This window comes from Arvicola amphibius, chromosome 17 (genome assembly GCF_903992535.2).
Source record: "Arvicola amphibius chromosome 17, mArvAmp1.2, whole genome shotgun sequence".
Lineage (NCBI taxonomy): Eukaryota > Metazoa > Chordata > Mammalia > Rodentia > Cricetidae > Arvicola > Arvicola amphibius.
The window spans coordinates 16,920,989-16,985,335 of NC_052063.2; the positions used below are offsets into that span (position 1 = coordinate 16,920,989).

The window sequence follows — 64,347 nt, forward strand, 5'->3', positions numbered from 1 at the left end:
AAAGATGCTAACCTTTTTGAACATGCAAATAACTAATAATTTGTGATACTAAATATTAAACTTTTAAGAAAATATAAGCACCTCCATGAAACATCGGAATTTTTGGTTGAATGATAATTGCCATACACTTAAAAGTATTCTGCTTTCCTGATATTTTTTAAAATTGCTGGCTGTATAGTGTTCCACATGTACCTCAGAACTCACAGTAATGTTTTTCTGCATCTCTGGTGATTTAAAAGTACACAGCTACGTTCCAATTTTATGGAATATTAAAACCAGGAATGATTATTTACTGTAAGCTAAAAGCTTATACAAATTGACCTGCAATTGAGATTACAAAGACCATCTATGGTTCTATAGAAATTTCTAGAAAATGCTTTTGTAAAAATTGATGAGGAAAAGAGGTGAGGATCTGAGGCCTGCTGGGAGATTATAAAGGTTCATATGACCAAAAAATAGTCTTATTTTATCTTAAGTTCCTTTCATTGTTGAAACTATCATTGTATAAGCTACAATTACCTGGGGAAGTGTGTATGGTTTCTTTTCAAGTTGTTCCTGGGTTAACCTACCTCCTTTCTTGCTTTTATTCTATTTATTTATTTTACCTATTATTACTTTATGTTTACCAGTGTTTTGTCTACATAGATGTCTGCTGTGTATCGTGTGCATACATAGCTTCTGTGGAATTCAGAAAAAAGGAACTAAATCCTCTGGAACTAGAATTATAGATGTTAATTCATCACCATATGGGTGCTGGTCACTAAACACATCATTGACAAGAGCATCTAGCGCTCTTAACCACTGAGCCATTTCTCCAGGCTACCGTTTTCTTCCTAGTACATTAATTTTTAACTTTCTTTTTTAATATATAAAGTAATACTTTTCATTTTCTTACTTTCCAAACATTTTATGTTGTGTTTTTCCTTCCCCATGTGGCATTTATACACAATTTAATTTTTTGGTTTTTTTTTTGTTGTTGTTGTTTTTTTCGAGACAGGGTTTCCCTATAGTTTCTAGAGCCTGTCCTGGAACTAGCTCTTGTAGACCAGGCTGGCCTCGAACTCAGAGATCCGCCTGCCTCTGCCTCCCGAGTGCTGGGATTAAAGGCGTGCGCCACCACCGCCCGGCCACAATTTAATTTTAATACACTATCGAAAAATATGTAATTGTGAAATTTGCAGAAAAAATGGGTGGTTCTGGAAAATAGCACTCGGTGAAGTGGCTCAGACAAAAGTCACATTTTTTCTCTTCCATGCATATGCTAATCTATAATGTACTCATGTGTGTAAATAAGGGGATATGAAACCAGCTAGACTCCCACAAGAGCCCAGGAGGTTAACACCCCAGTTGGGGGCAAAGAAAAGCACTGTTAAATTTATAAGTAAAACAACAGCCTTGACAAAGCTTTAGAAAGGAGGCAAAGGAGGAGCAAAGAACCACATTTTACTTCCTTTTCTTTCTTAATTTTGAAAACGCATTTAAAACTTTTCTTTTTCATTGTTTGAGACTTTCATCTGAGTTCTCACATGCTTTATCAACTTTATCTGCATCTTCCTCTTATCAAACTCTTGCCCCATCAACTGACATTTTTCCGTCCAAACGTTATGGGTTCTTTTTCAAATTTATTTAAATAACATTTTTCTTATTTATTTTACATACCAACCTGTTTCCCCTCCCTTCTTTCCTTCTACCTCCTCTCATTTCCCATCCACCCTCTTCCCCTTCAGTGCCTCCTCTATCTCCATTCAAAAAGGGACGGGCCAAAAAAAATTTAAAAATTAAAAACAATTAAAAAACCCAAAAGTGACAGGCCTATCATGGGCTTGTACAAAGGGTAACACATCAAACTGAGGCAGAACTAAGCTCCTCCCCTCACATCCAGGCTGGGCTAGGTAATTTAGCATGCAGATTACCAAAGGTTACCAAGAGTCTACTTTCTACTGTCTGTTTATGTGTGGTGTGAGACAATATACAGGAGAATGTGCTTTCCTGGGCTGATTTCCTAAAAAGAACTCCTCTCTCTCTCTCTCTCTCTCTCTCTCTCTCTCTCTCTCTCTCTCTCTCTCTCTCTCTCTCTCTCTCTCTCTCTCTCTCTCTCTCCCCTCATTAAACATCAGATGCCAATAATTCCTCATCTAGGTATAGGGCCTCATGAGCTCCTGCCCTGCTCAGGCTGGGATTTCCGTTGGCCTGATCTAGTGCAGGAGGTGTGCAGGCACTCCAAGATCCTGTGAGTCCACACATTTAATGCCCCTTTCGTGTCCAGTAAATACTTGCACTGCAAGGATTTCAGACTCTATGTTTCAGACTGTGTTCCAGATAATTACGTTGGAATCTTTCCTGAAAAACATGGATAACTGCAATCAGAATGGCTTGTTTTAGTAAATCAATTTCTCATTTCACTTTCTCGATACTTATTTGGAAAAGTCACCCCTAAGTTAAGTTCATTATAAAAGGAAATGATGGGTAAATTTCAGGCTTGCAAGATAATTATAATCGCATTAAGAAGACAACACATTTGAAGTTAGCATTAGATGTCGGATTAAATGATGCACCCTAAACTAAATAGCCATGTTCTCAAAATATACAAGATCATGGTATAGTTTATTGAGTGAAATGTCCCACTCATTAAATGCGATGACCACCACTTTATTTTGTGATAGTTGTCTGTAAAATTTACAATGAATAACTACAATTTAGAAACTTACTCTATAAAACAATTAACTGTGTGCTATTTCTACCTAGTTGGCAACAGTCAACCTGCCTATGTACCTGTATACATTAATATATGCTAATTTCTGCATGTATGAATATATATGCAGTAATTCAGCACCCAAGAAGATAAGCATAATCCAAATGTGAAAAAGTCATATAGTAAATGAAGCAATACAGGGTGAACCATAGGGGGAAATTAGAAAATGATTTAAAATGCTTATCACATACTTTGGATGAGATATAATGAACTTTTCCCTCCCTCTCTTCCTCCTTCACTCACATTTAAGTCAATAATATGCCTTAAGAATTAAAGACAGATATACATCAATCTTGTTTTAAAAAGTAAGTTTCTATGCTCATTGACAAACCATCCAGTTAAATACAATCTCCTAACTTCATTCAAGTCAGTTATCTCAATATGGCATGGCATACTGTTTTCACCAATATGTCTCTAATGTTAAAAATATTTATTTACCTTACTTATAAGCCAAATGTTGTTCCAAATCTCTAAAATAATGTTCTCAGTTCCAGTATCATCATCCTTCCTTTACTCGAGTCTTGTCTGCAAGTCACAGCAATCGTTTTACAATTGAATTCTCCCATTCGCTATAGAACTATGTCAAATGCTAACAAGAGATAACAAAGATCACGCACTAATGTTATTAAATAAATTAAAAAGTGAAAATGAAATTTCACCAGGATTATAGACAGCTCCGAAAGGTTCATGCCTTTCATTATTTTATTTTACACGAAAGTTTAAATCCATTGTCTATAATTTGATAAAAAATGAGAGAATCGTGTTAACCTTTACAAAAGACTAACATCCCTTCAATGCAATTTCCTTGATTTCTAAATTGGCCAAAAGCAGTTATTTTTGAAAGACCAAATGATCTCTGCTAATAGAATGAATATAATATTTTATCTTAAATGGAGCCATCACTGTCAGCTAAGTAAAGAACTACAATCGTTATTGTCCTTCCCTTGCCTGTCTTCTCATTTCTTAGTCTCTTTCTTTCCCTCCCTCCCCTCCTTTGCCCTTCCCTTTCTCCCTTCTCCTCCCCCGCACTCCCTGTCACCATTGGGAGTGAACCTAGGAACCTTTCTATTGAATAACTCTTATATCACCAGGGACCAAAATTTGTTTATATTTAACATTTCATAAGTTCAAAACCATATATAACTGTGTAAAGACATCATGTGCATCTTTGCCTACTAAGTTAATAGTGAGTCATTACCAAAAATATATTTTAAAATGAAGAAAAGCGATTATATGTGAATTAATTACAGTGAAAAATAATTATAAGGCCTTATAATTATAAGGATATAAGTATGTATCCAAAGAATTTGGTCTGCAATCATTGGGCATAAGTTCTATTAAATTCATCCATCAAGTATATTTGCTGTATTGTAATCCATTGATTTACTGTAGCCAATCTCTTATTTTATCTTGTTTACTTTTGAGATTGTATTTTAATTAAGGCATGTAGTCTTCGTACTGAAATATCAGATCAGATTCTGGCAAGCTGAAATGATGACTCAGAAGATGAAAAAAAGTATCTGCTTCTCAACCATGACCCACAGGATCGAAACAAAAGGCTAACAGAGTGACGATCTTCTGTAACCCAGTTCTAGATGGATGTAGGGGGAGAATGGAGACAGGAGGATCCCTGAACATCTTAGTTCTACTTTCCTCCAAAGATACCATTGCATTCATTTTCTGTTGGCCCCATCTATTGCTGGCTGTGCAGGCTACACTTAAGAGTAGTTTGTTTCCCCGGTGAAACTCCTTTAGACAAAACTAAATTTGTATTTGCAAATGGTTTATAAACTGGAGACTTTTACTGACTTAGCGATGGGAACACTTCTCCTTTTCGCTCTAAGGTCTGGTCTAGTGCAGAACCATGCAGGTCCTGTGCATACTGCTTCAGCCTTTATTTTACATGAGCTTTTCATATTGATTTAGAGACCCTTTTTTGCCATACATCTCCCTCTTACTCCTTTTGCTTCCTCTTCCCCAGGGCATCTTGAACCATCAGGGGAGAGATTTGATGAAGACATCGATTTAAGTCTGGGTATTCCAATGTCTCACTCTCTGTAAAATGTCTCCTGTGTATCTCTGTATTTGTTCCCGTCTGCTACATGTGACTGAGCAAGATACTCATTAACTTTCTTTTTAATATATTTTTTTCAAAAATTTACACACACACACACACACACACACACACACACAATACATCTGATCAAATCCATCTTCCACCTTTCCAACTCCCCCACTTTCCAACCTTCCCTGCTCTGACCAACATTATCTTCCTCCTACATTAATAATATCCACCTTAAAAGACGCCTTTTTCCACTTAACCATTTTTGTTCTGCCCATATTTTCGTAGTATGTGGCTACTCCAAAGAGAAATGTGGCTCCCCCTCCTCCAGCAGGCATCAACTGTGAAAGCTTAGGTAGAGATGAGATCCTCCACGCCGGCTTGTTTTGTTTTGTTTAGTTTGACTTTTCAAAGAGTCTCACTATGTAACTCTTGCTAGGTTGAAACTGGCTATACTGATGTGCGAGCCCCCAGAGGCTCTGCCTCTGGGTGCTGGGATGAAAGGTGCCACTGTGCCGATCTCCCAATCCCATCATTTTTTAAATGGCTTGATCGTGTGCAGATCATCACAGCTGCTGTGTGTTCAAGTGTGCAAAAATCATGTCATGTCCAGATATCAATATTTATAACATTGATTGCATTCGTATAACCATAATTAGTAAAACACTATAAATGTGAGTCTTATGCTATAAATATTACAAATGGTACACACATTTTCCAAATACTTCTGGCTTGAAGCAATAAAATTAAGAACAACACTGCAATAAAAGGGAAGGTTTTACAAGGTGCTGTTTTACACAAGTCATAATCCTCAAGCCACCCCTTAACCTTAATTTCATTTAAAGTGAACTCTTTATAGGAATATGTGATTTGTTTTCTTTTTTTTTTTTTAGATAATGGCATCCTAAGAATGCACGGCAAGATACTGTGCCGTTGCAAAAACAACTTGTCAGTAGATCAATGAGTCAACTCTTCTATTGCGTCAAAATTGTAGATTGGTAAATTTTGGGCATTGCTATTCAAGTTTAAGACATCTTACTTGAAGTGCATAAAATGCTCATTTGATTATAAAGCAAAATTAGAATTAAATTATTTAAATATGAAGATTTAAGAACAGCCTAAGAGCAGTGAAATCACGTAACACCTCACTGTTCTCAGAGTATCAAAACATAAATAAATTATTACCATTTGTATGTACATAAAAAGTAGTTCTCCGAAATAATTTTAAAACTATATAAATAATCTATGTTGGGAAATCATATTAAAATTACCTCATATGACCATGATTTGAAATAGTAAGGAGGATTTTTAGGTAAAGTATTTATATTCATAATAGCTTTAAAAGTTTGTACTAACTATATTTGAAAATGAAGATTTATATCCAGATCACAGAAAAGAACTTCAGATTTAGTCAGTTTTTAATGGATTGAATATTATTCAATGTATCAGATGACTTAAAATTTATCATTCAATTTGTTCCTTAATGAAAATGTCTATCAATCAATGGGACAGATCTAAAATTATAAAATTAGATATTACTTGTTATGTATATAAAGCTACTTGAATTATTTAATTATGTTTAATCAATTTGAGTGGTCTAGGAATGATATTCAATTTCATCTGTCACTTAATCTTAATGAATTAATATTTTCTTCAGAAATTGGGTAATTAAAGCATGATATTAATAATTCATATTCAATTAAAGTCAAAAAGTCATGGAGTGAAACTGAGTTATCTAGTTTCAAAAAAATTATTTGGGAATGAAACAAAAACCAAGAAACAAATATATCAAGTAAGTAATTTACAAACCGCATCATTGTGGGTTCAGTAAGAACAAAAATAATATGGAACAAATGATGCTGTATAAGCAACTTATTGTGAAACCAATTGGGAGACCTCAAATGAACCTTGCTATTAAAATAGCAATTAAATTAAATACTTAATAGAAGATGCAACCATATAAAGCACAAATTTTGACTAAGCCTGAAAAGTATTTGAGAAAGTCTGGGGACATAACTCAGTGGAGAGTGTAAACTAGCAGGAAAGAAACACTGGACAGGATATCTAGGACACGCTGAACCGGACATGCTGGCACACACCTGTATCTTCAGCACTCAGGTGGTGATGGTTGGAGGACCAAGAGTTCAAGGTCATCCAGGATTACCTAATGTCTCAAAGTCAACAGGAAAATACAAAAGTCAAGAACAAAGAAGGAGCTAACAACATGGCTCAGCAGGTGACGGAAACTGCTTCAAACCTAAAGACATGGGTTCAATTTTGAATCCCACTGGGTAAAGGAAAGAATCAATACCTCTGATGCTTCCTCCACATGTGTTCAGTAGCATGCATACCAGCACACAAACACAGACTCACACACATGTGCACACACACACACACACACACACACACAGCACATCACAAAATACTTTACTGATTTTCCAAAGATCACATGACTAATCATAGATAGAGGGGCGATTCTCTTTCAAGTTTCCATAATTCAAATGTATGATCCTGAGCAGTATTACATATAAATGACCTCCTAAGAACTGGAATTTATTTGAAGTCTATATGGCCATGATGAAATTTTCTGGAAGAATTAACTATATTAAAATAGTAACATAGAAAGCTTAAGTGAATTCAAATAATTAATTCAGTCAAGTGAATCGTTTTTCTCATTTAAAAACCTGAACATCTAAATCTGCAATTACCCTAATTTATTTTACTCAACTCCACACTATTTTCTGTTATTCAACTGTTCAAGAAATAGAAGTAAAACAAATCATGGATATGGGTACTCTGAAGACTCCAAAGGTTGCAAATAGTAATTAATTTATTGCATGATAGTCATTAAGGTCACCAGTTCCAAATCTGTTAATGTGTTACTTTGGCAAGATATAGAATTTTTTTGATTCACTAATGAATATTTTAATTTGAGCTGCTAATTTGGAGATTAGGAAAACATCAATGAACTCTACTGATAAAGCAGAATTTATCAGCTAAGTTTACATTAATGAGTCCTTAACACATACTTGATATTCCTCCAATGTGTTACTTTAATTTTTAACTCTATAACATTTTCAGCTATTTGACCATTAAAATAATGCTTATTGAAACTCACTTTGCAAAAAGGAACAGTATGTGATCAATTCCTAATGAAATTGCATATCCATCTACTGGAAAGAGATAAAATGCACAAATTGCATGTAAAATGTATTGAAAATGCTTATGATAGACTACAAATGTTTCCTGTAGAGCTCGGTCTAAGACATGATATTTTCATTTATTTTAGTATATTCAGTATAGTTGATATATTTTAATGGTGTCCGGCGCCCTTTCAGGACTGTTGCACAAAACCTTTACAACATCCCTTGGAGGAAGAATGCCTGAAATCACAAATAATGGATTAGGAAGGTCAGGGTTGCAATTAAAATATCGCCCAGGAGAGATGAATCAAAACCTAGTTCTGATAACGAAATCCTAGCCTGGTTATTGTGAACGTTATCTTCTCTGACCCCCTTTCCAGTCTATTAGTGCTTTAGTTGGCATGCTCAAAAGAAGTATTAAAACCAGTCTGAGCCCCATATTTGGGGACTTGATCATAATAAACCTGACGTTTCCGTATTGAATTGCTATCAAGAAGTGATGATGTTCACCCAGAACTAGCTACCAAAGTGTTCTTCAGAAAGATCATGTCAAGGTAAAACTGTGTTGGTTTTCTTCTATCCAAGTTGAAAATCTATGGGTTAACAGTGTACAACCCTTTCAGATATAGCAATATATTTAGTGATGCCATTTTCTTTTGTAAATTAATGTATATATGTGTGTATATGTATTTGTGCATATACATGTTTATTAGATCTATATAATTGCATCACTTTAACCCTTTCTTTTCCTCCCTCCAGACACTCAGGTCCCTTCTCCATGACTTCTTCTGCATGATTTTCACATGTATATGAGTCTTCCTTCATTTATCCAACTTTTATAATTAATGTCCTTTAAGTCCTTAGAAAAGTGGTGTTCGCTGTGACGCTTTCATGCAGGCATGTGAGTTTTACATACATAGCTTATTAATTAAACTATATTTTATCAGATTGGATCTAAGATTGCAGCATTTGTAGTTGCAGATGCTAGCTAAAAATACAAGAATATAAATAGCAATGTATTCATTCAGCACAGCATTTTATAAACTGCCTGCCTACTCCCTTTCACTATAAAGTGAAGTACACTCATTAAGAAAGGAGAAAAACAACCACTTTTTCAGAAGGGATTATTATTATTATTATTTTGGTTTTTTGAGACAGGGTTTCCCTGTAGTTTCTAGAGCCTGTCCTGGAACTAGCTCTTGTAGACCAGGCTGGCCTCGAACTCAGAGATCTGCCTGCCTCTGCCTCCCGAGTGCTGGGATTAAAGGCGTGCGCCACCACCGCTCGGCCCACACTTCTTTGTAAAAAGAAATTGCACTTTTTTTTTTTTTTTTTACTTGAAGCTGTTTAAGAACCAAGTCTAGATTTCATCAGCCCGTTATTTGCCAGCTGGTTAGTGTCTTCCATGTTCTAGCTCTCTTCCTAGCTGTTGTCTTACAAGTGAGTCTCTTTATATTTAGGAATGAGATATGTCGTGAAAAATCATCTACTTTTTAATTAAGAAATGATATAGATTGAGAAAATGTTTTAATAATAGTGAGGAAAATGAGAAACCTTGAAAACTTTTATTTTCCAAATAATTATTAGTATTCTTCACCTCACATTCATTGAAAAGCATACATATCTGCATGATCTTTAAAAATGTGTGAAATGCAGAGTTCTTCACCTCCAAGTTTGATCGAGAAAAATGCTTTTTTTTTTTTTTGGTTTTTCGAGACAGGGTTTCTCTGTGGCTTTGGAGCCTGTCCTGGAACTAGCTCTTGTAGACCAGGCTGGTCTCGAACTCACAGAGATCCGCCTGCCTCTGCCTCCCGAGTGCTGGGAGAAAAATGCTTTTAAGGTATCATAATAACAAGAGGATAATCAAGGAAATTTTATTTACATTTCTTGATGGATTTCTAGACCTTCAGAAATAGGGGGAATTGATCCTAACAGCAGGTATTGGAGCCATCCAACTAAAGAATGGAAATTTATTTGGGAATAGAGAATGTACATCAAATTGCATCACCCAAATGGCATTCCAGTCCACATATCCACATGAAGGGGCCTGGTGGGAAAATGAATACTTTTCCTCATCCACAAAACTGGCTCAAGAAACAGAAAGTAGAAGCTCAACCCACATTGCAATGTTGAGGGAAAAGATTTGTTTTTACTGAGCAGTATTTGTGTGTGTGTGTGTGTGTGTGTGTGTGTGTGTGTGTGTGTGTGTGTGTGTGGCAGTATGTACAATAAAATTCACTTAGCTTCATAGTTTGTGTTCTCTTCACTAGCAAACAGGATGTGTTCGCTATGAAGTTCCCAGTTTTCTTCAGGTGGATTATATTATAAACTGCTTAAAGGGCATTTAAGACAGCTCTTTGAAGAATGATGTTTAAGGTTCTGATTTACTAGTTCATCCGGTTATAAAAATCTTCAACTTACCTGCAAACCTCCACTCTATGTACAAAATGGCCATTGCATCCGTATGAAACCACAAGTAAAATTTATAAGACTAATGAATCATAACAATTATTTGAATAATTGTATCTATAGAAAAAGAGATCAAAGGGATCCTGCAATCAATAGTTAAGTATATAATGTTAGAATATTGGTGAATATTTTCTTTTCCAGCTACAGCAGCAAGTTTTCCCCTGTACATTCACTTTCCCCTACAATTTTGGTTTCTCCTCGTCTTGTTTGGCTGAAGAATCATCTTAACTTTAATTGTATGACAAGATAATGTACATGCTTTGATGCATGTTCTTTGCAATGCTTTCTTGGTTTACCTTTGCATACCTTGAAAACAAATTCCTTCTCCACCATTACACATTTATAGTATTTTATTTATTCCACTGCTTGCCATTTATGCTTTATGAATACTTGTATATGATTTAACATATATCTTCTTCCTATTATTCTTTCTATCTATGCATGAAACCTGGTTCTTCCATTACCATCTGACTTATGGCGTCAAAGAGCCGCCCTTCTCGGTTTTATCAGATTTTGTCAAAGGACACCGTTTAATTGATCACAGCATTCTGAGAGTGTTTCCAGAGTGATAGTCACTATCTTCTCAGGCACAAAAAATTTACAGAGAACCGAAGAAAACTTTTCACTTGGTGTTTATGACTCATGATACCCAAAACACTCTCCACCAGATCTTTACCCATTTTAAGCTGATGATGTATTTCTGTGTCTTGGGATGTAGGATTTCTGGATAACCTACATCTCTTCCATCATGCTTTCAAACAATGTCTGACTTTTTTTTCTCATTTTTTTATTAAAAATTTCCATCTCCTCCCCTCCTCCTTCCCCTTCCCTCCCCTCCCTTCCACCCATACCCCCACTCCGCCCCTCTCCAAAACAAAGAGCCATCAGGGTTCCCTTCACTATGTTAAGTCCAAGGTCCTCCCAGCTCCCCCTAAGTCCAGGAAGGTGAGCAACCAAACTGACAAGGCTCACAGTGAGCCCGTCCATGCTGTAGAGTTCATGCTCATCGCCGTTGTCCTTGGTTTCTCAGTCCTCCTCCACCGTCTGCCACATTCAGAGAGTCCGGTTTGGTCCCCTGTTCCATCAGTCCCATTCCAACTGGACTTGGTGGTCTCCCGTTAGATCTGTCCCACCGTCTCCATGGATGAACGCACCCCTCATGGTCCTGACTTCCTTGCTTATGATCTCCCTCCTTTTGCTCCTCATCAAGACCTTGGGAGCTCAGTCCGGTGCTCCTATGTGGGGCTCTGACACAGATACATGCTAGTCATGTTAAAAAAAATTATATCTACAAAACTGCATCTATGCCGGGCAGTGGTGGCTCATGCCTTTAATTCCAGCACTCGGGAGGCAGAGGCAGGTGGATCTCTGTGAGTTCGAGGCCAGCCTGGTCTACAAGAGTTAGTTAAAGGACAGGCTCCAAAGCCACAGAGAAACCCTGTCTCGAAAAATCAAAAAAAAAAAAAAAAAAACCCTGCATCTATAATACAGATAAAAGTCATGAAATATTATAATCTATACCTTTAAAATTATTGCAAAAAAATCATAAATTGACTTCTAATTTATCAACTTAAAATCTGAAATATAAGGTTGACATTTTGTAACAGCCTCCAATATAATTAGAAATAATAAGATAAGCATTGCTTAAAGAAGTAAATTATTAATTCAATAGTAAATATCAAATAGCCATTAGTTTAACATATGAACATTTGTCTTAAAGAGTATATTAAATCTGCATTGATGAAATTTTATGCACATTTATATTGCAAAGGATCAATATTTTAATTCTACTATCTAATGCTCATTGAAATTGAAGAGTTAATAAAGTGAGATGTAGCTCACAATCCTACTGCTCTCATTTGATGTTGGACCATGATTTGGGACAAGGAGAAACAATGAGATGGGATTTTCTCAATGTACCAGTTGCACTTCATCTTATAATCTGTTAGCTCAAATTTACACTGGTTTACCGTGGGGAATAATTTATGTTTCAAGCCACACGCATATGTGATCTACATTGTTATCTTTATCTTGCCCATATAAGAGAAAAACAGGCAATTCTTGAATAAGATTCCCATTTACCATTCCACTTTCTTGGCACATGCTTCCCACTATAAAATGGCACGTCTTTGGATCATTGTTGTCATCCTGTGGTTCAATGAAGAGTTCATTTCTTTTTCTCTTTATTGGTACTTCCTGCCCTAGTATTAATAATAAAGTATGGAAAGATAGGAAAAGCATGCTTTACAAAATTTATTCCTGTATCAAATTGTTTTTCTCTAATTGCGTGTTTCTTTAAACATCAGCAAGTCTGGGAACAAAGTGTGGCCACCAGAATGAGCAAAGTGTAATGTTGGGAGCTGCGAACCCTCAGATCCTGAATTTCTTGTAAACAACTGTGTTCGCCTGACTTGAGTGCCTACAGCTGCTCTAAGCATGAGACCCTCAGGAGTTCCCGATGGCAGGGGAATGGTTTCTGGTGTGTTTGGCTGGGGCGTGGCTACCCCTATATAAGCTGCCCCTGAACACAATTAAGGGGGTATTCTTGGGGCATTTTGGCAGGAAGGATGACCGTGTCTCTGTGAGTCTTTGTGTGTTTCAATCTCCAACCCCTTGCCCGGTCCACGAACCGTATGGTGGTGCATAGAGCACAGACGGGCCTGGTGCCCTGCAGCACAGTAAGTGGAAAACATTAACACTCAACAAACACTAAGCAGTATAGTCAATGCCATTTTTTAAAATATTAATTTTGGAAAACATCTGTGCACCAATACCCCATATATAAATGAAATGTTTTAAAAATGTTGGTATGATCTAAAGGGCCTGTGATGGGAATTTTTTAACATTAGGATATGGTAAATATCTGGTTAAACAATAGAGGGAACGGTACTTTCTTTAAAAGTTGTTTATGAAACAACTAAGTAGAAATTCAATCATTTCATTCTAAGGAGATTTTGCCAAGTATAAAATGATAAACATTGATCTAAAAGTCCCAAGAATAGGGGGTGGGAGTAGAAAAACACGAGGAAAACTTAAACTCAGTGAGCAAGAGGTGACAGGACTGCTATAAGACTCTGCAGCGCAATGTATGGAGTTCGTGTGCGAGTGCCAATGTCCAACTTAGAACCGATCTCAATACTTTTTAGAGATAACTTTCTCCCTTCATCTAAAATAATAAACTATAGAGAAAAACACCTATCTTCCTCAAATCTAATTTAATGTCAACTCTTGAAATTTCAGTAGCTCTTTTAAAAATCAAAACTAATAGGAAGGGATAGAGAAGAAGAAATGGAAAAAGAGTGATCTGAAGCTAATAAATAAGTAAGTAAGCAAATAAATAAATAAAATACAAGGATTCCCCAAACTTTCAATCTCATACACTCCATTTTAGAGTAAGCAGGATATTTAAATGATTTGTTGACATGGAGATTGGACTTCAGGAGACTTTTCAGATTTTTTTTTTCTCCTTTACTTTGAAATTTCTATTGACTTAAAGGGTTTCATTGCTTGGGTGTGAAGCACGAAATTATAATTAAACAAAGTTATAGAGAAACTCCTCCTTGATCCACCATGCACTTAGCTGGAATTTAGAGGGTAGGAAGAAGATTTTTGATTGTCTTGTGTTGTATTGCGAAGTGGTTGATGGAGACTCATCTCTTCTACCTCGATATCTGTTTTATAGCCCAAACATATATGTCTATCTACACACACCAAAACACAGATTTCATACAATCTAATAATCTAATAATTAAATTAATTAATAGAGCTTATCTGACTTTAAAATCATTGCATTATATATAACCTTTAGTTATATAGTTGTTTAGTTATATATAATAATTGAATAATATAATCAGCAATATTTCAAGGCTCAATTTAATTTTGTGAATCTTCAAAATTTCTGGCTCTAAATAAATTTTCCCAAGGATCTATTGAGGCTTTCCAACAATATTGTGATAAATATAAAGGATTACCCTTTTTTATTTTCATGGCTGTTTTAATAGAACTTTAATAGCACTTCTCTTTCCTTTCATATGCTTATGTTCTCCATGATACATAATCAATTGTACAATCAAATAATAAGTAATATTATAATTTCTATATCTGAGGAGATAAGATTGATCCTAGGATAATTAAAGTATTTTCAAGCACGAATACATGTGTATTTGAGGTATGACTGTAAAACCTCACCTTGTACAAAAGATATTTTGGAAAGTAAACAATTCATCATTGTTTTAGAGGAACAGTAATTACAGATTTTGTCATAGATTAATTAAAATCTCTTCTTTTAGAATCACATAACCCAGGGCAAATTTTGAGTCAAATAACGATGTTTCCAGTTTCGCGGGTGAAAAAAGGGGCAGAAATCCCAATCCTTTTTGGACCCTACCACAGTTTTTGTTCCATAGTCACTTAACATTCTCCTCAGAGTCTTGTCTGATGCCACTGACTAAAGCAACAAACCCCGAAGAATTTCACTTGGTGTCTATGCCGTGTTTGTTTGGATGCATTCATTTCACACTGTTGCAGGTCTTGCTTTCTTGTTCAATCCATAATAAAAGAAATATTCATGGTTTCCTTTAAGAAAACAGAGCTATTCTTAGTTATATTTAGAATTACTATACTGGAATCAAGGTCTATTTTCCACCCACTTCAAAGCCAATTGATATCCAGTTGACACTGTAAAACATCTTCTAAATTTGCTATACAAAGCCCCAAAACATGATTTTCATGTTAAGAAAGATTATGGAAATGTTGAGATGAAGACTAGAAGATATGTTGGTGCACATCTCTCATTCCTAAGCCCTCAAACAGATCTAAATAAAGCTCTGTGGAGAATTCCTACAATGTTTTAAGTGGCATGGTCTCCTTATACAAGAAGGCAAAATATCTTTGATCTCTACCTACTTGAACATTGTTTTTCTTCCAAGATACAGATTTTTTCTTCACACACATCCTATTGCCATTTCAATTCTTTTATAAACAAGATTCCTCTATTTATAGACAAAAACTAAAAGTTACCAGGAATATAGCTTAGCTACTGACCCTCAATCAGGCAGGTTATTCCGATAGGCAACAGTTTTCTTGGGAAATTGAATTCCGGTTGAAAGTTATTTCTGAGGAGCTGCCAAGCATATTTGTGAAGACTAAATGTACGCGATTGAGGCAGGAGAATCACAGTTAGTTTGATGTCAGCTGGGACTACCGTGTGAAATCCTGTCTCAGACAGAAAAACAATTGTATCATTTTAAGCTATGGCCCTGCCAACTCTTTTACCTATTTCTTATCTTCATTGTGCCAGGCTCACAAATGATTATGGTTGCATGCTCAGTGTGCAACTGTGGAAACAGTTTTCATAATGGAAAGATAATCTCTGAGCAGTTTGGGAACTCACTTCAGCTGAATTTAACTTATTCCCATATTTCTGTGGGTTTTGTGACAACTGACTGTGTCTTCACTAACAAGATTGTTCTAAACACAATTTGGACAAGGAGGCAAAACAGTACTCTGGAGATGGCAACAATCTCTGCCTCATGTCACAAATTATTTGGTTTTTGGCTATCTCTTTATGTGCCTGGTTGGCAGTGTCCACAGATAGACGTCATTCCATACCATCGTTTCGTGCCTGTGGTTTGGGTTAATATTGCACAAAACGTTAGGAATTGAAGGTCATCAAAACAAGTTTAGATTGTCTTAGCACAGTAACTGTGACTCTTTGCTGCATCCATTAGTTTCCTATGAGAGATCTAAGTATGTTTTGTGAATCTTCTCAAACCTTGGAAAGGGTGTGCTCAAGTCCTATGTTAGTGGGTTTATCAACTTGCTTCAACAGTATATAATTTATTGCCTTGAAGTAGCTAAAATGAGAACATACATATGTGATCTGTATTATTTCAAAACAAAGAAAACACCAAAGTTGCTGAGAAAATATCCTGTTAGGATAAATGGCTCATCTATTTTATTTTTCTGCAAATACACGTTCTGCCAGTGTTCCTATACAGACAATTGAATTGCTATAAAATTTGTTGCTTACATGTTCATATAGCAAATGATAGCCAATTATTTTTTTCTGAGAAAATCCTATAATTCTTTCCATTTCCCCACAAAACAGAGGCTTATATTCAAATTTAGGGACAAAAAAAGAACCAATTAATAACTACTACTTCTCATTTATATCCATCCTTTGTCATTTAGAGGAGAATGGGTATTTTAATTATTCGTCACTTTAATTAAGTTTTGTAAATAGATGAGTTCTGATAAGATAGTTGAAAAGTAGAGGCTTTTGTATCTGCTTGTAGATGTGATTTCATGACACACAGAACTGTTTCCTGTACATTAAGAGTGTAACCAGTCTGACCAGGTGACTGACTTTGGCTTGTTATTAGGTGTATCTATGGAAAACATGTAAGAACATCTGATTCTTTGTATGCTTATAAGTGTGCAATATTTTCTAAGTCGAAGCATTCCTGTATCAGAGTTAAAGTAATGGAAGTGTGTAACAAGAAATGGTTATCTTGCCAAAATAAATGTTGTAATAAATTAAAAGTTGGCTCAAAACAGTAAGACTCAACTTCTAAGAATCTGAAGCCCTCTTAAGCATTTATTGTGTTTCACATGCCTAATATTGGGGTACCATCTAGTGTTCAAACTTCACAATCACAAGCATGAGCATCCCATACACTTCTTTTCCTTGTTATTTCAGATTGAAAGTTTAATTTCAGCTTATCACTTCGATTTTTTTTATTATTTTGCTTGAACAACATTCTATATTTGGGAAAATATTTTCATACATAGAATAAGCAAAATGTAAAAGTCAATAATTGAGTGACGTATAACCTTACATAATTTTTCCATTTCTATTTTTATCATTTTACTGGACAAGAGTAAAGAAAAATAACTCAGAAGTACAATAACTATGACCGAATAAATATAGACTAAATTGTAAGTGAAATGCAGCACATATGTCCATGCTATTCCCAGTATTCAAGATTCATTTGGTGATGAGAGATGTCCAGTTGAGGCTGCTTTTCATGTCAGTATTTCTAATTAAAGAAAAAGAGTAATTATTGGCCATAGTTGCTGTGGAGATACAGAAACTCTTTAGAGTTAATAATCTACGAAATAGAAATAATAGTGACTACTGTCATTTTAAGAATTATTAACTTTATCAACTACACTGATTGAAGAATTCTCTTGGGCACATGTAAACTAATATTAAACAATCCAAATTACATGCCACGTAGGTGTGAGTCCATGGAGGCAAGGTAATTCGCATACCTAAGTTATCTGAAAGCCAGTTCTGGCTGAGTTCCATCCACACCGAAGTTAAAAAAGATCCAAAACTTCCTCCTGACCTAAATGTGGAAGAATTTGGGTAGAGATGAAGAACTAAAGGAGAATGTGTTATCATGTCACATCAAGAAGGAAAAGAAGAACTGTAAAAAGAAGTCAATAACAAATACAAATAAAACGATGCTTTTATTTAATGACATAATTTCCGCAAATGATTAGAGAAAAATGATTATCAAGCAGTTCACAATTCTACACAGCACCAAAACCATTTTGTTTGATTATATGTTTTCAATAGAAAGAATAAAAATTTATACTATAACTATAATTAAATAATTAGTTAACCTCAAAAAACTAAAAGGAAACACACATTTTCTGGTAGAAATGTTAGTGAATTGTCAAAACTCATTACATATTACCGTGATAAATATCAGTATAAATATGATTTTTGGAATTTACATTCCTAAAAAGTAGAAAGCACTTAAGTAAGTAATAAAACTATTTGACAAGATATAAATGGTTATTCTTTTCTATTTAATATTCTTGAATTAAATGTCAAAAAAGTAAGAGTAAAACAGGCAGCTCACACATTCATATATATTCAAAAATTTTTCCCATACAAAATTTATTACCCTATATGGCAAACACTGTCAAATAAAGATAGTCATGCAAACAAAGTTATTTTATGAACTATATTCTTCACATCTGTAAAACTCTCTAAAACTCAATTATTAGTTTGATTTGAAAATCTATCTTACAAGTAGAGAAAAGTTGCAAAACAGAGTTCTTCTACTCATATAGTGTACTTACTTCTGTCAGAACAAGCCTGTGTATAAATATTAACTCACAGGACCCAAAAAAGCAGCAATGTCCTATAGTCTGACTAAATTGACAGGTCACAGCTCAGAGCTCTCTTGTTTTATGTGTAAGGATTTCTTCCTTCTTCCAGTCTTAATTTTTTTTTTGTCAATATCTTGAGCACAACTTGACCCTGCTATTTGATAATCAGCCTCTTCTCTTTAAGTCTTTATGACTATTAGGTTAAGAAAAAGCTTGAAAATTACTTGTTTGCAGAAAAGTTACTGTTTTCTAGACTTTTGATCCAAACAAGAATATACACTTTGCAATTTAACTGTAAGTGTTGGAACTAGTATCCTGATAGCAGAAAATGTGTGTTGTGTTAAAATTATAGAGAATTTTATGTTTTACACCATTTCTTAAAGTAAGAAAACCTGTGTCATCCAGAGGTGTTCACTGGATGCCTTGAAGCTGGAGTTATCTGCCTTTGTGCTGGTAACTGAACTCAAGTTCTCTACAAGATCAATACATGGTCTTACCAACTGAATTATTTCTCCAGTCATGAATATTTATTTTAAGTTGCCATAAATAATCTCCTTTGAGAAGTAATGACTAGATCATAAGTATTACACTTCTATAAATTCTACTTAATATGACTACAATTTGCTGACTCCAGAGACACTTGCAAGAATACAAGCATTGCAAGATCAGGCTTGGAGCTCAGGACAGACAATGATTCAAGCAAGTAAACAGTAAGTGTTGAAGACTTCCAAATTAGAAGACCTCCTATAAATTTTAAAGCTCTAAGAGAAAAGGCTTCCCCCTATGGAAGAATTACAGCTCTGGAAGAAAAGGTATTCTGAAAGGTTGAATCAATGAGGTTTATCGATGTTTGTTTGTTTGTTTGTTTTGCCTTTTTGTTTGTTTGTTTGTTTGTTTTGACACATGGTTTGTCTGTGGAACAGTCCTAGCTGTGCTGGAACTAACTCTTGTAGATCAGGATGGCCTCAAACTCACATAGATTCCCCTGCCTCTGCCTCCCAAGAGCTGGGGGTTAAAGGCGTGCACCACCACAGCCCAGCTGGAATCAATGAGTTTTATTGGAGTTACTTACAGGATACGGGTGAGAGGTTACTTAAGCAAAAAGGATGCACTTGGGGCTGCATCACTGAAACCCACACCAACGTGGGAATCTGGAGCTTTCTACACAGCCTGCAGGCAGTTCATCAGGATGGAGAGTGCCCAATACAAATGCCTCCGGCCTTTCCCTTTTTTAGGCAGCTTGGCTGGTTTCTGCTTCTCCCAGACAGTTGGTGTGGTATCAGCATCTCCTCTGCAACTCTTCTCTTCTGAAAGTCTTCTTTACAGCTCACCTTCCCTTGAGTCTTCTTGGCAACTCTGTCAGGGGTGGGTTTCGTCTTTTGAAGATGGCCACAAATTCCATCAGATATGGGTTGGCTACTTCAACAAGCTTGGGCCACCATTTCACTAATACATCCTTGATGCTTTTGGAGTCAAGTTTTGTACGGAGTGATCAAGTATGGATCTCTTTGAACCCTTCTGCATCTAGCTACCCAGATTGACAAACATCACTTGTTGAAGATGTTGTCTTTTCCAGTGTGTGTTTCTGGCATTTAAAATAAGAAATGAACTATCCACAGGTGTGTGGACCTATGTCTGTATCTTTAATTAAATTTCACTAATCAACATGTCTGTTTTTGTATCAATATCTTGCTGTTTTTATGATGACAGTTCTGTAGTACATACAACTTGAAATTAGGGATAGTGATCCTGTCAAGAGTTCTTTGGTACTGAGAATTGCTTTAGTTATCCTGGGCTTTGGTGTTTTCATGTGACTCTGTAAGTTTTCTATTCCAGTTCTGTGTGAAGAACTGTGTTAGAATTTTGGTGGAGTTTGTATTGAGTTTTTAGTTTGTTTTGGTAGGAAAGCCATTTTTACTATATATATTATACTATATACTAGATTATACCATTATACTAGATACATGGCAGAACTTTTCATCTTCTGAAATCTTTACTTACATTCTTCAGGACCTTAAAGTTTTTACTGTACAAGTCATTCACTTGTTTTGTTAAATCCATACATATCCAATATATTTATTGGGTTCTACACACACACACACACACACACACACACACACACACATATCACATATATGTATGGTGCCTTATATCTCAAGTCTTAATTAGATAGATTTCTATCGAAACTGAAGCTGTTTTCAAAAATTTTGATGAAAAAATTAGTTTAAAATTTTTTTCACATATTTAAGTGTAAGTCCCTTATTGATGTGAAAATGCACATACAGAAATATACATACAAATTAAAATATCTTTCCCATCCATTCAATCCATACCTGAATAATGTAATAAATCTGGTAATGCTGTATACAGGTGTGAACTAGAGTATCACTCCTTGCAGAATCACACAAGATCGTGGAATTGCACATTTTAATTAATGCCACAACTTCCTGGAAACTCGTCACTTTTGACTCAGGATTATATTAATAGAGGTATTAATAACAGGGTTTGAGAGATGGCTTAGAGGTTAAGAAGACATTTTCCTCTTGCCAAGGACCTGCATTCAGCTGCTGGCATCTATAAGATGGCTCACAGTTGTAAATTCAGTTGCAGGGGATCTGACTTTTTCTGGCCCCCATGTGCTCCAGCGTGCATATGATACATACACAAATACTCAGGCACACACGCATGCATATACAATTAACTAAATATATGTATCGTAGCATAAAAATTCCTAATAACAAAACAAAACAAGCCTTTTTAAAAAGTAGGCCATTAACTTTAATTATTGGTAGGCTGACAAGAAAACAAAACTTAACGAAATTTCCCCTGACCACAACAAAGTCACCCTAGATGCTGTATTTTTCTTTTATAATTATTACTGCTATTTTTAGTCTTCATTGGCAAAAATCCAATGAGCAGACAGTTATCAAAGGGAATTCTAGGGTGTGATTTTGATACAGGAAAAGAATGCAATGCTAATTCATATTTGAGTAAGAATGCCATACATTACCTCTGTGCAACACTCCTAAATCTTCGGGAGAACGTAGTATTCAGTTTTACATGAAATTAAAGGACTCATCCCTTTATATTTTCATGAAAATGTGAATAATTGAATATGAAATACATTTTTATTTGAATGATTGCCACTGTTTCCATTTTACCCTCTGAAAACCTCCTTTGTAATTTTAAACAAAAGAAAAATTCATTACAAGAGGAAATGACATGTAAATTACACACTTATATCCCATTATTTTTGCATCAAGTAGAGAGTATATCCAAATGTTCTTCTCTTGTCCTACAAAGAAAACTTATTAAATTTACTTTCATTATCATCATGTTAAATAACTAAGCCTTTTATTATAGTAATACGATTCTTAGTATTTTTCTATTAAGTGATAATTTCGATAAAACACACTCATTAATTTAAAAACTGAAGCTCATCAAGCTATAATTACTAAAGTTAATTAGTGTAATATAATTGTGAGTAAATAAATTTCAGAGTTCTCTTTTATAATTTCAACATACACAATTAGAGAATTTAACTTAGTAACTAACCCAATAAATAGCCGTCTAAATTAACCATTTGGAGATAAGGTATTAAATTTGGAAAATCAAATTGAGTAAAGAAAAGCGAAGAGTCATAATGGGAAGCATATATGCAAACTAAGTTGAGAATTAAAGCGAGGCATATGAACCTTGTCCAGTCAAAGTCCTCCAAAAGAAGTAGAGACTTCAAACCTCTGTCCTTATCTCCATCTGGAGCTTCGACTGGCACATAGAACTCTTACCTATGAGGCATACTTATAGCCCACATTTCAGATTTCATTAAGCCATTCTCTGATTTAAAGTCATTCACTGCATGATTTTTATTGGTATGCTACATAACTGTGTAGCAATTTACAGCAGGAAACACATAAGATATTAGACTGGCCCATCTTCCTTGCTCTCCTTTGAAACCTCACAAGCTGAAACTTTACCATCCACATTTCTTTCGGAAATCTTATCTTTCAAGCTCCCACCAGAACAACCCATCAAGCTCTGAGAACGCAATTACATTCCCAGGCCCAAATTCCAAAGATTTCTATAATTCTCCAACAAAAGAGTTTGAAGATATAGAAAGATACGTGCTACGGGTCTATCTGGACAGACTGGTTATTATTAACGCTTACAGAACTCACGGCTCAGTGAGGCTGTTATTGCTTTTGTCCCTCTAGGAAGACACACATTTTCCAGTACAGCAAAAGCAACAGTAAAGAACAAATAATGAAAGTGCAGGGTCGGAAATTGAGGTTCAACCTGAAGATCTGAAAAGTAAAACAGGCAACCATTGGCTCTTTCCCAGACCTCAGTCTGGAAATGATGATCCTGCCTCCAGGAATCTCAGAATAAAATGAGACTGTGTCTGGTAGCAGTCTCCAAGATGTTTTATATTCCTCTCTAGGAATTAAAGGCGTGCGCCACTGGGATTAAAGATGTGTGTTATTGTGGCTACTGAGGTTAAAGGTGTTTGGTACCATTAGCTGGTCTGTAAACCTGACATGTGGGACGGTTTTACTCTCAGATCTTCAGGCAATCTTTATTTATTAAAACACAACTAAATGCCACATTTCCTCTTTTTGCCTAAAAAATAAAGAAGACTATAATTAATATAAGAAAGCTATATTCAAAAAGTACAATGATTATATACAATATATCCAGAAAACCAACTTTAAGAAATCGGCTGGGTGATGGTGGTGTGCATTTGTGAAGCCGAGGCAGGCCGTCAGATCTCTGTGAACTCAGTCTGGTCTACAGAACTAGTTACAGAACAGCCAAGGCAACACAAAGAAACAATGTCTCAAAATAGATAAGAGAAGATAAACATTGTCTCAAGGTGGAGGTTTTGGTAGATAAGAGAAGATAAACATTGTCTCAAGGTGGAGGTTTTGAAACATTGTCTCAAGGTGGAGGTTTTGGTCCACGACTTACTGTCCTCTTACTTTTGGTCTACAGACAGTTAAAATTAATCTGCAGCGGAGATCATTCATCCCAAGTCCAAGTGGAAAAGAGAAGACACCAGAATTCCATACTTCCTTCCCAGACCATACCGGCAATGACCTAGTTTTCCTGGTATTCCCTTTCTCTAATACTGTTCTCTAATATTACTGTTGTGTTTCTTTCTGGCTTGTGTCTACTGCGGAGTCGGAGGAAGAAGGCCCGGGACGCCCACTCCCAGCGACCTCTGGCCTCTCGGAGTCATCCTGAATCTTTTCTCTTCCCTCTCTCTCTTCTCATTGTCCCCTTTTGCGTGTGCACACGCGCCTCCATCTCTCCCCTTTCTCCCCCCTCTCTCTTTCTCTCTGTGTCTCTGTCTCTGTCTCTCTGTGTCTCTGTCTCTGTCTGTCTCTCTCTCTCTCTCTCTCTCTCTCTCTCTCTCTCTCTCTCTCTCTCTCTCTCTCTCTCTCTCTCTCTCTCTCTCTCTCTCTATCTCTCTTTCCCCTTTAATAAAGCTTTATGTCAATTTTTTGGGTCTATGTTGTTAACCCGCCACTGCACCGTCTGTTCACCCGCCGCCCTGGTCACATGTGTTCCGCGAGTCTCCGTGCAGCTACACCAGCCCACTGGGCTGGCAGCTGCATCAGCTAATATCTTTAAGAACAAAAATTACTACCTCCCAATAGCACCATTCTAAGGACAAACGTTTAACACATGAATTTATGGGGGATGCTTCAGATTCAAACCAACACTCAATATTTAGTAAAATACAAGAGAACAATTCTCCTAATAAACTAAATCTTAAACTAAGACCCTACTTTTAACAAATATTCTCCCCATAAATCTTTGTTCTATGTTCTCAAATATTGGCTCATCTGTATATTTGGTTATTGCTTGAGTGAATTTCTACTCTTAATCATCTAGTTTGCTTCTTAGGTTGATTAGGATCATCTTAATATCATTGGATGATTAAAAGGAACCAGAAATCATGCTGGATGGACTTTCTAAAGTCCTTGTGTCCTCTGCTCTAACACGATGTCTTTACTGACAACAAGAACTTCCTGTTCTAATTTGTTCTCTTCTACTTTGACAAAACATTGACAAAAACCAACTTGCAGAGAAATGGGGTTATTTCAGTTTATAAGTTACAGTAAACTCTCGTCAAGAAAAGGTATGACAAGAGCCTCAAGTCAGAAACCTGGAAACAGGAACGGCAGAAGGGATCATGGGGGAATGCCGCCAGCTGGCATGCTCTCTAGCTCTTGCTTAGCTACCTTCCTAAACAGGCCAGGCAAAGCAGCCTAGAAATGACACCACCCACAATGAGTTGGATACTCCTTCATCAATTTACTGATTAAGAAAATGCCTCACAAACAGGGCCAAGAGTCCAATCTGATCGAGACAATCCTTCAGCTCCTCCAAGGTACCAAAGTGTCAAGGTTACACCTGAAGCTAGCTCTGACACTTCCAGAAGCTTTTCCTTAAACATTCTAAACATTAAACATAAAGCAGATCTTATTTGTGTGGATTTTCTTCACATGACCAAGGAGATTTCAACACTTGGTTTAGCAGCATACACACACACACACACACACACACACACACACACACACACACACACTACTTAATGGAAAAATCTATTTTAAATATTATCTGCTATTATAACAGATTAGCCTCATTAATTTAATCGGAAACTTTATTCTTGCATTCAACCACTACAGAACTAGATTTTCAATAAAAAACGATTACAATTCTTATTAAGCTCCCTCTCAAAAATTAAAATATTTATCCAGATTTAAAAAGAAGAATACTCTTCTTCAGAGTTGCCATTGAAGTTTTTTGATGTCTTTTTCATCGGGCGGGGGGGGGGGGGATGTTTGATTCTCTTGACCGTGATTCAATTTGGTCTTAAAAGTATATGTAAATTTTAATTAAGCAATGATGGGGGAAAAAGCTTATAACTATGTCTACTTAAGTGATCACGTCTAACCATGAAAGATGTTGTCACTATGACCTAAAGAAAGCTATTTTACTGACATTACTCATGAATTTTTGCTTTATAGGCATATACACAAACTTGTGCAAGTTAATGTCCTCTCACTTACACAAAGATCTTGGATAAGCGGTGCATGTAGACACTGCACCACTTACGTACCAATTTAATGCGTCCTCATTATCATAGAAAGGTGTTTTGTGGTTTACAACTTAAAACGGATATGACAGACAACAAAACAAATAGATATTGTGCAAAGTTATATAGATCTAATTGTGTTAACAGCGGAACATGTAAGAGTTATTTTCTAAAATTGTTAATGTTTCTGTAGTGCTAATTTTAATATCTAGAGGGATGGCAGACACAAATAGCATTGTTTTCACTAATGGCATGGTTATTTTAAATATATTTATTTCAAAAAATAAACCAGAAGTAAATAGTTTATATAATCTCTTATATACTGTATTTTAAAACGTGAATAAAATATACCATGGAGAAGTTAAGTAGCACCATTTTCAAGTCAGAAACTCGTCAGTTTAAATTTTACATTTAAAAATAATGAAGCCAGAAATAAATGGTTTTATTCCGAAAACAGAAGTTTCTCATTGCATATCTATGTATTAAGACTACCACCTAGTGGCCAAAAATATTTCTGCAGCCTTTCATTTTCTTTGTAGATGATTTAAATCTGCCTGCTTATAGCTAATTTTGTTCCCCGTGAACATAACCTGACTTTCCTTGTTGTTCTACAGTTTCAGATTTCTAAAGTAAAATAAAATACCCTAAACACATGAAAGCAAATTAGCTGAAAGATTCAGAATATTCATAACTGGAGAAAACTATGTATAAAATGGTTTATGTTTGTTGTCAATTTCATACAATCTAGAATCATCTTACAGGCAAATCTCTTGGCAAGTCTGTGAGTCCTTTTGTAGACCAACTTAACTGAAATATGAAGACCTAGGCAGAATATGGATGGCACAGCTTCATGCTCAGGATCCTTGACTGTGTTCCAAAAGAAAAAGCAAGGTAGGAAATATCACTCCTCGTTCTCCCAGCTTTCTGGACACAGATGTAACACGACCAGTGGCTTCCTGCTCCTGCTGCCATGTCTTTCCCACCATGATAGGCTGAGCCAAAATTAAACTCTTCCCTAAGTTACATGTTCCAGGAATTTTGGCACAGCTATGAAAAAAAAAGTAGTTAATGTCATTTGCCAAGAATATACATTTCAATTTGTATTTGAGTGGCACAAGGGAATTTTAATGGGAGAGAAAAACACAAAAGAGAATAAGAATTTAACAAAATTATATTTAAAATATGCTATTCTGTTAATACTAAAAATCTAAGTTCTTACAATGCATTGTTCTGTTTTTAATATCACTCTGGGGTGAGATTGATAATTATCAACATTCAGACATATTAAATGATAGCTAAAGATGCAAACTAACAAGTGGAGGCACCACAAGCAACTCAGTGTTAGGGCACTGATTAGCGTGTTCAAGAATTTTTAATTTTGGAAAATGTAAACAATGAAGGTAAATTGTTAACCTCTTAATTATTGATCTCTAAGCAAAAAAACAAAATCATGGCTCTATATGCTGGCTAGTTTTGAATTGTCCACCTGACACAATCTCCAGCGCTCTTGGAAGAAAGACCTCTAGGGAGCATTGTCTAGACAAGTTTGACTGTAGGGAGATCTGCTGATCACCGGGGAAGGTGCTGTCATGACTTCTCTCAATGGTAGAGTGTGACCTGGAAGTATAAGCCAATTAAAATCTTTCATGCCAAGTGGCAATTTTGTCGTAGTGTTTAGCACAGCAACAGAAAAGCCAACTAGGACTGGCTCTATGTCAGTCCCGTAGATATTGTGATCATCAGAACAATAAAATTGGAGACTTTCCACATTCTGTCACAAGCTTTCTTTCATTATGTAAATAATTCAAGGTTCTCCGGGAGCAGCCTGGATTTTCTAAGTAGAATGGAAGCAATCATACCTATCTTCATAAAATAGACGAAGTGGTAATTAATTTCAGAGGCTATGTAACGTGGACACGGAAATTGAAGTGGTGGGATTTGCAGACAGACACAGGTGTATCTTTGATTGAAAACCAGGAAATACTAGTTGCTGATATAGTCAAGTGACAGAGGAAGGCAAAGAGGCTGGATTCAGATGACAGCAAAGGCAGAAATAATGTGGTAGAAAGTAGTTACCCAAACGCGGAAATGCTAGCAAACAGGAAGCGCTGCACCGCTTTCTTACCAACCCCCCTCGCTTGGCTCTCCTTTTCTCTCGACTGATATGTAAAACTGTCACTAACTCAGGGAGAGGGAATTTTCCTCTCAGGAACTCCTTCCTGGAACTGTCCTCACACATCTACCCAGATGTGTGTCTCTTTGTTGTTGTTAAATCTAAACAAGATTAACCAACACAGTTGCTAATATTGACTTTGGAGATATGGCAATTGTGTCTGACTCATATAAGCCATTCTAATAAATTATATTTTACATTTAACATATATTATATACATTATATGTATCTATTATATAAATCATATTTCTACCATTGTTTTTGTACTGCTACAGAACTCTAATACAACAGAATAAATAAAGTTATTTACGAGACAGATTTCTTTGGAGATTCATGAATGTCATGCTTGAAACCAACAAGTTTGTGATACTTTGCTGGGTACAGTATTGATCGAAGACATATACAAATCCTTTGTTGGAAACCACGAGTTCATGAGTTTCAGAGCAACAATTATTTTCCATCATTTTCTGTAAGCAATAATGATATTTATGTTTATAATACATTTTGCTTAACATTCCTTCACTTAAAAGTCAAGTTCCTATCAGGGTGAATAGAAGAAAGATTGACAGAATTTCCATTAAATTCTATGTTAGTGCCACTTGGTTTAGTTGATCATTGGTTCAGTTTAGTTCTTTAAAAATCTTGACCAAAATTCTTCTAAATAAATTCCTAGCATTTTTTTCTAAAGAACAACTAACTGGACCAGACAGTGGTGGCAAAGGCCTTTAATCCCAGCACTCAGGAGGCAGAGGCAGGAGGATCTCTGTGAGTTCGAGGCCAGCCTGATCTACAAGAGCTAGTTCCAGAACAGTTAGGACTGTTACCCAAACAAACCCTGTCTCGAAACAAAGCAAAACAAAACAAAAATATTAAAAAGGACAACTAGCTGTGTCTTAACCCCATTTATATGATAGGAGTACCAATTTTTTAAAAAAATATATTTTATTTTTATTTCATATGTATGGGTATTTTGCCTAAAAGGATGTCTGTGCACCATGCATATGTCTGTAGAGGCCAGAAGAGGGCACTGAATTCTGTGGTTCAATTCCTAGTACCCACACAGCATCTCAGAACCTGGGTCTCTGAAAGACCAGCCAATGCTGGTCATTTAACTGCTGAACCATCTTTGCAGCCCTGGAATACCATTTTTTCCTTTTTTTATATTAAGTCGAATATTTATCTATAATATAGCCTTTTATTAATATTATGGTGTCCATTGTGTTAAATAATGTCTATGTTAATGAGGGACCAGTAATTAGAAGTTTTAAGAAATCTTTTGTCAGAATATGTCAAGTGTTTTCCAAATGAAAAAAAGGAGTAAATTTACATGTTCTGCACTGTGGGTCTAAGGAAGACGAGAAGTTCATACTTCTGCACATAGAGCAACCACCTTTGGACTAAACCTTTTGCATGAATTTTCTATTTGTGTTCTTTTTAATAAACTACTTCATGTTTTGTCTTTACTTATATGGAGAGCAGGCTGCTTTACACAAGTAGTTGCTGAAGGAGCTGTTGGAGACTGCACTGCTTTATCAGAATTGCCCTAACGATACAGAGTTGACCAGTGAGTCGTCACAGAAGTAGGAGCGGCGAGTCTTTTGAATGATCTGTGGTAATATCTTGTTTGTACATATAAAGTTTCGTTTTCCCATTGAGACGGTGGGACAGATCTAACGGGAGACCACCAAGTCCAGTTGGAATGGGACTGATGGAACAGGCGACCAAACCGGACTCTCTGAATGTGGCTGACGGTGGAGGAGGACTGCGAAACCAAGGACAACGGCAATGAGCATGACCTCTAAGCATGGACGGGCTCACTGTGAGCCTTGTCAGTTTGGTTGCTCACCTTCCTGGACTTAGGGGGAGCTGGGAGGACCTTGGACTTAACATAGTGAAGGGAATCCTGATGGCTCTTTGTCTTGGAGAGGGGTGGAGTGGGGGTATGGGTGGAAGGGAGGGGAGGGGAGGGGGAGGAGGAGGGGAGGAAATGGAAATTTTTAATAAAAAAAATGAGAAAAAAAATAAAATAAGCGAAAAACAAAGTTTGCCTAAAGATGAAAGGACAAAGCTAGCCACCGGCCACCATAGAGGTCTGGAGGTCTGTACAGAAAGACAGGAAGTGATACAACTGAGCAGAGAGAGGAAGAGATGAACTGGGAGGAGACAGGAACTCACCCTTTTCAGTTGGGAGGTTGAATAGGTAAGGTAGCTGTGGTTTTGCTCCTTTGTCTCTCTGATCTCTCAATATTTTCCCTTATATCTGACGCCGGGTTTTTATTATTAAGACCTATTCTCACTTTGGCTACAATGATCTATTGCCTCTGCCATGATATTAAGAGAATACTTACCTACTGTTAGAACACCCTACCTCTGGGTAGGGCCGTGGTGGCGAACGCCTTTAATCCCAGCACTCCGGAGGCCGAGGCAGGTGGATCTCTGTGAGTTTGAGAGCAGCCTGGTCTACAAGAGCTAGTTCCAGGACAGGCTCCAAAGCTCTAGGGAAACCGTGTCTTGAAAAACACCGAGAGAGAGAGAGAGAGAGAGAGAGAGAGAGAGAGAGAGAGAGAGAGAGAGAGAGAGAGAGAGAGAGAGAGAGCGCGAGTAGAGAGAGGACGGGAGGGAGTGTGAGGAAGAAGGTGACAGGAGTGGACGTTGAGGGAGGGAGCTTTTTAGGGCCAGGAGGGAGGGAAAGACTGTGTATGCTTGCCGCTCCATCCCTCTGTCATTGCATCATTCTTCCCCTTGATCAATAGCTAATATTTACTGCGCATTACCAAATTCTTTTTCAGTGAACTTTTACCCCATCTTTTAAGCATCTTAGACATCACTATTTTTCTTCAACACAGCATCAGAATCAATCTCTGAAATTTTTTATAGCCACTGTACTTTCAGCTTAGAACGTATGACCTATAATATCACGTAAGCAATGCCAGCCCATTAAGTGCCATGGAGAATGTAATTCTTCTTTTCATATTGAGAAAATTCAGAAGGAATTTGTCATGGTGGTTGTTTGCTGGTCAATCTGGGAATTCTCAGCCCATATTAAAGTTTTTATTTAGGCCTATGGTCCTTTAGAAGTCAGAATTATGTAATGGGGAGTATTAAATATTCCTATTAAGGCCTATCCTGAAACCTTGGTGGAATTCTGAAACACAGCTTTCTCCAATACAGAGGAGATTAAGAGGTGAGTTAACAGTCACATAGGACACCCCCTCTCTAAGAACTACACAGTGGGACAAAACCCAGGGCCCCTCCTCCAACGCCCTCGGCTTTTCTAGCCAGCTACTAGGAGAGTTTCCTGCAGACAAGCTCTACCAATACCCACCCCTGCCCACCTGACCCTGAAAGCTACTAGCCACTTCCTGCCCCCAAATTTGTCTATCCTCCTACAACCTCAGTGGAACTCTGAAACCCAGCTTGCGACAATATTGAGGGGGCCAAGAGCTTGATAAAATACTAGGGGGCCAAGATGCCCCCCAGCTGAAGAATGGATAAAGAATATGTGACACATCTACACTATCCTGCCTTCTACTTCCATCCAATTGCATGCAAAATGTCATTGTTTTTTACCGCTGAGTAGTACTCGAATGTGTAGATGTCCCACACTCTCTTTATCTATTCTTTAGTTGTTTTCAGGTTCTGGCTATTACAAATAGTGCTGCTATGAATATGGTTGAACAAATGCTTTTGTAGTATGATTGGGCATCTTTTGGGTATATTCCCAAGAGTGAAATTACTGGATCCTGAAGTAGGTTGACTCCCAATTTTCTGAGAAACTGCCACACTGATTTCCAAAGTGGTTGCACAAGTTAGCATTCCCACCAGCAATGGATGAGTGTACCCCTTACTCTACATCCTCTCCAGCATAGGCTTTCATTGGTGTTTTTGATTTTAGCCATTCTGACAGGTGTAAGATGGTATCTCAAAGTTGTTTTGATTTGCATTTCCTTGATAGCTTACGAAGTTGAACATGTCCTTAAGTATCTTTGGCAATTTGAAATTCTTCTGTTGAGAATTGTTTGTTTAGTTCAGCACCCCATTTTTTAATTGGGTTATTTAGAATTTTAAAGTCTAGTTTCTTGAGTTCTTTATATATTTTGCAGATCAGTCCTTTGTCTGATGTGGGGTTGGTGAAGATCTTCTCCCAGTCAGTAGGTTGCCTTTTTGTCTTGATGACTGTGATTTTTGCTTTACAGAAACTTTTCAGTTTCAGGAGGTCCCATTTATTCATTGTTGCTCTTATTGTTTGTGCTACTGGGGTTATACGTAGGAAGTCGTCTCCTGTGCCCATGCATTGCAGGGCACGTTTGTGTTTCTTACCAGTTGTCACCACGAGGTGGCAGTATAATGCAAAAAATAGTACTTTCAAAGCCTCAACATATTGGGAGAAACAGTTTTATGAATTTTACTCTGTTTCCCTTAAATTTAACCTTTAATCCAAGAATGGACTATTGTGCAGATGAATATTCTCTAATCCTTGCATTCTGGAGGGTGACAGCAAGTTCAAATTCAAGGCATGGCAATGCTACAATTTTAGGTCCTGGCAAGCTTTGGATATAGAGGTCTTATTAAAACAAAACAGAAAAAAACAAAACCTCCAGAAAACAAGACAATAAGCCACAACCAAAAAAAGAGGGGGTGCTGTAATATTTGTACCTTTCTTTATGTCCTGTGCCTTCAGTTATATCCTAAAGCTTATAAAACAAAAAAGAAAAATCATGTGTATTATACAGATGAATAACGAGCTTCATCTATGATGTATAGCTTACAACCGCAAATTATGCTACTGTTCATTTCAAATGAAGTTAAGGTGACAAAAGATAACAGTGCTAAAAGGATGAGAAAATGGTTCTGCTGTCAAGCGTCTGCCATGCCAATGCGAGTATGCATCCTTGGAGGCTATATAAAAAGCAGGAATGATGGATGCTTGCTTGTTCCTGTAACATCAGCCTTGACAAGAGGAAACACAACCCGACCTATGAATGAAGTTCACTTACAGCCAATCCAGATTTGTTGAGAGACCCTTCCTCAAACTATAAAGGTGGGGAGGAATGGAGACAACGAGCCTCAGGCACATGATGGGAAACATCCCCAGCGCAGACCATCCGCACGCGCACATCAAAGAGAGTACGGGTGGAGCGGAAAAACACCACAGTGTAAAAGTAGCTGCTGGAGAGATGGCTCATGGGTTGCGAGCACTGACGGCTCTTCCAGAGGTCCGGAGTTCAATTCCACACGGCGGCTCACAACCATCTCTTTGAGTCTAGTGCCCTCTTCTAGCATGCAGACATACATGCAGGCAGAACAATATATACATAATAAATACATCTTAAAAAAAATAAAGTATAAAAGTAGCATGGTTTTCTTTTCTGTTGGACCAGAATTTGAATTTGTGATTTTTAGAGATCCTTATTTTATTTGTTTTGTTTTGTTTTTCACTTTCTTTTCAGTTTTATTTACTTTTTTAGTTTGTCCCTGACAATTTCATACCTGTATATGATGGATTCTGATCATTCTCTGCCGTCATCCTTTTAAATAATTCTCCCCTCCCCAATACCTAAATACCCCTGAACTCCTCCAGGCTTTTCACGGATTCATAATTTGGGGTTTTGTTTTGTGAAATATTTTGTTTACCCAAGGCTATTTGTACGGCCACCGGATTGTAACTATCCACTGGAGCTTCGTGGGGTCACCAGGGAGTAAACAACTGAAGGCAATAACCCATCCCTCGCAACCAGAACCTAGTAGAAGAAACAAATCGTGAAGTAGTGAACAGTAGGATTCTGAGCCCCTCTCCCCTTGATGGTTGAACATTTTAGGCCGCCTTGATGGTTGAACATTTTAGCTACTTTGGGTTCATGGGTGCAGTATCTATTCTTCCCAGCAGATGGCGCATCACAGCCCTACTTGCTCATCTGACTTGAATTCTTGTGGTCACTGCTTCTCCAGTATTCCCTGAACCTTAACAGGGATGATGCAATATTTTATTTACAGTGAAGTATTTATAACTTATTCTCGGTTAATCTCAGATCACTGTGCACTTGTTAGCTTTTAATAGACTAATCATATAGCACTATTTTCTAAGATAATTTAAAAGCTATAATATTTCTCCTATAACCCTGTTCTTTGAGATTTTCTATAGTAGACATGAACAAGGTCCTAAGATTGCCTCAACAACACCCAACTGAGAACTATAAACGGAGGCGTTAGTTACAGAGTTATGTGTAGGAAGACGTTTCTGTCGCTCCAGGAGATCCACCACAGACATTTCCTACCTCAGCCGTTCCTCAGTCCAAAAGTACAAAGATCCTGCCTTGGCCCCACCTTACCACTTCCTGTCTCCTCTCTGTCTACAGTCCTCCAAATCCCTATGGTCAGTTAATGGCCAGCTCGGCCTTCTGACTCTAAGCAAACTTTATGATTTATTTGTCAGAACACAATCATAATATATCACACAACATTTAGGGAGGCTTGGAGATGTAAAACGGACTGGCCTGATCCCTTAACTTAAGGGAAATTTTGAACCTGTCATACTCAGTCAATGCCCATCACTCTGACTCTACTGATAATTTTTCCTTTAATATTTTTATAGCTATTCATTTTCATCAAGTGTCACTATTACAAAAGCATCGAAGGTAACACAGACATTCTTAAATAAGTTGTTGGTATTCTACATCCTATGGCAGATGACGTGACTACATGTACAATAACACACACATACTCACAAACACATGCAACAAATGCAAACAAATGCTTAGTATTTAAAAATTTCAAAACAGAAATGGTAAAAATAAATATTCAAAATAAATTTGCAGTTCTGTGTATTAACAACTAGTAATATATCATATAAATTAAGTAAATATTTCTCTTGATAGTTACAACATAAAATATCTACAAATTAATAAAGGGGGAGGTTTTTACAATATGAAACTTTTCTAATGAAAATTTGAACAGACCTAAGCCAATATTCACGAGTTAGAAGGCAAATATTATTAAGAAGTCAGTATTTCCCAAAGTGACCTAGGAAGATATGCAATATCCATCAAAATCTCAATGTTTACACCAAAACTAGAAACTTTGCATCTCAAAGTTCACCATATATGATTTCAAGGGACATCAAATACCCAGATTAATATTGTCAAATATAAACTAGAGAGGACTTACATTTTCTCTATTCAAAATTTACTAAAATAGTCTTTAATGTCTAGCAGTTTGCTATGGAATAATATATTCCAGTAATGAGCCTGCATGCATATCATCAATTGATTTATATAGGGATGCAGGATCATTTAGTGGATAAAAATTTTAAAATCTTTTCTCAAATGGTGCTCGATAAATAGTATCAAAATTCAGGAGGGTGAGTTTGTGTGCCTATCTAACCTTCTATTATCTATTGTCTTCATCTGATGTAGAAAAGAGAATGAACCTGAAGCCACAAAATAAGGACTAATCCATGACAAATCTTGAAAGAAAACATAGGAGAAAGCTTTAGACAACAGAAGTGAGTATGATTTGGTACACTGCAGCACACAACTCCTGTCTGCGCTCTATGCGCTACCATACAGTTCCTGAGCATTGGGCAAGGGGCTGAAGGTTGAAACATACAGAGACTCACACAGACACAGAGAGGACAGATACATGGACCTCTAAGTCACTGGTAAGAAGCCCTTTCTTTATTAGCACCAATGGAGGCTTATATTATATTATACCCAGCATTCAGGTAGGCCAACAGGTGAAAACCTTATCCTCTTACCCTCAAGGCCAAGGCAACACGTGCTCTTGAAGTAGAGCAGTAAACAACTCTAACACAGCCTTCAGTAATTCAAATCAGAAGGAAAGTAAAGATCTCTAGCAAGGAAGAGCAGCTGGAGGCCAGCACTCCAATGGTCCCAACAGTACACCACAGTCACAGGTCTAGGAAAGAATCATTGTAGAAAGATATGTTCCCTTCCTAGTATATGGCCCAGTCGAGGAGTTCTGTAATTCAAAGTATTTAAGAAATTTTCATCGGTGTTTTACTTGGATGGCTGGTGTTCTATCTATAATAGCAGAAGTGGGATTGCATATGGCTCTAAAATGAAGTGGACTGTTTTACTTTGCTTAGGTCACACCATTACAAACTTTATGTCAGATCTCCTTTCATAGCGGTGGACCAGAAGCTACAAGAGATCAGCAGACTGATTAATTCCCCCCCCCCCAAAAAAAAGAAACAAGGAATTCAGAAATGCATGAAGGAATCACAGCCTAGGGGTTCTCTGGTGAAAATGGCTTCACAAGCATACTAGCCCTCACAGAAGACATGACGGTGTAGCTGGCCATAAGCTCTGCCTTGGTTTGAAGAGGGTCTTCAGGTTATTGGAATCTCAGAGATGGGCAGGTTTAGCCTTCATCTATTTTTAAATAGGTCAGCCTGAAATAGCAACATAATCATTTCTTAGAGCTAAAACAATCTACATTTTCGGACAGTTTCTCCAACGTCTTCCACAGGGGTTTGATGAGCAGTAGATTTTGCTCTTCAAGCAGAAACTACCACTTAGAGATACATTCGTGAATCGGAGATGTAAAGCTATAGTAATCTGCTGTTAGTTCTGTCCCACCGTCTCCATGGGTGAACGCACCCCTCGCGGTCCTGACTTCCTTTGTCATGTTCTCCCTCCTTCTGCTGTTCATCTGGACCTTGGGAGCTCAGCCCAGTGATCCAATGTGGGTCTCTGTCTCTATCTCCATCCATCTCCAGATGAAGGTTCAGCAGGACAGGAGGCTCATCTGCCTGATTTGCTGACGCTAGGGAAGAAAATCTTCTTAAGCCCTGTCAGGAGAGGATATTTCCTCACGGTCCTGACTTCCTTGCTCACGATCTCCCTCCTTTTGCTCCTCATCAGGACCTTGGGAGCTCAGTCCGGGGCTCCTATGTGGGGCTCTGTCATTTTCTCCATCCAACGCCAGGTGAAGGTTCTATGGTGATATGCAAGACATTCATGAGTATGGCAACAGGATCTGGACATTTCTGGCACCCTCTCCTCAGCTGCCCAAGGAACTAGCTGGGGGCGTCTTCCTGGATACCTGGGAACCCCTCTAGAATCAAGTCTCTGCCAACCCTAGAACGGCTCCCTTAACTAAGATATATAATTCCTTGTTCCCATATCCACCCTTCCTATATCCCAACCATCCTATTCCCCCACTCTTCCCATCCTCCACTTCACACTTTTCTCTCCCCATCTCCCATCTCCCCATCCTACCCCACCCCCATGTTCCCATTTTTTGTCCGGCAATCTTGTCTACTTCCAATATCCAGGAGGATAACTATATGTTTTTCTTTGGATTCACCTTCTTATATAGCTTCTCTGGGATTTTTTACGAATTATAGGCTCAATGTCCTTTATTTATGGCTAGAAACCAATTATGAGTGAGTACATCCCATGTTCATCTTTTTGGGCCTGGGTTACCTCACTCAGGATGGTGTTTTCTATTTCCCTCCATTTGCATGCAAAATTCAAGATGTCATTGTTTTTTACCGCCGAGTAGTACTCTAATATGTATATATTCCACGGGAGATCACCAAGTCCAGTTGGAATGGGACTCATGGAACATGCGACTAAACCGGACTTTCTGAATGTGGCCGATGGTGGGGGCTGACTGAGAAGCCAAGTACAATGGCGTTGGGCTTTGATTCTTCTGCATGGATGGGCTCTGTGGGAGCCTTCTCAGCTTGGTTGATCACCTTCCTGAACCTGGGGGGAGTTTGGGAGGACCTTGGTCTAAATATAGAGTAGGGAACCCTGATGGCTCCTTGGCCTGGAGAGGGAGGGAGGGGGGATGGGTGGAGCGGAGGGAAGGGAATGGGGAGGAGGAGGGGAGGAGATGGAAATTTTTAAATATAAAAAAATAAACCATAAAAATAAATAAATAAATAAATAAATTTTTTAAAAAGAAAAAAAAGCTATAGTAATCTGCAATGCGATGAGCTATTCTGAGACATGGCCCTTTGCTTATGCACAGTACCTGGAAGAGGTGGGGCTAAAGCAGGCTTGGTGAGCCTATCATTTCACTGCCAAGCAAGCAAAATCCCGCTAGTATCCCCAAATACAGCATTGCACAAATACTTGTAAACACTAGCCCAGAAGACATAATAAACATTACCAATATTTTATCAAACTTTCTCTATTTAAACCTTAGGTGATGTGGTAGTTTGAAAGTACCCCAAAGGAAATGACACTATTTGGAGGTGTGACCTTGATGGGGTAGTTATGGTCTTGTTGAAGGAAGCGTGCCCCTCTAGAGGTGGGTTTTGAGGTCTCATATATACCTTGGCCGTGCTCTGTGAGACGTTTCACTTTCTGTTGACTTTGGATCAAGATGCAGCACCATGTCGGCCTGCTGGCTGCCGTACTCTCGGGTACCATGTTTCCCTCCATGATGATAATGATTAAACCTCTGAAACTGTAAGACCCCACCCCAATTAAATGTTTTCCTAAATAAGAAGTCGCCATGGTCATGGCGATTCTTAGCAGTTACAAAAAGACAGTGATAACGCTTTGACAATATTTCACTTTTTACCATGTAGTACCATTTATTATATAAATGTAACCAGAGACTGGTCCTTCATCTCCCGACCACTCATACCCAAATAATCACACAGATACTATATTAATTACAACACTGCTTGGTCTACTAGCTCAGCCTACTTATTAACTAACTATTACCTTTTAAATGAACCCATTTCTATTAATCTGTGTATGGACGAGAGGCTGTGGCTTACGGGTAAGGATCTGGCATCTGTCTCCTTCACCAGCTACATGGCATCTCCTTGACTCTGCCTCCTTTCTCTCTCTATATCTCTTCCAGCCTGGCTATATTCTGTTAAGCCTTTGACCCAAATAACTTCTTTATTAAAGATTGGTAAAAAAAAAAAACATATTCACAACATAAAGAAGGAAATCCCACATCATATAGATATCAAATATTTCAGTTAACTTGATAGTTTTCAGGCCATCACATCAAATGGCTAAAAAATGGCACTTTTCATCATTTTAAAAAAGTATCATCAAAAATTAGAAAAACTTGTATTTTGCCCATTTTTTCTTTGACACTAACAAATTGAGATTCCATTAAATTCAGTAACTGAGCTACACGTGTGCAAGAGAGAGACAGAGAGAGAGACAGAGAGACAGACAGACAGAGAGAGAGAGAGAGAGAGAGAGAGAGAGAGAGAGAGAGAGAGTATACATTTATAAAACTGTAAAATTACCAAGGATTCACTTCTTGACCTTTTGGCTAAGATCAAGAAGAAAAACACAAAGGCTTTCTTCCTCCTGTGCATATTTAAGGAAATCTCTCTGACTCATGCAAGAGGACCCAGTTAAAGGTGTGATGATTCTTTCTCTCTCTTGGCTAATGAATATGACCTTGTGGGGACAGGTTGTTTCCAGGAGTTGTTTTTTCCCCCTGGGTTTTAGTCATGAATGATAGAGATAATAATTTTTGTGTCAGTTCTGGTTATTCTCCTGGGCGGATGCTGCATGCCGATTCTTTCCATAAAAGCTGTGTCTAGAATATTTCTAAGAAATCACCTATTGCTGAAAGGAGATTAAGGATAGGGTGACCTAGATTGTAGTTTAGTGCATCTCAAATAGATGAAGTGATTCTTTCAAAAAGGTATGTAATACTGTACTGAGCATTTTGTCATCATGTATCTTGCTGAAGGGTACATGTACGGTTCTCATTCTTTCAAAGACTTCTTGAATTTCCTGGAAAGGGACCAAAATATTCTTCATGTGGATTCCTTTTGTCAAATTGTAGAATTTGTTTTTAGAAGTTATTATATGCCTTTGTAGTGAACATAAATATTCACAAAATTTTGGTTCTTTCTCCATAGAGAGTCAAATTCTGTGATATCATGATTATATTATTTTCTAAGCCAGACTGAGAAAGCAAATGAAAATGAAAAGGAGAAAAAAGGAGTAACTGGTGGGCAGGAAAAAATTAATTTGTCATAGTTTGTTTTTTATTTATTTACTTATTTGTTTGTTCGTTTTACATACCAACCCCAATTTCCCTCCCTCCCCTTCTCCCATCCACTTACCTCCCCCCATCCCACCCCCATCCACTACCTACCTGGACAAGGCCTCCCTTGTGGAGTCAACAAAGTTTGGCATACCAAATTGAGGCAGGACCAAGCCTCTCCCTTTGCATCAAGGCTGAGCAAGGTATTCCACCATAGGGAAATGGGCTTCAAAAAGCCAGTTTGTGCACCCAGGATAAGATCAGATCCCACAAATTATGGCCCACAACTGTCATCCATATTCAGAGATCCTTGTAGTCAATCCAGAGTCCATAAGCTCCCACTAGCATGGGCGGGCGATCTCTGTGGTTTTCACCACAGGACCTTGACCCCTAATAAGTTGCCTGTAACTCTATAACAAGGACTGGATCCTGTGAGTATTTTCACATCCCAGTTGACTTGCCATATGTTGTCATCATATACATAGGTCTTGTTCAGCCAATGAAGTTGTTAAAATTTCATAGCTGCAAGCCAGGCGGTGGTGGCCCACGCCTTTAATCCCAGCACTCGGGAGGCAGAGGCAGGCGGATCTCTGGAAGTTCGAGACCAGCCTGGTCTACAAGAGCTAGCTCCAGGACAGGCTCTAAAGCTGCAGAGAAACCCTGTCTCGAAAAACCAAAAAAAAAAAAAAAAAAAAAAAAATTTCATAGCTGCAGCTTCCACTCATGTGCAGAGAAAGTACCCTCATAACAGATGGTCCTGTGACTCTCGTATTCTTTCCACCCTTTCCTCCACATTGTGTCCTGAACCTTCAATGTCTGAGCTGTGTTGTAAATGAATCAATTGGGGCTGTGTATCCCACACTCATTTGCTCTCTGTATTTATTTGTTACGCACAATCATATACATGTATTTTTCATGGCAGATTCTACAAATGGAGTAATGTGGGTGGGGATATAAAGTGGAGATCAGTGATCTATTATTTGATCATCATCAAAATTTGGGCTGTCAGCCGGGCGGTGGTGGCGCATGCCTTTAATCCCAGCACTCGGGAGGCAGAGGCAGGCGGATCTCTGAGTTCGAGGCCAGCCTGGTCTACAAGAGCTAGAAACTACAGGGAAACCCTGTCTCGAAAAACCAAAAAAAAAAAAAAAAAAAAAAAAAAAAATTTGGGCTGTCATTTATTCAGTACTTTTACTTGCCTATTTGTGTACTAAGTTAAGTACTTTCATAAAGGTTAACACTTTATTTATAGTAAACTAGAAAATATATGTCATAAGGAATCCTGCCGAAGTTTATGATAGAATCAAGAAATTTTACTGAAAATTAATATTTGTATAGATATGTGATGAAGAAATCTGTGTCACGGGGGTTAGCAGTGACATTTAAGGGAGGAAAGGAAGGGTTTGTATGAATAGCGGACCATGCTAGTCAGAAGAATGGCCATCTAAGGGTTCCAGGACAGGAGAGATGATTGGTATTCAAAGTGGAGAACCTAGGAGAGAGGTATAAATGTGTTAGTGGAGTTAGACCCAACACTGCTTTGGGGGTAAGTTTTTTTCTTTTTTTTCTTTTCTTTTTGTCCTCTCCAAAGATGAGCACCCTGATTGATCATCCAATATGAGCACCCTGATTGATCATCCAATATCAATGCAATGATCAACCCTGAAGCCATACACATACAAGCAATATTAAATGCATTTATCAGGTTGTATTCATTGATATGTATATGCATATATAATATAATTAAAGAAAAAGAAGCCATGTATTAAAGAGGGAATAGATTGGGGAATACATGATAGATGTTGGAGGGAGAAAAGAAAGAGAACAAATGTTGTAAATACAGTAAGTATATAGGAAAAATTTTAAAATATTTTAATTACTATCATAAAAATGGTGCGTTCTCATAAACACCTTTAATCACCTTGCATCAAGCTACAAATAAATAGGAAATACCAGGCCTCTGCTAAAGCCTGCTAGTTCCGCCAACCCCACTCAACCAAAAAAAAAAAAAAAAAAAGAGTAGAAAATTATTAACAACCAACAATTCCTAATGAACTAGATCATGGGTCCAGAAAGGTTTGAAATAAACTGAATACCAAATGTAGAGATAAAATCATGTTCTTGAGAAATAGACAAAAATAGGTTCCAGATGAAATATAAGATTATACCCTCCAGATTACACAGCTAATGGAGGAAGGAGAAAAGGGATCCAAGGATCTAAACACTGCGAGTTGTATTACTGTGGCACACTCTGCCTTTTTAAATCTCTCTGTCGGTAGTGACCAACTTTACACATTAAAATAAACAACCTTTCTTTGGCCACGCAGATTCCCTAGTGCTTGCCATTATAAATACCATCTTTTCTTTCCTACCTATTAGACAGGAGTCCCACTTTCCTGACCCCATTAAGCATTAGTTTCTTCTTTAAAGGCCTTAAATCCAAACATAGTCACATTCTAAGGCACTGTGGACTAGAACGCTGGGGAAATCTAAAAGCAATGTCTGCCTCCAAGGTGATTTTGTACCCACAGCTCAAAGAGTGACTCATGTTATTTCACCTGAACAAGTGACTCTGTGCAACAGCGATTGTTTACATGGTGATGAACAAGAAGAAGGGAATGCAGCCCGCCAAAGTCACTAAGTCACCCTTCCTGTGTCTATCAGGTCCCTAGTTTACATGGTTCAAATTCTAGAAAAGAATGTCTGCAATGTATAGTGTCATGAATGACAAAAGCAGCATACGTAACTGCCACCCAGATAACATAAGAGAAGAAAAATCTAGGGCAGTGGTTCTCTACCTTCCTAATGCTTCGAGCCTTTAATACAGATCCTCCTGTGTGGTGACCCCAACCATGTAATTACTTCATTGTTGCTTCATAACTATAATTTTGCTACTGTTATGAATCATAATGTAAATATCTGATATGCTACCACCAAAGGTTTAGGATTGCTGATATAGACTCTCTGGGAAAGTTGTATATTTCTACAGGTCCTATCCTTACTTCTAGCGAGGACTATCAGTTTCCACAAATACTGTTTGATCATAGGAAGGGTGATTTTGTCTTGTGGCAGTATGGTCCATAGGAAGCTAAATGAAGCTTGGTCTTAAGATTGTAGCCCTCTGCAACGCAGAGGACTGGTATTACTATACAGATTTACCATGAACTTGGCTGACATTTTTTTTCTTATGGTGCAAATCATTTTGATTGGGTTTTTTCTTTCTGGAATCACTTTTATAGTACCAAACTCTCCAAATAAAAGGAACTGTTTTTATGTCATGCTTAACCTTGAAGGACTAAGCCCTCCTAAGGGTCTAAGCCTGAGCTAATTCCCTTGGCACACTGAAGACATTATGACTAATTGTCTAATTACTTTTGTTATCATTACTGAAAATTCTTTGTTTTTTTTTTCATCTGTTTGTAGGTGACCTGATTCTGTGAAGATAGCTGTTTTTGTTTTTGTCTTTTTAAAAAGCTACCTCTAAGGGCTTCTCTTTCTTTTATAACGTCTTACTGAGAACATTCCACTTTAAATATCTCTTTTTTTTTTTACCTTCGGAGAAATCATTAAACTTTCTGTAAAGTATCTTTTTAAAACACTTCCTCATCCAGTTTTCTGTTTATGTTTTCACATATGTGAATTGTTTCACATTTTAGTTGATATTTTCAAGGGAAGCATTGTAGGAAATGGATAAAATAACTTACATGACAGAAAGGATAATTAGAAGTTGATTTTATTACGATTCTGATAGTACTGGCATGGCATGGTTAACTTAATCAATCAAAATTATTATTTTTTTTATTTTTCTTTAATGAAAGTCCAGTAATGCATGATGTCGCACTAATAAGTCTCAGACACTTAAAATTCTTCAGGTCAACAGAGAGCCATACAAAGATGCTACACTTGACATTGTGGTACAAGATAGCATCTGTATTTTAGGAGGCAGAATGGAGGAAATACAAATGTACAAGAATTATTTCCAAAAGCCTGTACAAGGAACATATAAGAAATTACCACATGCCCAGCGCATGCGCGCGGCAGCGGTGCCAGGCCCAGTTATCTAGCTGCTGGTAATCAGTCTTTGCTGAGGGCCGCATGGTGGTGCCCGTGTGGATTCTCGTGCCTCCACCAGTGATCTACGAGGAGTGGCTTGTCTCGCTACGTTCTCGGGATACAGGAACTGTTCTGAGGCCACAGCAAGACGCGCGAGTTCCCGGTGTGCATGTAGTGCCAAGGTGCATTTGGTGGCCTGGAGCTAGCTGTGTCGGCAGTCGCTTGGCCTCGGGGTCCTTCGACAAGACTGCCAGCTTGTTCTTGCTGGAGAAGGACCGACTGGTCAAAGAAAACGACTGCTGGAGACATGGAGATAGTGTGGATCAGCTTTGCTCGCATCCAGGCAACCCTGACCTCTTTGTCAGTGCGTCTGGAGATAAAACCATTCACATCTGGGATATGAGGACTACAAAATGCATTGCCACTGTGAACACCAAAGGGAAGAACATTAATATCTGTTGAAGTCCCGAAAGGCAGACCATTGCTGTGGGCAACAAGGATAATAGCGTAACCTTTATCGATGTCAAGACGCACCGTTCCAAAGCAGAAGAGCAGTTCAAGTTTGAGGTCAACGAAATCTTCTGGAATAAATATAATAACATGTTCTTCCTGACCAATGGCAATGGCTGTACCAACATTCTCAGCTACCCTGAACTAAAGCCTGTGCAGTTCATCAATGCCCATCCTTCTAACTGCATTGGTATCAAGTTTGACCCCATGGGGGAAATACCTCGCCACAGGAAGTGCAGATGCTTTGGTCAGTCTCTGGGGTGTGAATGAGTTATTGTACGTATGGTGCTTCTCTAGATTGGGTTGGCCGGTGAGGATCCTCAGTTTTAGCCACGATGGGAAAATGCTGGCGTTGGCTTCAGGCGATCTTTTCATTGACACAGCTGAAGTGGAGACAGGAGAGAAACTATGGGAGATGCAATGTGAGTCCCTGACTTTCGCCGTAGCTTGGCACCCCAAGCGTCCTCTGCTGGAGTTTGCCTTTGATGACAAAGATGGCAACTATGAAAGCAGTTGGGAAGGTGGCACTGTGAAGCTGTTTGGGCTCCCTAGTGAATGCTGAGAGCTGCGGAGACCTTCCTTTGCGCAGTCTGCTCTGTTCTCTGGACTTCATGGGCACTCTGAGGGTTTAGAAATTGGCATAGACTACAACGCTGTGGTTGGACTGCATCCATCAACCTCTCTGAGGTTCTGAGACTAGAACTGAACCTGCAGGGCCTAAGCAATTGCTAACTACTTAGCTACATCCCCCCCTGCCCCGCCCCTTTTCCTGGTTTTTGTTTTTGGTGTTTTGTGTTAGCTGTTTCCATCATTCACCGGATTGCCAGTTAGCTAATGAGGGCTATGCAAGTATGGGTCATGATCCATTTTGGGGTTCTCTAAGGTAACAGAACTGAGTGTGTGTGTGTGTGTGTGTGTGTGTGTGTGTGAGAGAGAGAGAGAGAGAGAGAGAGAGAGAGAGAGAGAGAGAGAGAGAGAGAGAGAGAGAGAGAGAGAGAGAGAGAGAGAGAGAGAGAGAGAGAGAGAGGAGGTGGAGTTATTTATTTATCTGGGTGACTTACAGTCTGATTTCTGAGTAGTCCAACAACAGCTTCCTGGTAGGAAGGCCAAGACCGGATGGGGTCTAATCTGGTGCTAGAGTCCAGCGGGATCCCTAGAGAGCTGCTGGTCTTCGGCCTACACTGGAATCCCGAAAATGCAGGTTCTAATACCAGCAAAGGAATGTCTCAGCAACAGGTTAGATGAAGGTGGCAACGAGAGTGAGAGTAAGCAGGCGAAAAGCAAACGCTTCCTTTCTCCCTGTCCTTTTTTAAGGTTGCCACCAGAAGGTGTGGCCCAGATTTAGGGGAGGTGTTCCGACCTCAAATGATCAAGAGAAATCTCTTTCAGATGTGCCCTGCTGGGTAGGTTCAGTGATTTCCAGGTGCAGTGGAGCTGATACCCAAGGTTAACCATCACGTGACCAGCACAGCTGTCCTCTGAGAGAGCCCTGTTCCAGGTTTTAGACAGATGGAAAAGTTTGTTGAGCATAATGTTCTTGGGCAGTGGTTATTTAGACGGAGGGCAGGACAGGGGTGGGATTTTTTAAAAAATAATTTTAAATAATTTTAAGAATTGAGCATTTAATAAAACTGACTTTTATACTTTTATTATGATGCTTCTAAAAAAAGAAATTACCATATGAACTTCTTCTTTTATCCCATTGGCTGATATTCAGGCATGTGAATACACTAGGAGGTTTAGAAAAATAATTTCCAGAACATAAAGAAAGCATTTTTTGACTCAGAGACTAAGGGCCCCAGACCTATTTATAAGTTAAAAGAATGCAAAAAGTTTGATAACTAGAACTTGCTTCAAACTTTGATGATAAACAAATGAAAATTCTCCAAAAGATATAAAAAATAAAAAAGTCTTTAAGGGTGTAAATCTTTAAGGGCAGGGTTTTACTTAACTAATCTTGACTTAATACTTTCCGGCTCTCTTTATGATCAATTTCTAGAACTTCACAAAATATAATTTGACACCTTTTCATTAGCCAAAAAAGATGCTATCAAATAAGCTGAACTTATCTATATTGCTCTGACTGCACTCAGCCTTGCCTTGATTTAATATTGGTTAGGAACAGCTAGCAAGTTTGTGGCTTCTGAGAATGGAGTTTAACATCATGATCCTACCTAGTAGAAAAGCATTAGATCGGAATTGCCCTCACAGTAGGACACTGAAGGTATTTTAGCAGTCACTTAATTTCTACCCAAGGACAAAAAGCCTTGTCATGCAAATAGACGGGGACTTTTCCTCCTGTGTGACAATTTCAGCTTCCTATGTTGCTTCGCGCCTCCATAAAAAGTAACTAATAATTATACCGCAAGGAGTGATGAAATCCCCTCTCTTATCTCAACGCCCTGCTGAAAACACTCAAGATTCTTATTTAAACTCGCTCGTACATGTTTCCAGCTGTTAGTATTTCGGTACTCCTGTGGACCACCTTCCTCATGCGAAAGTGCACATATGAAATGTCTTAGAAAAGACTAAAGCAAGCATCTAGTCATTTATGAAAACTTTGCAAGCATTCAAAGATTTGCTATCACAGAATACTTATAAATCACTTACACTGTTCCTTTAATCAGAAGGTTCTGGGCATAATAGCAAGGCCTGGTAAAGGAACTCAGTTCGCAAAAGTATCTGGGGCTTGTAGCAGAGTTTAAAAGTGTCTACCAGACAGTGAGGTCTGCTCTTTCTCTAGAATTTTATTACATATACAGTGAAGCATAAAGGGAGCTGAAATAGTGAGCTTTTGAAGTCTATAGCTTCATAAGACATTAATGGCACTCCAGATTAGGGGAAAGCCTCTCCACTGCTTAGAAAGAACAGCATTAGGAGTTATATACATCATATATATACGTATATATATACACATATATATATATACATCATATATACGTATATATACGTATGTGTGTGTGCAGATCTGGGTCTTCCTATAGGACAGTGGTCCTCAATGAATCAGGATCGGCAAAGATGAACCGAAGCAGAATCTGAAAGGTAGTGAGGAAGAAACGCTGCATGGAGGCTGTGCATTCCCTTCCCATGCATATCTGCACCTCAATCCTGGCTGATCTCTGGGGTCCAGAGCTGTGTGCCCCACCCCACCCCCAGGGGGAAGGAGTAACATGCCTGTTGGATTTGGAATTAGTGAAAACTCTGGGTTTTATAAATGCTTTGAATTGTTCTAAGATCTAGTTACTGGGAAGATTCAAGTTTGTTTACCTTCAAGGCTCATCTCAGCAGGAAAGCAAAAGCAAATAAAGCATATCACATTTAAGAAAATTATCTTAACACATTTTTAAAATCCAAGATTTTGAAAGAAATGTTTGCAGTCCTAATTGTTGTATTTCACAAATAGCAAAAAAAAAAAAAAAATGGATGGATAAAGCATCAGACTGTATAATTTTATGTTTCCTTTGATAATACAAATGTGAAGTACTGTGGAGGAGAAAATGGTTTTTCTTTAAAAAGATCCTATTTTTTGTATGAGATAGAAAGCCGTTTGTTTTCATATGCAAATCAAGAGAAATGAGTGGTTACTAACCTTTTCAGTTTTAAAAAAAGTGAAATGGTTTCCGTGCTTGCTATTTCATAAGAATAAAAATATGAAAGAGAATTAGAATTTTAGTGACATTTCAGTGTGGGAGCCTTGCAGATGCAAAGGTACATTGCACACATAGGGATTGCACTGTGCTCTGAAATCTGGGCAGTGTTCAGGAAGGAATGGTTGTCCTTTGACTTACTTATTTAAGGAAGTGAAGGCAGCGGCATGAGTGGTGTATTAGTGACTTTTCATTATTATAGAAAATACCTGATACGAATAATTTATTGAAGGGGTTTGTTATGGATCACACTTCAGGATAGTCCAACCCAAAGTTCAAGGGACTCCTTCCTTTGAGTTTCTGCCAGATGCCCATTGTAGGAAGCATGTGGCAGAGCAAACCGTTCATGTTACTCCAAGAAGCAAAGAAAATAAATATAACCTTGTTGCCCAAGTCACCTTTACGTTTATGTCCCGAGTAACCTAAGGACTTATATACCACAATGTCACATGTTCTCAATGTTGCAATCAATTCCCGGTGGTGAAACCCCAAGGTCAAGTCTTTAACACGTTATCAATGGGGTATTTTGTATTCAAACTATGTGATGACGAGTCAAGTTTATTCATGAAGTAAAAAAGATGAAATGGAATTAAAACAAATTGGTCCTTATGGGTAAGCTAGGAGACTAGGTGCTGCTTTAGTGTGAACAGTCTGGAACCTAGACCTGGCACCAGATCCAACGAGGAAAGGACAGAAGGCCTATAGCATGCCAGCACAGTGCTAGACACCAAATTAGAACCCAGGCTCTTCTGGATGAGGAATATGGAAATCTGATATTGAAAAAAATTTCCAGAGCCATTGTCCTTTGCTTCTCAGTCAGCCCCCGCTGCTGGCCACACTCAGAGAGACGGGTTTGGTCGCATGATCCATCAGTCCCATTCCAACTGGAGTTGGTGATCTCCCATTAGTTCTGTCCCACCGTTTCCATGCGTGGAATGCACCCCTCTCGTTCCTGACTTTCTCCCTCATGTTCTCGCTCCTTCTGCTCCTCATCGGGACCTTGGGAGCTCAGTCCAGTGCTCCAATGTGGGGCTCAGTCACCTTCCCCATCTGTCGCCAGCTGGAGGTTCCCTCCCGGTCCTGACTTTCTTTCTCATGTTCTCTCTCCTTCTGCTCCTCATCAGGACCTTGGGAGCTCAGTCCGGTGCTCTGGGCTCTGATTGTTCTTCATGGACGGGCTCTGTGGGAGCCTTCTCAGCTTGGTCGATCACCTTCCTGGACCTGGGGGGAGTTGGGAGGACCTTGGTCTTAGCACAGAGTGGGGAACCCTGATGGCTCCTTGGCCTTGAGAGGGAGGGAGGGGAGGGATGGGTGGAGGGGAGGGGAGGGAAGGGGGAGGAGGAGGGGAGGGAGGGGGGAGGAGGAGGGAAGGAGATGGAAATTTTTAAATATAAAAAAAATAAACCATGAGGAAAAAAAAATTTCCACAATTCCTGTTCCACATTGAAGGCAGAGGAGAAAGTAACATTAGGTGACCTCAAAGCCCACCCCACCCCACCCCACCCCAAATTCTCCTGGTAACAAATCCACTTGACACATCCAGAGGGAATCTGAATGCGTTCTCTCTGTCTCAGACAGATGCTTATGTACAGATTTTAGGCATGCGCTCATTTAAGAGAAGATATAAAGAGGAATGCGGAAGCAGAATTATCTTCTGGCAGTTCACGCCTTCAGCTAGGACATTCTTTAACTGCTGCTTTGGGGTCCCTGTTTTACCCAATCAGTTTCAATCTTCTGTTCTTATCATTATAATTGGGAAGATGAAACTGTGTGCCTCCCCCTCCCCTGTGGGGCCACCACATCAAAAGGGGAAAAAGCGTATGGAGTGGACAGGAAGCATTGGCGGCCTGGGAGCCTAAATGGAGACAGCTCTCCTGGACACAGATTTTGGTGAATTGGCTAGATTTTATTCCAGGGTCAAAGGAATATATAGGATTGGGGAGCCTGGGGACAAATCCTAATCTGCATTAAGTGGCATTCTCCAATCACAAGGTTTTTTATGTGGCAATAGGGTCCTATAGCAGATCCCCCAACACAAGTCTTCTTAGCAGGGATCTGTGCAAATGGTCAAGCTAAAGATGAATCAGGCATCTTGTTTAGAGACAGCCTTTAGATAAGGTCAGTCCTCCAGGTCCAGGGACCCTCCAGATAAGGGCAGGTAGAGAGCAGGAAGCTTTGCTGGGGTTGGGTGGAGCCCCATGTTGCGGAGTTGATTGAGATAAGCTGCTACAGCATGGGGAGGCAGCTACCTCTGACCAGCCAGCAACATCTTCCAACATTCCCCTACTAGCCACTCATGGACCAACAGACCCTGTGGAGCCACGAGAGGTACAAAGGCAGAACAGGAAAAATACTACTACTTCTAGATCAGAAGAACAGTTCCCAGATATACAACCCCCCAAGCCACTTTTCTGGTTAAAGAAGTTGACTCTTTTTTTTTTTTTTTTCATGAATTGGTCGTTTATTCTTTTTTTTAAAGCCGTTAGTTCTATTTACTTACTTTCCTGTTTCCATGTGGTTTTCAAGATTTTTAAAAATTCTATTTACGAATGCCCCTGGAATTTTCATTCCTTTGATAATGTAGCTAAACATTTATTGCCAAACTAAAGAAGTTTACATTTTTCCAGTGCTATAAATGTTAGAGTTTTGTGTTTTATATTTTGGTCTGTGATTCATCTTGAAGTAGTCTTTAAGTGTATAGGGTTTCTGTTTAGATGTAATTGCATGTGCCTGTCTAGTTATTGTGGTCATATTTGTTGGAAAGATATTTTTTCCATTGAATTACCTTTGTTCTTTTCTTTAAGATTTCATGTTTATAAGGATCCAAGTTTATATGGATCTACTTCAGCATTCTAAAGTGTTTAATTGATTTATTACTATACTCCTTTTTTAAAAAAATGCACTTCTGTGGTTAACATCGCTCTATGGTAAGCCTTGAAATAAGATGCTGTCAGCACTTTAGGTCAAGTGGTGAGGTAGTATTTTATTAGTCTGAATATTTTGTCTTTATAAAGTTTCTAATCATTTGTTTATAACCACTAAATAGCTCACTGGGAGGTTTTGGGGAATGCACTGAGTTGGTAAATCAGGTTTGGAAAGAGTGACATCTTGGTAATGAGTCTTCAATTCCTTAAATATGGTATATTCACTTATTTTTCAGTAATTTTTCATCACAATTTTGTACTTTTCATCCTATATACCTTATATTTGGAACAACCTGTAGGTTTTAAATGGAAAGAAAATTGTAAGGATGTGATTGGAATATGTATCTTTTGTCTTCACTCTATGCTATCAAGTATAAAGAAAATGTTAGTTAAGAGTTGAAATAATGACCTTGATTTTTAGAGAAAATCAGTAAAAATGACTCAGAGAATTCAAAAGGAGATGATACTGGTTTTAAGGAGAAAGTTGCAGATGAAATATGACTTTGATGGATAATAAAATAAGTGAGAAGATTTGCTGGGAGGCAAATGGGATCTCTATTAATGACAGTATAATAATATATCAAGAAGATACATATGAGAAAACTACTACCACTGCAAGTATTAACTGCTGGATACAGTGTATTCTTAATGTGTTTGTACAACAATCCTATGTGTTATGCAATATATGTTATACCTGTTATACCATGTATTGTAGTCAGCATGTTTCACCTTTTCTCTACCCATTCTCTTAGCCTTTTTTTTTTTTAGGTCAATGAAACAAAAGACCCGCAAGTGCCCACCTTTGCTAGTAAGCAAATTGAGTATAATCTTGATGTTCTGAGTTTGAGAGCACCCTCATAATCTCCGTGACCATGCTTGCTATCTTGGTCGGTTCTGTGAACATTTTAAATGCTATGATTTACTGACTCCCCCAGGAATGTGAAGAAGTAGTAACAAAAGTCAGAATTCGGTAAAGAAAGCTCCTCCACCTGTAAAGTTGTCACCAATCCTGCTCTGAAGAGTATTAAGCTTGGAGAAAGATAATCTCATTTAAAAAAAAAAAAACAAAACAAAAAAAACAAAAAACAAAAATAAAAGACTCAGTCTTTTTGAAGATGACTTAGCACTACATGGGCTCTGAACACATCTTTCATGGGTAACAATGGAAAGACCGCACTCCTGTAAGAGCATGATTTCCTGGAGCCAGTAAGGGAAGTAATTAGGAAAGTCACAGATGTCAGGGAATGCAAAGGCTCATCAGGTCATAATCATGACTCTAAAGGAAAGTCAAGAAGAATTATTAGATGCACAACGTTTAGCTTAAATATACCTTTCCAGTGAGAGAACAATATCAATTACAAGATCCCCTAAGTGACATTTAAATATACATGCATGATATTCTAGCTTAAAGGTGTAAAAAAGACAGGGGGATTAAAAAGAATTCTCATAAAATCAGTGAATCTGAAATAAAGCATTAGATTTTGATAGCTTGTTGAATTTTATTAACTATTAAATTCATTTGACAGGCAAAAATATTTACTTAAAGATACACTCACCAAATAATCATAAATAACAGTGTTTCATTAACAATTCTTTCAGATGGGCCTTTTATGACAATAACTTTTTTTTTTTTTTTTTTTTTTTTTTTTTTTTTTACTGAGGGATGAACCAGTGGTTTTTGGAAAGCAGTGCATATTGCTTTCAGTCAAAAAATGAAAGCAATCAAATGATCCAAATGGTGTCATTGTTCGGTCATTGTTTGGCTTTGGATTAATGATGTGTGCTCAACTTTGTTATAATCTGTGATGTGATGACTGTTCGGATATCCTGTAATATATTTTGCAAAATTGCAAAATGTTCTGTATGTGATATGATTATTACCTAGTCCAATTATACGATACACATCATGCTGAAGCTCCACATTTATTTGAAATCATTCAGTTTAATTGACAGGAATGCAGAGAAATAACATCCAATCGACCACAATTGTGGCAGAGATGAAATAATTAGGTTCTGTCACATTTACACACACATGTAACTATGTATCTAGGTGACCACATGATTACATATCTAGGTAAAGAGGGATCAATCACGATCACGTGTCACGAGTCAGCTTCTTAGTAGTAGTAGGTGCCCCTCTTGAGTATGTAGGGCCTTCTGGGTTTACTCTCATACAGCTGCCTTTTCAGAATGTAAGGGATTTTTCTCTTTATCACTTCTTCCTTCTCAGATTTGTCACTGCCATTGTCAAGAATATCTTCCTGAATCATCTAAAATAGAGAAAACACAAAGGGAAGTTACATGCATGAAACATATTTCAGACCATTTTCCCTACACTTTCCTCTATTTGTTTTAAGCAAAGATGCACCTGTAGGATCAGAGAAACAGCTTTGTCAGAGGACAGATGGTTATCATGACTGAGACGGAATCAGATCATAATCTTTCTGATTATTTATGTCCTTTCTCAGTTCACCAGCCTACCTCTCGTTTAAAAAAATGTATTTACATTTTTCTAGCTTATGGGCTATACCAGAGACACCTTCCATTTAGTTCTGAGACTTTGAATATCATGGCAGTCCAAAATGATATAAGATATAGCATAATAAATATAGTATTGAATCTCAATGCTATTTGAAAGAAAGGTAACGGGATTTTATGTTGACTTAAGTCAATTAAAATCACTCTAATGACCAGTTTCCTAAACAGAAAAAAAAATTGCCCGTTCCAAGTATTTTAGATGTTGCAGAAATCAACAACTGTGGAAACTCTGTTTAAACAGCTATGATCTCGTCAGATGACAGTTGTCTCCTAAACTTTGGGGTGACAATAACAAATACTGATACTCTAATTGTACTGCATCCTGTTCAATTGTAATGCCATTTTCAAGCTGCAGTTACTGAGTTTCAGAGAAGGTAAATCAGCTACTGTCAGGCAATTGAGGGTTTTAATCTTTACTCTCTTGAAAGTGCATAGTCTATAATTACTTGTACTATGCTCAGTCTGATAATATCATTTTATTTTGAAATGACTCAACAGTTAAAATAACAAGAGTTCCAGTCTTATGTTCAGTTGACTTATCTGCTAATTAGTTTATTGAGGGTCTTTCTTCTCTGGATAAGTACGGCATAATTGGTATTTCCCTCTGCTAAGATCTGAATGTTCAAGTTTTATTGAGCTAAATAGTGTTCTAAAGCCTGTACCATTTAGCTGGAATTAAAATTAAAGGATGAAGAGTACAACAAGATAATTTGAACTAGCCTTTTTGGTTTTTCATATGGAAAGCATAGTTATGTTTATCAGTTAGGATAAACACCAACAGTTCTGCAGGCATTCCCTTCTTCCACAGGGCATCTCTGTGGAAGCCACGCACAGGCTTGTTAAATTAACAGAGAGGGCACCCAGATCTGCAGTGTTGGTGTAAACCGATAATTTAAAACATGAAGCAAACCTCTCAGGGCTTGATCTGAAAAATGTTTCTCCATTCGGAAAAGTGTAATAGTATCCTTTTCCCCATTTCTTTAGAGCTCGAATTTAGTTTTAGTCACATGTACGTCAAGGCAATAAAAAAATAAAGTGTTTGCAGAGAAGGCCATTTGTAGATTACCAAAATTTTCAGTCTCTCCCCTTCACCCACCATTTAAAGATAGGTCAACCAGACATAATAGTACATGCAAGCGATACTAGCACTTTGGAGTCAGTGGCAGGATTGCTACAAGTTTGAGACCATTCTGGCCTACAGACTATTTCTCAGGACAGCTAGCGTTACATAGCTATAAGACCTTGTCTCAAAAGATGAATAAATAATTCTAAGACACATGTACAGCATCCTTAATACCCTTCCTTTAACGATGTCTTCTTTAAAGTAGGTTTTGGAGTTAAAGTTAATGTTTGCGGAACTGACTCCAATTTTGGATATACCTAAAAGATGATACTTCATCTTTTTGAATTTAAGATTTGAGTTCTAAGAGGATCATGGCTAATTCAACAATGACCATTTCAGAATATTTAATTAACAGAACAACTGGATTATGGACATAGAATATTGATAATAAAAGTTATGTGTACTTACCTACTAATCTAGAATGTAAAGAATGTAAAGGCTTTTCTATATGTGGATGTGTGTGTGTGTGTTTGTACATCTCTCTCTCTATATATATATATGTATGTATGTATGTATATATGTATATATATATTCCTTTCACCTTATTTTTAAAATTAATAAATATTTAACTTGCTCAATAATCAAATACAGAAGCTGAAAACAAATTCCTATGCACATTCTAATTTGAAAGTTGCAACTGGAATCCTTTGATTTTTGTTCTATTTCCTTTGAAACTTTTGTATTTTCTTTGGCTATAGATAATTAAACACGAATTTTGATTTTGATAAATTTACTTAAATTTCTTGATGTATGTCCCCACTGCCAATTTAATGCAGAACTGCCTCAGCGTTTCAGCAATTTACGTTCATGGTTTTAATGTATCTTCAACCATATCATAACCCTTCTAAGATTAAAGCAAGAAGAATTTGTTAATCTCCAAATATTTGAAGGACACTTTGAAGTTAAGAAGGGTGTTGTCTTCAAAACATGGTTTAACTCATTGCTTTCTAGGATTTGTAAGTCTCCCGTACTGGGGATTTTATCAGGGTATAAGAATGAATGCAAATGAGAACCCACTAGTGCAGTAACCCTTGTGCCCATCTTTGGATTCTGTTTTACCTCCCAGTGTTGGAAGGCCCTGCTGTGACAGATTTTTTGCAGCTGGAATATGGTCAGCATTGCTTCCAAGCTAAAGCCATCAAGAACAATGGGGAGTTTCCTTTTCCCAACAAGCTCATCTTCATGCATTTCTCCTGCCGCTTCTTCAGCTGGGCTGTTCACGTTATTGATAAGGCTGCAAACATTTAGCAAGGTCATTTTCCAAGAGGGAGGACTTGATTTACTGATCTGAAATAGTGAAAAAAAAAGATATCACAATTAAAGTCTGGTAGAGGAGCATGGAATAGGTATTGATTGGGTTAAACCATTCTATTTTAAGTTTGACTTGCAATAAGACTGTGAATGTGTGAGTCCTGCTTTTAATACTCTTAACTCACGGGCATTAAAATTTATGAGTATCAGGATACTATACTCCAATGCCAGTGATGATAAAAGATATCACATACATGAACACACACACACACACACACACACACACACACACACACACAAAAATACTCCTGGGTCTGCTATTTCTTGTCGCTCGCTGCCGTTTTTGAATTTGCTGGAGCGCCTGGTACCTAGTTTTAGTAAATAGCTTCTCAGTGTCTAAACATCTCTGTCCTAAAATAGAAATTGTTCACATACTTGATTTAAAAAGTAAAAAGAGGAAAACATGATCTCTGCAGCTTTTTAAAAATGGCATTGCAATAACAGAATCAAATAATCTTCCCCTTAAATTTTTGAATGCAGTCATTTAGTTAAGGTGGTCATATATCTAGAGTTCTCATTTATATAGTACTGTAAACAAACAAAATTTTGAGTTTTTGTTTGAGTGGCAGAAATGAATTATAATGTGATGGCATAACAAACATATGCTGTGCTTTTTTATTTTTATCCTAGCAGCAAACTTGGAGTGATTTTATGTCTGGATACCTTCTCATCCAAGATTGGATCTTACTTGTCTCAGTTGAAATAAAACAATGAAATACAAATCCTTCATCCTGAATGATTTTAAACTGATTAAATCTACACCATTGCACCATATTTTCTTTAGCAGAAAAGATGTCACTATTCCAGATATTGAATTTTTTTTCTTGCATTTGCTTGGTCAGAGAGAGTAACCCAAACTCACACAGGGTCTCAGAATAGTAGCACTTTGTCAAAACACTGTCAAATTTTGGGGATTTCTTAGGACATGCATGTGTAAGTAATGCATATTTAGAATTTCAAAAATAAAATCTATTCTAAACCACTAAGGACTTTGAGTCTAACCTGAGAGATTATTGATTGACTCCACATAATTTCCTACTTTGGAGATGAAAAGCTGTAGTCATTGATATCCAGACTGAGTACAAAACAAAGGATCTGTTATTGTTGGATGAATAAATTTCTCTTTAATACTGACTACCTTTATAAAGAAAGTGTATAAAGAGGATATTTCTGGTGTTCAATTTACATAATAATTGGTTTCTATTCAATCAATTTATTTTAGTAAATATTGGTCATTATTGAATTCTATGTAATCTTAGATTTTACCAGGCTACCTCTTAAGGACCATAGAAAACACATATCTTCATTACTTGTAAGGTAATATCATGTGCTGTCAATCACATACTTGCAAAATGAATACCTTTCTTTTCTTCTCTGTGTCAAAGACAATAAAATTGCCCTTGCATACTAGAGACTTCTGTACGTAGGATAAGCTCATTCAATTAAGCAAGACTTCTCAGTTGCCTAATATTAAATAGACCACAGGTCTTGGTTTCAGGACTACATCTCAAGGTTAATGTTTGAGTGTCCCTAGCTCTCGTCCATGCCATATTTCCTCCCCATGTTGCCTTGATGCCATGTTTTAGGAAACACATTTTTTCACAATTAACAAAAACACGTAAAAACTTCAATTAGGCTTCACTTATTTAACTTGAGGACCACCTGCCTTTTTTGCTGCCAATCTAGTAATCATGAAAACAGGTTCAGGATGTTTCCCTGTCTCCGTGACATTATCTGTGCTTGCTTAATTAAAACCGGAACATACCCATTGACAGCCCTATAGAGATTTCCTTTTCATGTTAACACCTGTCTTCTTCAGAACAGTGGTTCTCAATTTGTGGGTCACAAACCCTTTGGCAAAATTACACCTCCAAAAATATTTACACTGTGATTTATAACAAGCAAAACTGGAATTATCATGTACCAGTGAAAATAATTTTATGGTTGGCGTCACCACAACAAAAGGACCTTACTAAAGGGTCGCAACATTAGGAAGGTTGAGAACCCCTGCCTTAGAAGAAAAAAAGATGAAGTCTCTCAAATAGGAAATGTCTCCCAAAGATCTTTACAGTTTTGAGGTAGGTAACTATATCTGTATTGGTTAATATAAGAAAATATTATCATGTTTAGAGTGGAAATTCACATATCCATCAAGCCTGGATGAACGAAAAAAAGTTACCTTTGACGCATGCATGTTTGTCAATAAATCTGCCTCTAAAGCTCTCATGTCCTCTTCGGAGTCTGAAAAAAAATCAAAACCATATGCTTACTATGTAATCACATATCATGTCGTTACACTGAAACCAATGTATTTCAAATTAATTTAAAGAATTAGTCTTTGAAATTTATTGTCTTCTACATGTCATTCCTTCAGAGCGGTACTCTGAAAGAAATGGATCACGGCTTCATTTTCTGCTGACAGCTATGGTAGCAGAATCGCTTCCAAGAAAATGAGCACAAGATAATTTGCTAAGCAAAGTATTCAAGATTTGGAGTTGTTTCATCTCTGAATCGCAGTAAAACACTTAATTATACTCTGTGATATAGACCTCAGCGAATACGCTGCTCCCAGTCTCATTCTCATCAGCAGTGGTTCCCACAAAAGAAAATATGAATACAGTGTTGCTTTTTTTATTTCTTGGTAACTTTGGAATAAAAATGATACTGAGATTCACTTCGCTGAAAATGTCATTTTACAAAATTGTCTTTGAAGGAATCAGTTTCTGTTTTAAATAAGAGCTTTGAATTGTGTGCTTCCAATTTTATCCTATGCAGGTGAGGACGTGGCTTAAGCAAAGACCGAGTTCTCCATCAACACAGGGTAAGCAGTATTGGAAACAGATCCCTGATTCATTTTGGAACACATTTTTCACGATTCCATTTATGAGCAAAATTTAGAAATGCTACACAGTTGTAGAGCATTTTCATACCCACGAGTTTCATACTAAAAAAAAAAAAAAAAAAAAAAAAAAAAAAGGCAGGGCTTAAAATTGTCCCATAAACCACTCTGCAGTCATTAAAACACAGAATCTCACCTGATGCAACCAACTCATCAAGTGCATGCAAAAACTGAGTTATCCCATAGACACTTCTGCTTGGCTTATTTCAAATATATGTTTGTTTGTTTTCCAAAATGAATAATAAAATTAATTGTATTAATCACCTATAAAAATGTGCACTTGTCACAGAAAATTATTTCAGTTAATACAGACTTTTTAATCACTAGGCTATTTTAATCTCGAATTATAACTAATTTTATGCACCATTTGATAAAATCATATTTACAGAAAACTCATAAAATATTTACAGAGTTTTCTGTTAATAAAATAATTAAATCATTCTAAATAAACTTTCTTCCATGCAGATAGAGTTATCTTTGTACTTGTAAACCTTAGCAGGAGTTTGATCTAACCTTTCAGAGCCCTCGTTGTTAATTATAGTATCTACAAGTGATTTATAGTATCTTAAGAGATTTCATTTCATTGCCCCATAAGATTTTCTACTGTGATGTTTCAGTTCAATAATTTCTAATCATTAATTAAAATACACTGCAGTCAAAATATTTCACATTGTTCTTTTAAATGTATCTTATTTCTAAAGGATTGCTACATATCTGACAATAATACCTTCATTCTGCTTTACTGTTATATACAAAACACTAAAGCTAAATTGTATGAGAAACATAAGTGTACTAATTCTATGGCTACAGTTTGTGCCTAGATAAATTACCTTAGGAAAGCAACAGCTATGTTAATATCGCAACCCTGTAACAATGAAAGACTATAAAATGTACTTTCAGAAAAGACTTGGGACATTTTGTATTGTACTAGAAATAATATTCTGTAAATCTTGCTCACTCATTTATTTACTGACATTTATTTTCCATCTCCTAACACAGATATAAATTTACAAATAATATGAAGAAAATCACAAAAGGACGTGAATGAGAGAAGTCACCACCTAATAGAATGAGAAAAATGAGAATATAGATTGTGAATGGGGTTTTTTAATATCTGCACACTGACAAACACGACTTCTATTCTTCTCAATAACGACCAGTCCCAATGCAAATTTCCAGCTTTGTTTTATGACTCTCCTCTATTTTCTCTCTAGTGGTTATATTCCAAAGGAGAATGAATATGTTGCATTTCCTTGATACCACATTAACTGCTTTAGAGACTCTTAGAAGGGGAATAAACATTTCAGTTCTTACAGTCAGAACAGGAGAGAAACCTAACAGTCACGGTTTCTGTCACCGAAAGGCAGTTAGAGAGAGGAGAGAGGAACTCCTGGATTCATTAACCTGAGCCGCTGCAGACTGCGAGAGAAATCACTTCAGGGAGTTGGGAGATGTAGTTGGGCTTACCTGAGCACAGACTCCAGGAGCTGAAAGCCAGAAGCATCAGGCACACCAGCTGGATGTTCAGTCCTGCCATCATCTTTCAGCCTTCTGAGAAGCAGGTCCAGACAGAGACACACTGAAGGAGCTCTCTCTCTCTCTCTCTCTCTCTCTCTCTCTCTCTCTCTCTCTCTCTCTCTCTCTCTCTCTCTCTCTCTCTCTCTCCCTCTCTCTCTCTCTCCTCTCTCTGCGCTTTCTCCTGCCTTCAGCTGGCTTTGAAAGTGAATGAACTCTGAAAGATGCTCTGACCATTCCCTATATATATACTAGAGCAGGGGAATGATGTCATGGCTGTACAGGATGTGCCCTACCTTCATCTCCACCCCCCTTCTCTCCCCACCCCCTCCTCCTTTCCCTTTGTCCCTCATCTCATCCCCCACCCAGCAACCTTGATTGAAAGTGACGATCTTCTCTAATTGCAGCTGTTGCTCAGGATTTCTGACTCACAGAAAGAGTTGCTCAAAGGCACTGCCATAGACAGCAGAGTAAGCTCCCCTGTTGGCATTTTTTTCTCATTTTCTCTCATGCCCCCGCTGCAGAAATTTGTCATTTTGGTATCTGGAAAGATGATTTTTTTTTTTTAAAAAAATCCTAATATTTAAGCAAAAGCTTAGGGCAAAATCACTGATTCCTTATGCATGGGAGACTTAAAGACTTGGATATATTTTCTGGTAACACAAACTTCAGAGGAAACATTTTGTTGTTTCAAAACTTGCAGGGAATTTGCATAGCACATGCTAAAACAGAAATGGAAATAGAAAAAAAATGGATATAGCAATGAGATAAAAAACAACTCAAAAAAAGGGGGAAATCAGTTCAAAAAAGGAAGAATATTAGATCTAATGAATAGTATTATTCCCCACTGAGTTGAATGTTTATTATATTTAACTGAGGAAAGACTAAATTGCATGTGTTGGCTTTAATTGAATGTTTTAAGACATTTTTAGAAAGTAAAGACATAAATAGGTCGTTTGTTAGAAGGTAAACTATGAATTGCTGTATCAATAATACCTTCCAATTAATTATTTTTCTTACGACATGTTTAGCTCTTTCTTGATATTAATGTCTCCATATTTTCTTCATTTAATAACCCCTCCTCACTGCCGTTATGCATTCTGTCAACTGCCCCCTCTCGGTTTAATGCTCTTTTATTGTAAAAATGAGATTTGAGTTTCAGAAAGAAAAATATTCTATATAGCCATTATCCACTCGAGTCTCATTTCTAAGAATCATCAGGCAATTTGTGAGTTACAATGCTATTCTTTCCTTCCCTTGGCCCCTGGAAGGAAATGGCTCAAATGCCTTTAAGGGGAGGCCGCTTTACTCCTGCATTTGATACTTAGTAACACAAGAACTGGTGTTAGGGATATGACTATTTGAAAGCAAAGATTTCTGAAATTTGTTTAATTTTTTAAAAAAAAACTAAACATGTGATAACATCTAAGGAAAAAAATCCAAACTGGTAAAACAGACAATTGATATTATATTATCCGATATTTGGTATAAAATTAACTTCTCAGTCTTTGCACCAAACCTAAAGGAAGTTATTAATTATAGATATTTAACAACTATCTAAACAATAAAGATACATTCATATAGCTCAAGGTTCAAAAGCTAAATGGAAGCCGTCCTTTTATTACTTTAATTTTGGATTTGTAGTTTCTGTTAAACAAATATACCCAATTCACCTCTCCTTGAAAGTTTTCTCTTAAGGATGACTGACTAGCAAGCCTGAAGCATGCATAGATTTTTCCTACCGCTAGGGGGAGCAGTGGCAGTTTAGAACGCTTTTCCTTTTCTCTGTGAGAAGACTTGCTCATTAGCCCAGCTTCTCTGCAACAGAATCATTTCAGACTTAACGAAGAAGTCAATAAATTATGTATTCTTTGAAGCATATTTAAATTAATTACTTTCTTTGCTTTTAAATTGTAAAACAAAGAATAGTCTTTGAAAAGGTGTTAAAATGTGTGCTAGCAGTCTCATAGTAAAAGGAAAATTTGATGTTTATTCCCCCAAGTGGTTTTTTAACAAGTGGAACTTAGGGAAGTGTTTATAAACGTATCCCTGATTAATTAAGGAAAAAATAACACTTTTAACTCATTTTAAGCATATCACATGAATATTCATTAATAAAGTGAGAATTATTTTAGGTATACGATAATCCCAGAGAAAGAACACAAGAGCATGTATCAACTAATATCAAATGAATCAAAAGTCAAATATATTATTAGGTAATTCTCCTTATTAAAAATGCATATATGCCTTTTTATGTCATGGTTATAATTTTGGTACATGCTTTTAATTGCTTTTTTTTTTTTTAATACTCTTCCCTTTCCTTTTTAGCCTAGATTATTGGAACTCTAGAAAAAATGTTAATGAGTGTTTTAGCAGGAAGGTACAGTTGCCCAGTGGTCTAGACTCGGTGCCTGGGAACCATCCCTAATAGGCCAAGACAGGGCTTCAGAGAGATTCAGTTACTCCCAAACAAAATAACTGAGACTGGACAGAGAAAAAAATACCTCACAAGGTGTTTTGAGACATACTCTGAGTCAAAATACTGATAAATTGTAAACATAGCCGAGAAACTTTCAGAATGGGTGGTTTGAAAATATTTAAGTAAGTGAAAAGAATGAAAAAAGCCACAATGCCTCCATCTAAGGCTCAGGAATCATGGCAGAAGACAGAGAAGGATGATTATAAGAGCAGAAAGATCTGGGAGTTTGCTGCGAGAGTTTGTCTCCTAGAAATGTCAGAAGCTACATGCTCCTGTCTCACCAACACGACTTCCTAAACACAACCGGAAAGAGGAAGCATCAATAGACATGCTAACATGGACAGGGGAGAGGCTGGAGGAAGCTTAATCGACACAAAAAATACTGGCACCAAGAAATGCTGAGAGTGGACTTTGAAACAATCTTCTCCAGGGAAATGATGCCCAATGGTCAGTTTTGAAAAAAATGCATACAAGTAGCATTATACAAACCAATCATGCAATCATGCAAGCATGTTACATTTAGGAACACACACACACACACACACACACACAAATCAAAGAAAGGAGTGTTCATATATTTGAAAGACAGAACTGGGAGGTGAATACATGGTAGCATTTGGATAGAGTAAAGGGAAGGAGAAGATTATATAACTATAATCTCAAAACCGATTTTAAAATCATAAAAAGTGCATAGTTATTTTAAATACATCATCAGGAGAGATGCCTTATGTGGGAAAAGGCTTGGACTGGAGGCATGAACACCTGATGAACACCTTAGTTTGGAGATCTAGAACCCATGTAAACTGTTGGGAGTGGCAATGTGTTTCTATCAGCCCCAAACTTGCACGGAGGAGAGAAAGGGAGCAGGAAATATCCTGAAGGACTTTGAGCAGCTCGCCTATACGAATTCATGACCTTCAGATTTACTGGTAGAGTCTTCCTCAAAAGAAGAATTAAAGAAAGATACTCACTGTCAATCTCTGGCCTCCAAATATGTGTATAGGTACATGTACGTGCAGTTGCACGAATATGTGTGCATACAGTGCCACACACACATACACACATACATCACAAATACATACATACATATTTGTGCACACATACACATATACATACACTTAAGTACATACATACACATGCATACATACACACATACACATACACATGCACTCATACACATACACACACATATATGCATACACATACACACACTCATACACCAAGCATATATAAACACACACCAACACACACACAAACTGACACAAATGATACCTCTCACATAGAGTTTGGGTGTCTTTCTATGGATATAGCTGAGTAATTTTTACTTTAAAACAGTTTTACAAGGAATGCTGCTTCATGGAGTAACCAGCAGCTTGTGCTCCTGTATGACACTCTTTGTAACAATCTTCCCTGTATTGACTTTCCAGTTTGAGGTCCCCATGTTAACAGGGTCCCCAGTGAAGGTCTCTACAGGATGTAACTTCTACTTTTGGACAGCTATTTCTTTTTTTTTT

General features: G+C 37.5%; 1 protein-coding gene and 1 pseudogene across 1 annotated transcript; one reads left to right on the plus strand and one right to left on the minus strand.

Annotated features, from left to right (window-relative positions):
• The first annotated feature begins 41,896 nt into the window (after positions 1-41,896).
• On the plus strand, positions 41,897-44,959 carry LOC119803265 (annotated as a pseudogene).
• Positions 44,960-53,085: 8,126 nt separating this feature from the next.
• Positions 53,086-60,379, minus strand: Nts (neurotensin). Its single transcript, XM_038314367.1, has 4 exons — positions 60,307-60,379; positions 58,120-58,181; positions 55,689-55,916; positions 53,086-53,238 (listed from the first exon to the last, which is right to left on the minus strand). The coding sequence occupies exons 1-4, from the start codon at positions 60,377-60,379 to the stop codon at positions 53,086-53,088; spliced, it is 516 nt and encodes a 171-aa protein (XP_038170295.1).
• Positions 60,380-64,347: the final 3,968 nt, after the last annotated feature.

Bases quoted from the DNA above. Each gene is read 5' to 3' on its own strand.
- Nts (XM_038314367.1), bottom strand. From the start codon at position 60,379: ATGATGGCAGGACTGAACATCCAGCTGGTGTGCCTGATGCTTCTGGCT. The intron at 58,182-60,306 runs GTAAGCCCAACT...ATTTTTTTTCAG, and splicing joins CTCCTGGAGTCTGTGCTCAG to ACTCCGAAGAGGACATGAGA. The intron at 55,917-58,119 runs GTAACTTTTTTT...TCACTATTTCAG, and splicing joins CAAACATGCATGCGTCAAAG to ATCAGTAAATCAAGTCCTCC.